This window comes from Manis javanica, chromosome 8, assembly GCF_040802235.1.
Source record: "Manis javanica isolate MJ-LG chromosome 8, MJ_LKY, whole genome shotgun sequence".
NCBI classification, from domain to species: Eukaryota; Metazoa; Chordata; class Mammalia; order Pholidota; family Manidae; genus Manis; species Manis javanica.
In genome coordinates, this window is record NC_133163.1 from 42465710 (window position 1) to 42537798 (window position 72089).

The 72089-nt window shown below is 36.9% G+C and overlaps 1 protein-coding gene across 1 annotated transcript; it reads right to left on the reverse strand.

Moving 5' to 3' along the window:
* Positions 1-20997: 20997 nt before the first annotated feature.
* Positions 20998-40514, reverse strand: NAA30 (N-alpha-acetyltransferase 30, NatC catalytic subunit). The gene is made up of 5 exons (XM_017662529.3): positions 40356-40514; positions 39300-40065; positions 34510-34633; positions 32697-32752; positions 20998-24375 (listed from the first exon to the last, which is right to left on the reverse strand). The coding sequence occupies exons 2-5, from the start codon at positions 40062-40064 to the stop codon at positions 24238-24240; spliced, it is 1083 nt and encodes a 360-aa protein (XP_017518018.2). The 5' UTR covers position 40065; positions 40356-40514; the 3' UTR covers positions 20998-24237.
* Between the last annotated feature and the right edge of the window lie 31575 nt (positions 40515-72089).

Consider the following 72089-nt stretch of genomic DNA (forward strand, 5'->3'; position numbering starts at 1 on the left):
ACAATGAGGAACAACTTAGTGAGCTGAAAAATTTGTGCAAGGAAATCTCCAAGAATGTAGAAGAAAGAGTAAACAAGGAAAGATTGATCTAATAATCCCCTTCCCTTATAAAAAAGACATGGCATCTACAGGAACAAAGATTCAGCAGATTTTTCATTAAAAACTATGCAAGCCAGAAGACTACATCTTTTAAGCATTAAAAGGAAAAACACCTGTCAACCTAGAATTTTTCACACAGAGAAAATAAATTTTATAAATGAAGGCAAAGTGAAGACTATTTGAGACATTCAAAAGCTGAAAGAATTCATCACCAGCTGACCAGCATTGGCAAAAATGTCAAATGAAGTTTTTAGCAGAAGGAAAACACTATTAGAAAGAACTTTGGATCTACCCAAAGGAAAGAAGAGTACTAGAAATGGTAAATATATATGGGGAAATATAAAATACTTATTTTCTTTTTAAAATCTCTATGAAAGTTAATTGACTGCTTAAAGCAAAACCAATGTTTTAAAGCAAAATGATGTTTTACGGAGTGTATATGTGCAGAAGTAAAATGTAGGTACTGACAAATACAGCATAAAGAGGAAATAGTCCTGTTGTATTTCTCCTCTGTGAGTATATATTACATAGACTGTAATATACTAAAGAAATATACTATAAACCCTGTAGCAACCACACAAACAGAAACTGTAAGATACAGTTGATCAGAACAGGAATAGCTACTAAGCCAGTACGAGATTAAGTCAAATTAAAAAAATACTCAACCCAAACACAGACAGAAAAGGGTGAACAAAAGAGAAGATGCAAAAACTAGACCCAAATACTAAGGTGGCTGATTTAAAACCCAGGTATCTCAATAATCACGTATCAAATGTGAATGGTCAACAGGACAATTTAAACACAAAGGTGGTCAGATTGGATAAAAGTGCAACTCTGTGCTATCTATAAGAAACAAACTTCAGATATAATGATACAGATAGGATAAAAGTAAAGGGGTGAAAAGGTATACCATGTGTCTTGCCAATGGGTTTCAGACCCTGGCAAGTTCACTATGGATCCAGTGTGACCTAAGAAATGAGAGTAGAATGTTCTTGGGGTGAAAGAGTTATACCCTACTTTATTCCCACGGTGGCAGGTCAATCAGGTCAATCACTAAAATCCCATCCACTCAGAGAGAGTCTGCATGCAGCAGGCCAGTCTCTGCCTCTGGGCCTCTGTCCTCAGTGCTGCCACCACCCAGCCTCTGCTCTGCTCCCTGCAGCCTTGCAGCCATGCCACCGTGTTGCCCAGAGTACTGGGCAGGGCTCTCTATATAGTCAATAACGATGCATTGCCCACACGTGTGTAGTCAGCCAGCCAACCAGGGCCAGGTGAGAATCCTGACCACAGGAACCTTCACTTTATCCACACCATTAGTGTTAACACTAATCAGAGTGGCCACATTAGTCTAATACATTAGTATTAGACAAGGTAGACTTCAGATCACTCAACAGGCACCATCACCACCAGCAGCCAAGTTATAAATTCTTCAAGTTTAGTAAGGACAGAAATAAAAGATTTTGCACCCCACCCCCAAGCATGAGAATCGAGTCTCCAGAAGGAATTGGATGGCCATGCTGTGTCACATCGCCACCTTCCGGGAATGCAAGTCCAGGGGACTGAGAGCCTTGAGGAATCACAGCAGGGACCCACAGTTTCCTAAAGAAGAGGCTCAGAGACACTGTGTAAAAGCAGCAGATGTTCACTGCACATGGACACTTAGGAGCTGGCTGCCTTCCCAACACATCCCACATGTGCAAAGTGTAGCAATGGCACAGTCCTGCTGAGAGCAGCGTGACAGGGGTGGTGGGATTGAGAGGATGTTTAAAGAGCCCATTAGTTCTGAAAACAATTAATTGCTTTTTACCATGAAATGACCCTTCAAGGGAATACATGAAGAAATAATTTTTTTCCAGAATTTATCAGCATAAACTCTAAATCGGGGGATTCTAGGAATTATAAGATATTAAATTCAGGTTTTTGGTAACAAAACAGAAGATGATTTTACAATGTCCTATTTGTTCTACCACAATTGATTTACTCAAATGTTCTGTTATCCTTCAACATTTCTCTCCAAGTATTTCCTCCAAAAATATAATCCCAGCCTTACCCCACCACGTAAAGTTAGGAACTCTCTACATCTACTTACAGTTAGTAAGACACTGGGAGGCTTATTGAGGGCAGGTGAGACTTGGGATGCAGGTGGCACACCTCCAGCTACAGGTTGCTAGAACTGAAGGAGAGTCTAGGGTCCTTCTATTCCACACTCTCTTGTGCTGAGCTAAGCACACACTCAGGTGGAGAGGCTCACTGACCAACTGATTTTGCTATATACTGATTTAATTTAATTGGTAAATGTTTTCATAACTATTTGAAGAGACTTTTATTTGGTTCATTTTACAACACACACACACACACCAAACATCCACTACCCATCCACCCAAAAAAGAAGAACCCCAGGATTTCTCTAGAATGGGATCTGCCCATTACAGGCCTTCTTCAATCTAAGGGTTGTAGAAGTTTGCCACCTACTGACTTTTCGCTGAAGTACCTCATTCTTGAACTATCCTAGCAATTATAATTCAACGCCAGCGACATACACTGAGGTCTATTGTCTCTTGCAACTACTTCTCAATAAAATGTAAAGGCTTTTTTTTCATTTTATTAAAATCCTATAGAGAAGAGAACCAAAAGCTCAAAGATCCCACACAAATATTAACCAGTATTCAGTGTTCATCTGAAGGCCCTCTCCTGGACATTCTTATTACATGTACTTCTTAGTTTAAAAAAAAAAAGTAAAATTAATCACAAAAGGTTGGGAAGAGTAAAGTTTTTTCTTTCTCCACCTTCAGTCTTCTCCCTCACTCTAGCATTTTTTCCCCTGCTTGTTTTCCTACCTGAGGTTTAAGTCAGCTGCCAGGCATTCCTTTTTAGCCTTTCCTGGAAAACAGGTCAGCAGATCTAGCCCTGACATTCTGTCTTGTACTGAGCTAGTCTCAGTTGTTTGCATTATTCTTTTCAAAGTTCCTGTTTGTGGGGAAGTTGGGGTTCCTATGGCCAGAATCCTCACTGAACTTAAACCACCTGATGATGTAACTGGCCTGTTGCTAGGCTACTGCTTCCACACCTTTAGGCAATAAGCTATTATTGCACTATGTAGAGAGCTTGGCCCATTGCTCTGGGTGGAGGCAGGGACGCTAGTGCTCGACCTACTGCCAGGAGAACAAGCTCAGTAATAAACCATTTCACCCTAAAGAACATTTTGCTGTCATTTTCTTTGGTCACATTGAATCCATAGTGAACTTGCCCGGGGCTGAAACCCATTGGCAAGACACTGTTATCTGGCTTATGACTTCTTTGCTGACTTAGTATTTCAGAGGTGATTTTAAATATAGGCTACAAAGAACATACCAAGTGTTTAAAATAATGCCTAATTACTAACAATCTGGAAGGAGCAACACATAAAGCCATTCCCAGTTAGGACACAATGATGCCCTGCAGACCAGGCTGTGAACATGTCAAGACTCACCAAGTTCCAAGGGTTCAGTCTGTCCAGTACTTATTCTCCCTTCCCTATTCTAATTTTCAATGTTTACCCCTTCCTTATTTCCTCTCCAGAATCTGATGGTGTTTTGCCAATGGGTTTCAGCCCTGGGCAAGTTCACTATGGATTCAGGGAGACCAAGGAATGACAATGAAATGTTCTTGGGGTGAAAGGGTTTATACCCAACTTTTTTCCCATGGTGGCAGGTCAATCACTTGAATCCCTTCCACTCCGAGTGACTTTGCATGCAGCAAGCCAGTCTCTGCTTCTGGGCCTCTTTGCTCTTGCAGACGTCTCAGTCTGTCTGGGCGCTGCCACCACTCCAACCTCTGCTCTGCTCTCCTGTGCCTTGCAGCCATGCCACCGTTTTATCCAGAGCACTGGGCAGGGCTCTTTATATATAGAGTCAATAATGATATATTGCCCACACGTGTGTAAGCTAAACAAACCAGAGCCAGGGGAGAATCCTGGCCATAGGAACCTTCACTTTATCCACAGTTGAGTTACTCTGCATTGCCTTCCTTTACCCTGCCATATTCAGTTGGTCAAAGCAGTCAAAGGCCTAACCCAGATTCAAGAAGATGGGGAAACAGAAACATCCCCCATTAGAGAGTACCAAAGAATTTGTAACCACAGTAGAAAATATGTAGATAAAATATACATGTATATGTATAAATGATGGATATGTCACTTAATCCTCAAAACCCTATGAAGTGGTCATTCTTTTTCTCACTTTTAAAACTTTCCTCTGTTTTTCATACGTGTGAACTCAGCGTCAGAAATATTAAGTAACTTGACTAAATGTGAATTTAGAGAGACTAGAAAAAGGAACTGAGGGAAGTTGTCCTTGTCCTTAACCACACAAGAGCAACTGTAACTTCTGCTTCATGAAGGGTCCCTAGAGAAGAGAAGAGAGACAAAGAGATAAAGGAAGAGAAGGCACAGGGAGAACTGTAGAGATTTTAAAGAGTTGTTTCTACAAACATCACACTAAAATGCAAGCTCCATGAGAGTAAAGATTTCTGCCTAGTTTGTTCAATTCAATAGTCCCAGCACTAGCCTAGCACAGGTGCTTCATAAATATCCACTGAATGAATAAATGAATGAATGACTATGTGGTATGAAAAGACCACTTCAAGAATTGATGCAACTTAACATAGTAGGTAAATGATTTGGAATTGTATAAATATTTTACATAATTAAAAATAAAATTAAATAAAAAATTTTAACGCAATCTTTAAATATCAAAAATAAATGAACCTAAGTACATCAAATTGGTGGTGTAACCACACAGGGAATAATTCTTTCAAGTAACTCTTAAACATAGCATTTTGACTCCACATTTTGAGTGAGTTATAGGATAAATGCCTAAAGGATAAAAGGGCCATGAAGGAAAAAAAATGTATAAGTTCTCTTACTAATAGTAGTAATATTTACAACTATCACATGTATGTTGTAGAATAAAACAAGTAAATAATAATGAGCCAAGATTTTCAGCATAGAAGACAGATAAATATAAAATAAAATAAAAAAATTCAGTAAGACTCCATGCCCTAAAATTTGAATTGGAAAATTCAACATGAATTATGATTTTTTTTCTCTTTAAAATATACATACATATGTCTTGCCAATGGGTTTCAGCCCCAGGCAAGTTCACTATGGATTCAATGTGACCAAAGAAATGACAGCAAACGTTCTTTGGGGTGAAAGGGTTAATTACCCGGCTTGTTCTCCCGATGGTAGGTCAAGCTCTAGCATCTCTGCCTCCACCCAGAGCACTGGGCTGAGCTCTCTATATAGTGAAACAGTAGCCTAGCAACAGGTCTGTTAAATCATCAAGTGGATTTTAAGTTCAGTGGGGGTCCTGGCCATAGGAATCCCAACTTCCCCACACATATATATACATATACATACATATATATATATCTACATATACATATATACATATACATACATATATATATATCTACATATACATACATACATATACATATATATATATATATATATATATATATGTCCTAGCTCTACTCACTAAGAAGGCCTAGAAACTATAATAATCCAGAAGCTATGAGCACCACCACCACCCAAACTGTATTCTCTAATGACCATGTCCTGTTAAAAGGAATCCCGACTGCTTGGAGGAATGAAAAATGATCCTGGGCCACTGTGCTGTGCAGGAAGGCAAGGAAATTACCAAATACTATTACAATCATATTTAAAATTTATAATAGCTATCTGAAGGGGTTTCAGCTGGCTAAGATGAGTCAATTTGAGTATGAAAAAAATATACTATGGATTGAAATATGAAATACATAAAAATTCATTAATTCATAAAAACAGTCAAATGACAAATATACTGATCACTTTGGAGATTTCTACCACACCAACTCATTATTCACTAAACTGGTAAATAATAGGAAAGATCTAGCAATTAATCCTGACTTTCCTGTATAAATTGGATTTTAGCACAATCAAATAGTTGCTGAAAAGAAACTCCTTCTTCATAGAAACATCCCTACTAATAAATGCAAACAAAATGGTAGAATTAGAGTAGAAATGGTAGATTTAGAGCTTTTCACCTGATGGGAGTTTTGTAATGGAGAGATCAGGCTGATACCACCTGAATTCACTGACCAAGCTTTTATTTTTTATTGAAGTATATATCAACAGCTGTGAAGAATTTGAGATTTTACTCTATTTGAAAACTAACAAATTAACATGCCACAATTCCATGGAAGCAGCTAGAAGATACAGACTCTGGGTCAGTCATAAAGGGACATAAAGAGGGTTAAGATGAACACAGAGTGGGTTGCTTTGGAGGAAAGGAATCTTAGGTTTAGGGAAATCTGACATTTTATACTTTACAGTAAGCTTGTCTGCCCTTTGCTCCAGCAGGAGACACTGTCTCCTTTTTGCAAGACTGTTCACTATACAAACATCCTTGAAAAGATAATGCAGACAAAGGGCAGTTAAAGCCTCTTCTTGCAAAACATAAATGCAAAAGCCCCATGGAGAACTGTCTCCCAACAGTCTAATCAGCTGATCAATCTTAACATCACTAAAAATGGACATTTACGTCTTTTGATGTGACACGATAAGAAACACATCACCACCTAGGAGCTATTCTTGCCAAAGAGGTTGTATCTGATTCTGATCAAATCCATAGCTGGCTATCAGTTTGCAGGAAATAAAAGATCACATAAAAGAACAAGGGCATAAAAGAATGAGTAAAGAACAAATTGGACGAGGAGGCAATCAGCCAACTCTAGAAGATAGCAATTTGTATGCAAAAAATGACCCAATTTCTCCAACATATACATGGAATTTTAAAAGGTGGGAGGAGAATGGTTACAGATTAAAAGAGACTTAGGAAATAAGGCAGCACATGTACCTTGTTTGACTCTAATCTAAACAAATCCATTGTAGGACAATTTTTAGACAATGGGAAACATTCGAGCATGGAAAGGGAATCAGGTATTAAAATATCATGAATAAATTATTATTATTAGGGTTGGTCATGGCATTGGGTTGTTTTTAAATCCTTGCATGTTAAGATTTAGTTACTGAACTATTTCTGGGTAAAATGATATGAAGTAAGCATTTGCTTTAAATTACTTCACCACCTAAACCTAAAAGCAATGACACCCCAGTACCAATTAGCACCAAGATCATGTTTTATAAATTACATTCTCCAGTAAGAGAAACCAAGGTTCTAAAGAAATCACTGACTGCAGGGCTATGGCGGGGAAATGGCAGATGAGCCTAGAATATCATGTTATGCCAGAAAGTAAGGGAGTGCTCAAAGAATTACGGGGACATGTCAAAAAGACACAGTAGCAAACTTGAAGGGGTTATTAAATAAAAACAGTACAGGTAACAACATGAATAAAATAGAAGTCCTGAGCCTATATTATATATATAAATGAATTAATATGTAAATAAATGAGGGGAAATGAACAGCTCTATCTTATAAGAGGATGCCAAATAATAAATATAGAGGGAATAATAGCCTTAGGAAATCACCATTTGACAACTGCCATGTTACTAATTGATTTAATGAAAAATCACCAATGGATGCTAAACTAATAGGTGAAAATTTGATAAGGAGCATGATATTTACAAAATCTCAAGGCATCTTGCCACAAAATACTTATTCACTGTTTATTAATAAACAAGTACATAATAGTTACTAACTTTATGCTGGTGTAACCAGGCAGATACCACCTTAACCAAGAGACAAAAGTGAGCATCAACAGTAATAGGACAAATAAATATCATGTGCCTCCTAATGTTATACACTGAAAACACAAGAAATGTATAATCTGAATCTAACCATGAGAAAACATCAGACAAACCCAGATTTTTACAGAGCAAACTTTAAAAACTGCCAATGTTATAAAAGATAGGGAAAGGTGGAGGAGCTGTTCTGGGTTGAGGAAGACTAAAAGAAATGATGACTAAACGCAATTAAATGCAATACATGATGCTAGACTGGATCCTTGACCTATGAAAGATGTAACTGGGTCATTATTGGGACAATCAGCAAATTTTTAGTGATGTCTATGGATTAGATGATAGTATTGTTCAACATTAATTACCTACAGTTATGTAAGAGAGTATTTATTGATTATGTAAGAGTCTTTATTTTTAGGAAATACACATTGAAATATTAAGGAGCAACGGGGTATGTTGTCTATAATTTTCAAGTTATTTAGAAAAAAATATGTAAGAATATATAAAATAAATATATATATAAGTAAATATATATTATAATACATATATTATTAATATAACTATGTACCATATATATAAATAAAAATATATAAAAATACATATAACAGAGAGGAAATTATTAAGCATATGTGGTAAAATGTTAATGTAGGGGAGGAAAAACTTGTCTTCTCTACTGATAAATTATTTCCCTGGGGCCTTCAAATTAAGCTGACAAAAGATTAATAGGAGAAAAAAGGCTTATTTGTGTACACATGGGAACTAGCAAAAGAAGTAGCTGGCTCATTAAATGGTTTAAGTTAAAGCCTTCTGTATCTAACTTAGTAGGGGGAAAGAAGGGAGTGGGGGAGAAAAGGCATTTCTGGGAAGAATAAATAGGTTTCTTTAGAAAAGACAAATGGGTTTTTAGGAGAACAATTGTGGGTTAAGAAAGTTAGTGCTAATGTTTTTCTATGTAGGTATGAATGGTCTTCTGGACTCCTTCAGGGCTATAAAACTCCAAAGAATGAATAAGGGATAAGTTTTATTCTCGTTCTCCCTTCTGGGAGTAGATTTGCCAAGAAAAGGAATTTATGGTAGCCTTATTTACCAGAAGTTGCTGATTGTAGTTAGATAAGGGAAGCTTCAAAAAGGCTTCTTTCTGCATCTGTTGATTCCCAGATACCCTGAACTTAAAATAATCTTTACACCAACTCTGAGGTTCTGAGTGGGTCCCCACATTAACAATTGGGAAATCTTGATGAGACATATGAGTTCTTTGTGCCATTTTTTTTTTGTTCCAAATTTGCTGTAAATTTGAAATTATTTCAAAACAAAGTGTTCAAAAGTATGATATCAAAAAGTATGACAAATCAAAAACTCCGGAGACCAAGAGATCTCTGAACTAAAAGGGTTTATTGAGCCTTTCCAGATGCTAGGAAGGAAAAAGGACTGAGTCCTGGGGATGGGAAGTTTCTGTTTCACCAGCAGCAAGGCCAGTTAACAGAAACAACCTGTCCTCCAGACAGGGCACATTTATAAGGGTCTCAAGGAAAGAAAGTTATTTAAATTCATTCACCTCAGCTATAGATAAGGAAGGTGGGCTAACGACAAGTGGGGTAAGTCCAGGGTAGGTGGTTAGTCCATAGAGAAGGCTCATAGTTTGATTGTTGATGATGGTCAGACACTGTTCATGCACACAAGGTGGATGCAGTGGTTCTGGGGACCTTCTACATGATTGTTAAAATGACTTCATCCAGGAACATGGTATTTCTGGTTAGCAACAGTCAGCAGCTACTGACTGATGACCTTCCCTTATTTCTCCCCCTCATTCTCCAGCCCTTGTGTCACTTAATTTAGGACATTTTAGAATTTTTCCTTATCACACCATATCCTCAGAATTTGGAAATTTAATTTAAAAAATAAAGCCATCCCATTTGTTTTATTAAAGTGCCAGCTCTCTGAAGGGTGGATTAAATGTAAAAGGAAAGATTTAATTTCCATAAATAAGTGAATAGTAAGCATCTACCCTTGAGCATAGAGCCTTGTAAGGAACATTAGTAACTCAATCCAGGTGGAACAAGGTATTATCCAGGATCCTCAGAGCTCTTCAGTAAGAAATGCAGCCCTTCCGGTCACACAACGGATCTCAGGCTGAGTGTAGAATGACCACAAGACTCTGCAGACAGCTTTCTGGCTTATAACCCACTGAAAAGTTTGTGTCCAGTATTTTCTTGCCCAAATTCCTATCTTAGAAACTAACATAATGTTCAGATCTTCATGTTAAAATAACAGGTCCTAGTTTTCTTTTATTATGCAAAATGAAAAGTCCTGATACTTTCCACTAATAATAAAAAAAAATACAAGCAAGTCACAGGAATTAAATACTTACTCTGGGTCAGGCTGTTACCCGCATTGTTTTACTTAATCATTTCTATTTCCCTGTGAAACAGGACTGTTATTCTGTTCATTTTACAGAAAAGGAAACCAGATACTCTGAGAGATTAAACCCTTCAGGATCACAAAGCTCGTAAGTGGCTTCAGGAGGGTTTGAACCCAGGCTTCCTAATATCAAAGCCACTATATAACCACTATAAAGATGCTATGCCATGCCTCAACATCCTGTGGTTCTCTATAGACTCCAGCTTATAGTAATAAGTTAGGGTCAAAATCCTATAACAAATATACCATCTTGGTTTAAAAATAAATTCCTGAGGTGCCCATGCAGAGACCAGTTTACGGTAATCATCTCAGTCAAACCCAATGAAAAAAGGAGCTGCTCTGCAAATATGGGCTACTGTAGGTCATAGCTGACACATTACATTGCTCAATGTCTTTGAGTGTCTCAGTGCCATGACAAACTGTTAAGTGTTTAGCTATCTTTAGTGGCTTTGGATAAAGGGAAGTCAGGGAAGGTTGTTAGAAGACATTGAAAAATACTCATCTCCAGTTTTAAATAATTTTCCTTTATTATCTTACTTAGAGACTCTTGACTCCATCAACATTCTTTCTTCCTTAATTGATTTGTTAAATATGTCAAATAGCTACTCCTGAAGAGTATCTACTAAAATTAAATGGGAGCAGCCAAGAACCAGTACCAAACTGGAAGAAAATTATGATCACCAACACCTAGTTCATTCTTGGGAGCTCTCCAACTTCTTTTCTGCTGCAATACACAATCTATGATATTCAGTTGACACACCCCCTTGCATATTTCCTGGATTAGCCAGAACCTTATTCATTTCTCTTTCACTCAAGAAAGTATCTAGAATCAAATGAGCTCAAGTGACATTATTATGGCAATGCCATTGACTCTAACTTAGGGAAAGAATACCTTTGGCAACCTTTTATGTGTCAACTTCTATCAGTAATAAGTCACAAATAGCTATGAATATGATATACAGTATTTGTATATTTTCTATTCTAGGTCAAATTTGATTTTTGTTTCCTTTTGGAGCTACTGCATTTTTTCACTCTTCTTTTGCAATTATTTCATTTTACCTACATTCCTACCATAGCAGACCTCAGAGAAGGACGGCAGATAAGGAAGTGTCTGGCAGCAATTGTTCCAGCCCAAGAATTCATACTTATCAAGTCTGCCCCTCTCTGTCATCAGCTGGGAGACTGGGAGACAAGGATAGTGAAGACTGGGCTGCAGAGAGCAGGGATTGGAATCGTGCTCTTTTAAACGGCTTTATTGAAGTATAATTGATGAATAAAAAATATGTACACTTAAGGTATACAACTTGATCTTTTTATATACATCAACACTGAGAAATGATCACTACAATCAAGATAACCTATACATCACCTCATACAGTTACTATTTTCTCTTTTTCTCTTTTTGTGGTAAGAATGCTTACTATTGACCCTCCTAGCAAAGTTCACATATACAATACAGTGCTGTTAACTATACCACTGTGTTGTATATTAGATTTACAGAACTCATTCACCACACATAGCTGAAACTTTGTACTTCTTGACCAACATCTCCCCACCCCCCACCCTGACCCCCACTCCCAGCCTCTGGCAACCACCATTCTACCCTCTGCTTCTATGAGTTTGACTACTTTAGCTTCTACAGATAAGTGAGAGCATGCAGTGTTTGTCTCTCGGTGTCATTCCCACATACAGGACTCCTCCAGTTGTAGAACCTTATTGTCCAAGAACTGGTGGCCTGATTTTGGTAGCCTCTTGGGACTTAAAGATGACAGGGCAAGGGTCAAAGTTAACATGATCAGAGGAGGTTCCTCAACCCATGTAGCAGCCACTGTTTGCATAGTTTTACATTGGGTTCCACCCTTGAAATCCCACACTCCAGAGAGCTGACCAGTTGATGTTACAAGTATCACCTCAAAACTCTGCCCTCGAGGCTCTGAATACTTTAGCATTAAATAAATAATAAGGAGGAGGACAAATTTGAGTACATCACGTCACAGCAACTGCTGTATAAGCATCACCACAAATATACAGAGTAGCTTTTATTATTCCCATTTTCCCAATGAGAAAGTTGAAGTATAAAGTATTTAAATAACTCATCCAAAGTCAAATACAGACATGATTTGAATCCAAGTCATGAGGTGCTTTTCACCCTAAGATTTCATTTTGATTGGGCTCAGCCCTTTTCCTTGTCCTTCTAAACCTACACTTTGGCAGTAGCTCTCATTTTCCTGCCCCAGTCCCAGAGCCCATCTATCCCTGATTGAAAGAGATGCAAAGGTGGTTGGTATTGAAGCTATTTATGAAAAGCACCTTGGTTTCTGCACATCTCTGACCCCTTCCAGACACGTCATTTGTTGCAAGTGGGGCTCTTTAGGAAGCAGACCTTGAGCTGGAGACTGGCATGCAGAAGTTTATTAGGAAGTACTCTCGGGAAGCAGGGTTGAGCAGAGGGAAGCTGAGTTGAGATGCAGCCTCCATGAAGGCTCAGTGAGTCTCACAAATGAGTTCTGGAACTCAATTTCTCTTCAGATTTGGAGCAGGGTAGCCAGGCCTTATATAACCCCATCAAGCAGGCTTTCAATATGGGCTGCTCTGGGAGGGGTGTATGGAAAAAGTGAAGGTTCCTGTGGCCAGGATTCTCACCTGGCCCTGGTTGGCTAGCTCACTACATACATGTGGGCAATACGTTGTTATTGACTCTATATAAAGAGCTCTGCCCAGTGATCTGCATGACACAGTGGCATGGCTACAAGGCTGAGGAGGGCAGAGCAGAGACTGGAGAGGTGGCAGTACCAAGGATGGTTGTGCGGGCAGAGAGGCCCAGAGGCAGAGACCAGTTTGCTGCATGTAGACTCGCTCTGAGTGGATGGGATTCTAGTGATTGACCTGCGACCATGGAAATAAAGTTGGGTATAACCCTTTCACCCCAAGAATGTTCCATTGTTGTTTGGTCACATTGAATCCATAGTGAACTTTCCCAGGGCTGAAACCCATTGGCAAGATAGGATGTAACTGAGCAAAGCAGCTCTCTTTGGCTGAGTTACTTCCCGGTGGGGGCTGACAGGTGAGGACTGTCTGCTAGCAGTATTCCCAACAATGGGGAAGATAAAGGCCTTCATTCTTGAAGGGGGACAAGATTACTTCAGAGGGAGCTTTGTTTTTTGCTATCTCCCCTACACACACACACACACACTCCATGGCATTCACTAATGCCCTTTTAGAATTTTTTCTTAAGAGGAGGGACAGAGAGATGCTACAAAATGCTGATTACGGCCTGAAGAGACAATTAGGCTGCTGGAAAGATCCATACACCCTTGCATTACCCAGTTCTAAACTGCTTACAAGGAAGAGGATTTCTCCCTTGCTTCCTAATGAATTTTTCAAAATTTGCCTTCCAGAGCACTGACTCACCATATGACTGAATGTTTAAGTGTTCCCAAGCTTCCCATTAGTATCTGGGGACTGCTGTCTGCTGGAATCCCATTAGTATCTGGGGACTGCTGTCTGCTGGAAGAATGCAGATAACTCCAGAGCCCCCTAGACCTTCAATTACTTCTTTCTACCCTTCCCTCGACTTCTGCTGTCTTGGCCCTCACAGACGACTTGATGCTGAAGGAGTGGAGATTTTCTTCTATGTTGCCAAATAGGTGCTCATTCAAGATTGGTCAGATGACTAAATGGTGTGCTCTAGTTGGGAACTTAGACATCCTTTCTGATGTTAGCAATATTCCGTTTGTGCTACAGGGTTTCCCACTGTCTGCCCCATGCCCAGATTCATTTTTCATGTGTTATGCTCAGACTAGGGACCAAAAGGATTAAGATTACTTCCCAGACATCCCTCTATCTGGATATCCAAATGCATAAACTTGTAGTTAACTTACTTAAATCCCTGAGGTTAAAAAAAAAAAACAGTAAGGCTCACACATAGTTACATAACTATTCAAAAGAAAATTTTCTTCTTTGGAATTAAGTTGAAAATATGGTTGACTCACACATACACAAAAGTCAACCATATTTTCCCATAGTAAAGGCAACCTAAACTTAGCAACTCAGCTACCTATCTTTCAAGGTAGGTGTAATGACTTTTGCTGACATTGCATTTGGAAAAAATATCCTCATATTTAAAAAATTTTTTGTAAAAATGAAACCATACTGGTTTAAGACTCAGAAGCCTAGATCTACTTCAATCCACAAAATCTCTGCTAATATTATTTCCCCTCTGCTTAAATAACCAGATTCTTGGCTCTAGCTGGCTGGATCCCTTTTGCCTCCATTTATTTTTCTATATATAAAAATGACCTTGTTTTTTGGCCTTGATTTGCCTTGCTGTCAGTAGGCTGCTTTGACTGAAAAGGTGTGTTTGAGCTCTTGGCTCTGCTAGATGATGGACTTCTATAGCTGACTTGGCAAGGTTCTTAGGATGGGGGAGTCAGAAGTGGCGTATCAGATGGCCAAGGAATGGGAAAATTTAAGTTACATTAGAAAAACTTGAAAATATACAGTCAGTTTTAAAGCACTGTCAGTTTTAAAGCACTGAAGTTAACCTCATAGCTGAAAGTATGTATTAAAAATTTTTTTACAAAATCAGTGTCCAGCTGCATTAGGTTTATAAAAAAGTTATTTCATTTGCGATAAAATATATGTATCAGATATGTCAACTTCCATAAAATTTTCTTGTTCAATTTCTTAGGCCTAATTTATAATTCAGTTACTTGTACTTTGATTTAAAGTGTCTGCAAAATTAAACATTTGACTTTTTTTTAATTTTATAAATATTAACAACAAACACAGTGGTCTTTGGTTGATTCTTTAAAAATGCAGGAAAATAATTCAGAAAGGAAAATATCAAGGATATTTAACTGATTTTCTAGAGATTTTGACTTGTCAACACCCTTAGCATCATGAAAAAGAAAAGTTTAGGAATCACCTCTACATATCACACAGGGCTTCAGGTAGGTTTGTGAGCTCCACATGAGCCCTTCAGCTGGCTTTTTCTTTTTTAGTGACTAGCAAAATTCCTGGCCCAGAGCAGGTTGAGTAATTTTTTTAATGGGTAACTGAATAGAGCTATTGCCTCATGGCAGAAAGTAATCTCTTATAACCTTATGATGTAAAGGTAAAGGAAAGGAGGTATACTTTCATGATGAAGGAAGGAAAGGAGGAAGAGAAATACATAGAGATGGATTGTCTGCCATTTAACACCTTTGACACCTCTGATTTCAAGTCTGAAAACTTTGTTATGCACCTTAAAAAACTTCTACATCAGTTAATACATTTATGCAGTAAGTATTTATTTTATGTTTAATATGTTCCAGGCATTGGGCAGTGAACAAATACAGCCATGAACAAACTCCCTACCATCACAGTTACACTCCAGTGGAACCTGCATCACTATCCTGAAAGACAAATATTGTTAACTCCATTTTTATGAGTATGGAAATAGCAAAGATTTATTCTCCTAGAATGCTTGACATCCCTGATCCATCCAGTGTTTTAAGTGACACAGGCTGTGCATACTAGTCAATTTGAAGGCAACCTTATAAACCAACCCAATAATCTAACATTCTATCACCCACAGCTGATACTCTAATTCAAGCAAGCTTTTACTTCAGGTAGGTCTATGAGCCCCACAACAGCCATTCAGCCTGGCATAATTCCTGGCCCAAAGCAGTTCATCAGTAATTGTTTAATGGATAATTGAATAGAGCTATTGCCTCATGGAAGAAAATAATCTCTTTTGCTCTATCAGGTTTGAGGTAAACATAAGGTCAGAATATAAATTTAAACATGATTTATATACACACATATATAAATACACATATCACATATATATACACAAAAAATAATTTCCTAATGTTTCTTTTTGTAGGCTTAGCACTATAGAGAATATTAACATCTGATATTGCAGTTTCTATTTACATTTTAATTAGACTTCAAACTTAAATATTTAATAAATGAATTATATGAGTATTCATTCCAACTTTCATAGCATAAGACAATACATAAGGAAAGTTTGTTTAAAAAAAGAATTCAATTTCAGTTCCCTTGAAAGATACTATAGACCTGATTATTAGAAACCAATTAGATGTTAGGAAAAACCACTTACCCCTAAATCTGTTAATGGGTTTTACAAATTAGACCAATCAAGCATTTTAAGAGAACATTTAAATTTTATGCTGAATCAAACAGCTTAATTTAAATAATTTAGTATAATTCATTAAACCTTTAATTTTATCCAACAGAATTAAGCATATTGGACTATCCTGTTTGGGTTTCATCAAGCACTGAAGGGGCAGCAGGAAGTAAACCAGATCTAGGAGACTCAGCAAGTCTGGGTTCACATGTCATCACTGTTGTGTGATCTTGGACAGAGATGTCATTTAAGCACCTGAGTACTGGCTTTACCTTTCCATCTCTAAAGATCTTTTTAAAGTGAAACTGCTTTGAAAACTTTAAGAAGGCAATCTCATTGCATGCTATTTACTACTATTCCTCCTCTATTGCCATCCCAGTAATGGAAACAGAACATTACCCAGAGGTCTCTCCCCCCCAAGTTGAGGGGATCACATCCCAATAGCTGTCAGACCACAGTGATCCTCTAGTAGGTTGTACAGATATCCAGGTGCTCTTTAAACAAAAATTGGCCTAACTGGCTTTTAAGAATCACAATTCTGTATCTCATACTCTATATACCTTTAGTGTAGCTGCATACAAAGTCATAGAATCATCTCCTGATTTTATGTATTTCTGATAATTCTAGTCAAACACATGGCTTAGGGTATCTTTATAAATTTAGATAATGGCTACGATGAATTTATCCTGAGTTGCATCTCTATTGTTCCTTTTTTGAAGATGAGCTTGGGTGTTTGAATATAGGGTGGCTCTTATCTTTACCCCACCATGTTTTCTTCCAAAAGAAAAAAACTGTCTTCAGTTGCTTAACCATCTTAAAATTTTGTGCCTATATTACCACCTATTTTTCTTTTCTTCTTACTCAATATCTTTTCTGCAATGTTTTGCTAATTATACCCCTTCTCCTAAAAGTCATTCCTGTCATGGTTGACAATTTCACCAGTTTCACCAACTCTATTTCTTCCCCAATGAATGTGTCATGTAACACCCACAGGAAAACACTGGGTACTTGTGATACACAAGACAACCTCTACTTTCAACTCCAGATCTACCTTTCCACTGCTTTTCTTTCCTTTAATCATTTATCTGTACCTTCAAACTTAGCTATTTTAGATGTTTACAGTTCTTCTAACAGAAATCTTTTATACTCTGTGAAAGAGTAGCCTCCTCAGCATTCTTTATACCCTCCACTTATACATCTTAATGCTATTAAAAACAATTTCCTAGAAATTGAAGCATTAATACTGGTTGTATGATTAAGAATTATGGTTTGTATAATGGTACTGTGGTTTTGTTTTTCAAAATGAGACCTCACCATTTGAGATAAATAGGGAAATATTTCTAGATAAGATATAACCTCTGGGATTTGCTTTGAAAAAATATGAAAAGGAGAGGTGGGAGAATGGCTGGCACCAAACTGACCATGTGTGTTTGGGCCTGGTTGGTACATGGAGAGATTATGCTCTTCTTTCTACTTTAATATTCTCCACAACTAACAGGCAAAACATTTTTTCTTTACAGTTGCTACTGTCTAGGCCACTCTCATAATAATATATATATATAAACTACCTTTTATTATTTACTTTGTACTTGGCCACAAGGCACTGTTAAGGTGATAAGCTCTCATTTATTCTTCACAATAAGCTTATCAAGTATTTATCACTAAAGGCTGAGAGGTTAAGAAACTTGCCCAATTATCATCAGGACTGAAATAAACACTTCAAATATTCATTATCAGTTCCAAATATGAATAATTATTCCCACAATAACTCAAAACACAATGCTCACATCAATATTGAGGCAATTCATTTCCAAGTTATCATAACTATCACGCAGACTTGGCCAAAGTACAAGGTTGAATCAGTTTACATTTACCTAGTTAAGTCAATACTTGGTGGACTTACAAACTTTATTTTATTTGCATTCACAATAAAATCAAGTATAATGCTAGCTGACTGTGCAAAGAGTCACTGTTTACAGTCATGATTGGAGGGAGGGAGGTAGCAAAGTTTAAAGGCAGCAGGTTTAGCTTTAAGGCAGCAGGTTCAGCCCTTTTCAAATGATCAATAACCATGTACAATCATGGGAAATCTGGCCCTGAAGATGAGTTATCAATCCCCTATATGTTAGGCCACTGAATCCTGAATAGTTCGCAAATATACTTAAAATTTAGCAATTACTTTAAATCTTATATCAGCTTTAAAAAGTTTCATGCAATTGTGGATCTTAATGCAACACAGTTCCTTAAAATTGTCAACATGCTATCCTTAATGGAACCAATGCATTCCTAAAAACACATGCATTTTACAAATTATTAATACTGGCTTTAACTAAAAATTGAGTATATTTTCTCTAGAAAATATTTAAATCTCAGCAAATAAAACTTAGCAGTGCCTATTTAAGGGGCAATTTTTTTTCAGTTTGTTCAACCTGCTGGCTTTTAAAAAGGGTGAGTTTCTTTGGCATAAAAGGAAAACACAGGATATACAAATCTTTGCAGTTGTAAATGAACACATGAGGGTACACACTTCCTGGTACACAAATCTCACTAAATAAATAATGTTTACTAAAAAGAACCTCAGTCAAGGGGACCAGAAAAGGCTATAAACCATTTTTAAGAAATTTCAAATTGATTCATTGTGTAACAAATCTAGCAACAAATGTCTTTATACAATTTCTTTAAAAGCCAGGTCCTTCCCCTAGCATATGGTAAATTATTTTATTTACAAAAATATACATACAGGTTCTCAGGAAACTGAGGTATTAGAAAATTGAGATATATTCATACAGCAAAGAGGTAATCACGAAAATCCATAACTAAAAATGAGCTTATTTCTTAGCATTATAAAACCTTACATTATAATCCCTGCATTGTTACACTTTTTCAGGTAGAAGATAGTTTGGGCACTTTAGCACTTTTGTTATTCCTAGGTCTTTTTCACAGGAAGTTTAAACTGGCTGCTATCAACAGAAAATGTGCTTTTAGCTCTTTCCCCAGTCGTGTTAACAGTGTGTACCATCCCCACTCTTGTCTTTTTGATGAGTAACACAAGATAGATAGATGATCACCTAGGATTAAGGATAACACACACTGTGGCCAGTGAACACAGCAAAATTAATGTGGTTCTCTCATTATACAAAAACAAAAAAACTGGCCTTTACATCAGCATGAATAACCTTCCCGAATTATTTAAAAAAAAAAAGTATAAGCATACCTCCATGTTCCAGTTTGACCACTGGTAAATGCAAACTGAACAATCTTATTTAGAGGTGAAATGATTTCAAATTCATCTAAAATGAGAAATGATTAGGCTTAGCTATATAAATGTTTTAATGCTAAAAATATGACAGTCTCATCAGAAACCAATTTTTGGCACTTGAATCTGTGCATCTCTGTAACCCAGTGAACTTCCAAATAAAAATCAAAAGGGGGGCTTTCTCAAAAGGGCTACACCATAATGAGGGCAGGGACAGAGGTGGTGTCAGATACTGTACTAATTAAATAACTGTCAACATTAACAGTGCAGCTATATACTCTTGTTCAGAGGCATATTCATAAACCTGTTTCATATTTAAATAAATTAGATAATAGTCTTACGAATTCTACCTAAAAAGTTTTCATTTATTATTACTTAAATATTATCTAAAGCTGTTATTTAATACAGTGGCCACTAACTGCATGTGGCTATTTAAATTTTAATTAACTGAAATTAAAAATTCAGTTTTTCATACTAGCCACTCTTCAAGGGCTCAATAGCTATGTGACTAGTGACCATAACAGAGGACACAAAGAGCATATCTATCTTTAAAAGTGCTATTGGACAGTGCTGATCTGAAGAAAGTGCAGTGTGCTAATATGCACAAGAGATTTTTCAAACTCATTTTTTAGAAGTTATTTAAAAGTATCACCATAACTCTGGGCTACAGGTTAATACTGATCTCTGTTCATAGGTGTGAAAGAACAGAATCAACTTCCTGGTCCTTATTTAGACAATTCATGAAATATTTCAACTTCCATGGAGGGCCCATGCAAAACATGAACTGGTATTTTCACAAGACTATAAAAAAACAAGGTGAAGACTTGGCAAGCATATGAAAGTAACTTAGGGGTCATGATTAAAACAGGTCTCTTCATTCTACTAATACCCATAAATCTTGAAATATGAAAGCATGCCTAACTACCATTTAAAGCTTCTCACAAGACTAGGGCAAAAAGCCCTTTTAATATTGCTCCATTTCACTTTGGTGTCTTGGCAAGGGGAAAAAAACATTACTTAAATACAAACAAAACATAGTAAATTAAAACAAAAACTGTTTTAGGAATAAATTGCTATGGAAGACGGACCAAAAGAAGGGCTTGGGTTTGATGCATGCAAAAATACTCTCATTTGTACTGATATATGATATGAGTTAACTAATTCTGAATACTTCTAGGAAAATCATGTTATTTACAAATTTACATTGTCAGAACACAAAGTAGAATGATGACAACTGTATGTCAGTTCTTCCAAGTAACTCTTGGATGGGAGGCAGGAAGAGGGGAACAGGATTGAGTGGGTTTGTTTCTTAGCAGATACAAGTAAAACAAGCCAACCATAAAATGCACACAGCTGTATCTAAAAGAAAAATGCAAACACAACTTAACCAACTTTATTTGACTGCATCTTATTTAGACAGCTTGCACATTTCAAATCCCATTAAATCTCTCTCTCCAAAAGGATATGGGACAATAGAAGAAAATTATGCAGCAATATCCAGTCATCAAACAACAGTCCGATATTTTGAGATACACGTGGTATTTTATAGATACTCAACTCATATCTGATGTCAAATATAATTTATGGTTATGTTTTTACAAACCTGAAAGCCCTGGAACATTATAACACTCATTTTAGTGATGTCATGGTGCACTGAAAAGTAACTCTGATGCACTACCAATGTGACTTTATCTATGCTCCTGGAAAGTGATAAACTTCATGATTTTTAGACACCATAATAAATATACACATCCAGTCGTATACATGTCAGCCGAATACCATAACATAGGACAAGGTAAAGTTAAAACATGTGACTAAGAAACTCCTTTACATAGATTTGTCAAGCAAGTGGGGAGGGTAATGTGGGGAATAGGCAGAAAATATTAAAACCAATTTTTAAACAATTTTTTCTTTTTTTATTTTGCTGGCTTTAACTTCAAAAACTACACCTGGTTTCTGATCTATGGACTTCTCTAGAGTAGTTCCATCCTAATGTAAGGAAAATTACAATCAGTCCGCACATCAAAAATGGTAGTATACCCGTTAGCTTCTTCAATACTAACATACATAGCTTCACGGTAGCATGTATAAAAATGTTCAGCAGTATCAACTGCCAAACCAGTGTCAGTTGACAGTACAGTCAGTCTTAAAGAGGCAGCACCCCATTAAAAGAAAGTTGCACCAATTTTGCTCAGTTTTAGCCAAGTGAACTCACTCTGTCAATTTAAAATGGAATTAAGATCATATCAAAAAAAATGAAAGCCCAATAAGAAAAAGTACATTAATGTTTGATGCTACTTCAGCTGGAATGGAGACTTAATTCTGGTGCTGGATTATCAAGCATGTTTTACTCTGCTTAAGTAAAAAATTTTTGAATATCCCATTAAAGACATAAAGTAGACATCAATATTCAACATATACCAGATGAACAATATGGCAACCATGTGACTTTTTAATCACATGGTTAAGGTCATGTTTACAAACATCCAGTCAATTCTGGGGAAAAAGTCAGTAGTGATGGTTTCATTGGCAACCTGCCAAAAACACATGAATTGAAAATCTAGCACATACCTGTTTTAGAACTGTCCCCATAGCAAGTCAAACAAACGTGTGTTTATCAACAATCATTACCCATGAGCCAACAAGTCAAATATAAAGTGGTGAGATTAAATTTGACAATGTTAAGTACTGAACTGTTTTAATTCCCTCTATATTAAAAAATAACAAACATCACTATGATTGGCATTCCTCTAAATGCTATAGCCCAAATGAAGTATGATCAGAAACACACACAAACTGGTCAGCTAGTAAGCTGAGTAGTATGTGATATTTTTAATGTAACCAGTATTCTGCCCATTAAACTTTCAAGAGCAATATCAAGCAGAAAGGAAAAGTTTTCTTTAAAAATAAGGAACTATAAAATGATCCCACCAGCAGGAGGGTTTAATTTTCACCAAATGTGTGTATCTTTATTTTAAAATACTTGTTACCATGTTCACTTTCAAGACAGGACACTGAGCAAGGAGCAGCTTTCCTTTAAAAAATAAAAAAAGGCAACAAACTTTCCTGAAAGGGGGCTTTACCAACTGTTAATGGAGGTAGGGTTTTTAAAAATACAGTAATTATAGCCATAAAATAAAATTCAAACCAAATCCTAGAGCAGAAGGAAAACATATCCAAATTAAAGATAAAAGAACACAGATGCCTACAAACATTTTTCACAGAGAATTTCTTTTTTATGGGTACCTAGGTTTTCCAGTTAAGTAAGTTATCCATCACAAGTTTCTTGAGTCAACTGAAAGCAATTAACTTTATATTTGCTACATTGCAACCATCCGCCAAAACACAATGTAACTAATGAAGAACATGGTGATGGCTATTAAGAAAACCCACAGAACTCATTCCAAAAAAAATCGCTATTTCTCCCGAGTTTTCCTGGGAACTAAGCAAAGCTTCCCCAAGAATTTGCTCACGTAAGTGGAAAGAAAATAAAGTCAGTTTAAAATGAATACAATGCACCTTGAAATTTATTTCCAAGACCAAGAACCAAAAGTGAAGCATTTTAAGAAACAGAAGCAATATGAATTCAAATCAAGTGGGAAAAAAAATTCCAACTAGTTTGTAAAAGCTGTTCCTCACAGCTTAGCAATAACTTTGATTAAATAAAATCATACCAATTTACATTAATTTTCTATTCTTTTCCAAAAATTCCCTCACTCTCAAAAAAAAAAAGTGCATCCAAAACCCAGCAATTCCCGGCTCCATCAACTTTTCTCATCCCCTTTGAGACATTTCTCAAAGATTCCCAAGCAGACTCAAGTTCTTACTGTAAGGAAAGAAGGGACTTCTACTACAGTAAACCACACTGTCACTCACCTGGAAAAAGTATCCAAATTATAAAAATCTGAAATAATTTATTATCAAATTTAGAATTTAAATAAAAACAAAGTTTGCTTGCAAAGGCCTTGAAGAAAAGGAAAAGTTAGCATGCATTCAAAAACAAGAGATGAAGACAAATATCTATACAGGCACTGGCAGACGCAATTTAATTGTTATCTTTACTCATTGTAAGACGCACCCAACCCTACAAAACAGTTTTTTCTTTCACTATTCACTGAGGTACCAATGTTCAAGAATGGAAAATTTAATATTGAAAAATAAAACCTAAAATTGAAGCTTTCCCACAACCCCGTCAGAAAACTATGGCAGGTTTCAAGTGAAATGTTAGTACACTTAGAGATTTTTACAATCTACATTGGCTTTTTTTAAGGAACAAAAATCATTGTTTCCACTTACTGGTTCTGTGATAAAATGATCACTGTGTAAATAACATTGTCAGCAGACTTTGCAAATGAACAAATCTTGGTGATCAACTGGCACATCTTGCTGGTACCAAAAGAACTCTTTTAAGTTTAAAACAATCTCTTTTAATTCAGAACAAATGCGCCATGCCAAAGTGCAACAAATATTGTGCGACACTCAATGAGACATTGACAGATAAGAGCTGCATGGAAATTACTAAATCCACCTGCAAAGCAATTCTGTACAAATTGCATTGCATGCAAAGGTCGATTCTGCATGGTTGGAAAGTTGTTCCTTGATGTCAGTTTCTCAACGCAGCCACAGTTTAAGTCGCAGTGCATCAACTCCATTTAAATAGTATCTGAACAGCCTCTTATCCCGAACAAAACCCAGATTCTCATAAAGTTTCAAAGCAGACTTATTTGTTATTTCTGTTTCCAAAACGACCTTCAAAATAATAAGAGAAAACTGTTATAATTTTATATATTTGAAATTAATTTATAATTTCATAATTTGACAGATCACTTATAAATTAATTAGAACAAATTTTAAGAAAAACACATTTGTTTGAAAATTTATGTTAAAAACAATAAATATTAATACTGTACAGAAAGAACCCAGAAAAATAGTCAAAATTTAATAGTAATTATCTCTTGGGGCAAGGAGAATGGAAATGGAGACATTTTCTGTTCTACTGTTTTTTTGTGATGTTTGGAATTTTTAGAGAAGAGAATATATGTTTTACACCAAAACAAATATAAATTATTTCCCATGGAGAAAAATAATACAATAGAAAGATAAAGAATCCAATAATTAAAGGTTTAATAAAATAAACCAGTACTTGAAACTATTCAGATTGACTTCCAATGCCTAAATTTTCATTAATTTGTCATCATTTATCCTGGCAACAATCACCATATTTGTCTACAGTCTAGGCCAGAGTCTGCAAACTATAATAGCCCTTGGACCAAATGTGCCTACTGCCTGTTTTGTAAATAAAATTTTAATGGAACACTGCCATATCCACTTGTTTAAATGATGTCTATGGCTGCGTTCTCAATAAAAAGGCAGAATTGAGCAATTACACCAGATTTATGGTCTGCAAAACCTAAAATATTTATTTATTATCTGGCCCTTTGCAGACAGTTTGCTGAACCTACACCAAAGGTACCCAAACTTTAGTGTACTGGAGGGTTTGTTAAAAACAGATTGCTGAGGCCCACCCCCAGAGTTTCTGAGTAGGTTGGGGTTAGGCCCCATAATCTGCATTTTTTTAAAAATTTGTCAGCTGATGCTGTTGATTACATTTGGGAGACAACATACTCAGAACCACTGTCTAGACATTTTGATACTGACACTTAACAGATGAACACATAGTGTGTTCCTTTAATTACTTGTTTTTAGTATTAGTATTTTTATTTTAACTGAACCAATGCCCCTAACAATGAAGAACTGGTACTTTTGAATTTTATGTGATTTTCTTTTCCTAGTTCTACCTTCCTTTACCAAAATATCCTCTATCCCATCCTCCCAACTTTTATACACATAGCTCTATTTGCCTTTCTATTGATTCTCAACCTATCCCATTGAGAATTATCAATGCAATGGAGCCATGGTTACTGTTGGAATGTCCTAACCTCAGGTGTTTATATAGAGTGGGGGAAAAAAAGGGCAAAGTATAATTAAACAAAGGCCTAAGCAGATACTATCAGTCTCTTCCTGTTCTATTTCAACCCATCAAAAAATCTGACAAGAATTCAAACAGATGTAAATAATAGAGAAAAGACTGTATCTCAACTCATCATATCCGATACTAAACTCATGATCAACTCCTCCACAATTCCACATAGCAATAACAAACAAGATCTCTATTACACCAATGCCTCAAACCTAAAACCTAAAAGTCATCTCTAAACCTCTTTTCTCTCTACCCCACTACATATACACAATCACTGAGTATTTCAATTCTTTCTTAAATCTCTCTCAAACTCATCTTCTTTCTTTCCCTATTGATACTCTAGCCCAAGCTGCCATTGACTTTCACTGTAATTACAAGAGCTTCTTAACTCAAGGGTCTTCCATTCTCTTTAAGCAGTGATGGTCATGTAAACTCTTTGCTTAAAACCATTTTACTGACTCACTTTTGTCCTTAAGATAAAATCCACAATCTGAAGATAACCTAGAGACCTATAAGGCCCATCAAGATATGAACTCTACATATCTTGCCAACTTTGCTTTGTCTCTCCATTTGCTCTCCATGATCAACACTAAACTTTTAGTTTCTGGAACCCACTATTATCTTTCCTACCTTAAACCTTTCATAGGTTTTTTCTGTTTTCTCTGTCTGGAAGGATGTTTTTCTATCCTTGCTTTTGGCCTTAGCTTGTCACTTCCAGACTAAGTGAAGTATCTCTTTCCTTATCTACTACCCCACAGCACTTTGCACTGCTCCTTATAAAACTGCAGTCTCATCCAACATTTGATGATTATGTCATCTCTCCTAGCTGGAGAGCCCAACAAAGGCAGGGACCATTTGCACCTCTCTTTCACAGGTGTTTCCTCTGCATCTAACACACTGCCTGTCACATAATAGGCTCTTAAACAGTTGTTGATTATATACATCTTTAGAACCTTCTATTATATTAGACACATTACATAAATATCAAACAAAAGTATTCCCAAGCTTTTAAATGACCAGAGTACTTAAAAAGAAAAAAAGCATTATCTTAAATTACATATGTAATTTGCAATTAACTTCTAAAGGTCAATCACATGCTAAACCTGAACTTTTCAAAGATCTAAAAACAACAGGATCAAGGGAAAATAAAAAAAAATTTTTTTAATTTACTGCAAAAAAATTAGTTTAAGATAAGAATAAAAAGTCAACAATTTCTCTCCACTCTTGAAAAAATAGAATTTATTTTTTAGTAATACATGCCATACTCTAAGTCTGGAACACTCCAGTTTGGTCAATACAAGTTTTTGGCTTTGAACAATTCTCTTGGGGTAATTTGTAGAATTAGGCTAGCAGCTAATTAAAACTAAAATGTTATATCAAAACATTTAATATGAGAAACAAAGCCGCAACAACTCAAAACTTGGAACTGATTTCACAGAAATAAAAAGGAGAATGACAGTTAAAAAAATAGCTACTATTTATTGAAGATTTGCTAAATGTTATGTATTTTACATGTACTATGTCATTTTACATGCATGTCATTATGTAATTTTCACAATAAACCCATAACATATATATGATTATCTACAATTTATAAGTGAACAAAACTCAAGGCCACAGTAGAGCAAGAACAGACCAGACTCCAAATCTGAACTAGAACTTAATAATGTCCACTCTTCTGTACTTCCCTGATTGTTTCCCAGAACAAAATAAAACAAAGCAAATGGGAGAGCTAACCTACTTAAGAAATGATGATGGGGATCTAAGTCTAGGTTCATTATTATTTGGCATTCTGAAATATTCAAAACACATCTAAGGCTAACTACAGCTACATAAATACACACTTCAGGTGTGGTAAAGAGTTGAATGCAGGTTTGTTGGCATCCTAATAGATTAATAAAATATAAAGCCCAAGTACAGAAAAAAAAATTACACAGAGGGCCAACCTTAGTTAAAATGAAAAGATTTCTCAGCACACTCACATGTCTAAACAAAGAGACCATGTATTATCTGGCATGATAGAAAATGCCAGAAGAAAGTAACCACTTTTTAATACTTAAACACCAAATTCTTATAAATATATTAAAAGAGAATCTGAGTTTATACTGAAAACTCACTATAAAACTATCCTTTTGGTCCACATTATGGGAGTACTTCACAGGATAATGAGGTTATTTTGGTCCTAAAGAAACTTGGCAAAGTTGCATTCTACTTAACAGAAAAAAGGATTACAGTCAAGTTCCACTGATTCTCTTAGCAACAAACCATTGTTAGACTAAGCCAAACCATTACAGAATAGGAACCCGTTTTTAATATTTCAGGCTAGAAGTTCCTGGAGGTAGTCTTGTTCACTGCTAGAACCTAAGCACTAGCCCACTGTCTGGCACCTCACAGGCCTTACACTGACATTCTTGAATGAACAACTTTATTGCTTTCATAACATCCCTTTAAAATCAGTATCACCACATTGCACAGACAAAAAGACTACAAAAAGCTAAATGACTTGTCAACAATCAACATTAACTACACTTAAGTGACAAGGTGGATCTAGAACCCAGGCTTTTCACGCCCTATTAATTAGAACAAACTATTCATCCAAAAGTTCTTACAGCTTAAATAACTCCATTTTATTTTGTTCTTTACCTAGCAGCCTGTCTCATAGCCAAAATATGTCTCCAGTGAAACTAAAAATGTTAACCATGTAATTACTAAACACAAAAAACTTTAAAAACTCATCTTGTACATAAAACATTATTCTGTTAGCAGGAAAACAAAATATTTATTATTGCTTATTTAAATAAATTAGGCCACTGTTGGTGGGAACGTAAATTGCTAGTTATTATGGAAAACAGTATGGGGTTCCTCAAAAAATTAAAAATAGAACTCTTAGAGGACCCAGCACTCCATCTTTACTGCAGCATTATACACAAGAGTCAAGACATTGAAAACAACCTAAATATCCATCAACAAATGAACGGATAAAGAAAAAGTGGCATATATATACAATGCAGCCTTAAAAGAAGAAATTCTGCCATGGTGATAACATGGATGAACCTGAAGGACATTATATTAAGTGAAGTAATTCAGACACAGAAAGACAAATACTGCATCATCTTACTTATATATGGAAAATAAGACAAACTTAGAGTAGAATGATGGGACAGCAGAAATGGAGAAATGGGAAGATACCAGTCAACTAAAAATGTTTTAGGTCACCCACTGCACACTTAAATTACATTAAGAAATTTTGATTCCAGGATATTCTCATCATATATGAGTTAGTTCTGCATATTAATAGCATGGTTATCATACCTTAAATCTAAAAAAACCTTTGAAATATAAATTTCCAGAGTTGAAGACTTAAAGGACATCTACAGCTTATCATCATGCTGATATCACTCACCTTGTTCTAAGTTATTTCAGAAAAAAGTACATAAAAGTAAATGCCCATCATAAAAATTACATTTTAGAAAACTTATCCAAGCTATTTTACGTATTTTTTGTACTATTTCCCCTAACATAAAATACAAACCCCAGGTGCTTGTCCTAGTAGCCACTACACATTTGGCAGCCAGAGCACACAGGGGTGTAACCAACTTCAAGGCAGATCAGCAATATGGGTAATGTATTTCTAATTCATGCAGAAATTAAACCACTTGCTTCTTTTCTTGATGCAATAACTTCTCAGCTCCAAATACATAGAAATTGAAAAAGATCTGTAGCTATGCTATTTTAACATGTCTAATTCTGATATAAAAAGTTAGTCAAGTCTTACTAAGGCAAAATGAAAATATCTATTAGACCAGGAGAGTATATCTTCATTATTTAGGCAAAAACATGATCTACATTTCAACTCTGTGGTGACTAACTTTGGTTTAATTTATTCTGAATTTACCTTAAGATGACAGTGACAACCAACAGCAATATAAACATGGCTCAAAGTTACAAATAAATTCTGCAAACAGAATAGCAAGTAAAAATTGACTAGATGTTCATAGTAAGGCTTCATAGAGATTTCCAAATGTATCTGTCTTAAATGTTCATAGGTTTAAAAATCTCATCTTTGTAAGAAAAAAAAAGGCAGCACAACCTAAGTAGTAGAAAATATAAAAGTCTTCTCAAATGTTTTTCTTATAGTTTGTCAAAATTTCTTAACACTTGAAGAGGAAGGTTGGCCTAATTTGATGAAAGTAAAAACACATGTTGGTTGTTTTATAATTGGTCATTGTATTCTTGGAGAATTATAATTTCAAAGTTCTCCTCAGGACAATTAATTATATACAAGACTAGTAAGACATATAATTGTTTTTATCAAAAGGTATTTAACAACTTTGTTAACTATGTGGATACATTTTATCTTAATATGTACAAAAATAACACAGTTTTGCTGTTCCTACAAAGTTCAGATAGGAAGACAAATGAACAATTATACAAGTCAAAATTCAAGTGATTTTTAAAAGAAAAGTACAGATAAAAGATGCTGGAAGCATTGAACTAATCAGTCAACAAATATTTATGAACCACATACTCTATCACAAATGCCACATAAAATACTGAGAATACAGCAGCAATTAAGAAAAGGCCTCTCTGCTGTACTTAGTGGCTAAAGCACAGGCTCTGAACAAGGAAATTTAAGTTAAGTATTACAAAAAGGGAAGTCAAGAAAATCATAGAGGTGCAATTCTGTCCAAAAGGATTAAGGAAAACTTAAAGGCACTGGTGATATTTGAATGTGGTCTTCAAGACTGAGAAATTTTAACAAGCAGAGGAGGACCCAGAAGCTACTGGGGCCAGCAAATCCATCAGTGAGAAAGTACTCACACTACAACAGAGAGAGAACCTAACCCAAATGGGGTAAAATGGTAATAGAAGGAAATGGAACCAACTAACACACTACTATCAAAAATTGGAAGGGAAACAGGGATAGAAGAGTTTGTTACTCACATGGTTGAAAACTCAGTGTTACGAGAGAGTGAAAATCATAACAAACAAGCAAGAGTTCTGTCCTTTCATACAGCAAATCATTTATCTGAACAACAGGAACACAGATAATCAAATTTTTTAAACCATGGAAGAGTTCTCGAATCCAGAGGCAGAACTATTTAAACTCCAAAAACCATCCCTTTACCATCCATTTAAAACCAGAGAACAAGAATAAATTCATGGAAGTATCTCCATTTCAGTAAGGAAAACACACTGCTTCAAAAGTAAGAAAAATGAATCAGAATCAGATTTTTAGACCCACAATAAAGAGTATTTCTAAATGTATCACTAATTTAGGATTTAACCTTGAAACTAAAATGATATACCAAAATCTCCCTGTAACTCCTCAGAACTTTCAAAGAAAAACCAATACTACATAAACGTTTTAACAGTGAAGGTAGAAATAGCCTGTCTCGCAGGTAGTCAGGATGACAGAAAAGGATTAACCATAAGGAACATAATCCTCCCTGCTCATAATATCCATATTTAATGGAAACCATTCTACTTAGTAGGAGTAGAGGATCAAACATGGTCTTATCATCCCAAACATTTCTTCAAACTGTTAAGCAATGTTTGGGAAGCCTGGCTCCTCTTGATGAGCTGACTGAGTCAGTGTACAACAAACAAACTGTATTTATAAAACATTTGAAGTTCAATTCTCTTCAACAAATTTTAGTTACCAACCATGTAAATGATCAGTGTCACTGCACCTTTTACTGTTTGACACTAAAATCTGTGAACAATATGTTATCCTTAGTCATCTGTAAATTATCTTATTTGGAGTAAAATTAAATATGCTTAAATCCCAAAATAATTTCTCTGTGCTACCCACACACAGAGTAGGTCTTCTCATACAACTACCATTTAGTGTGATGTCAGAATACAAACTAATATGAACAAGGTGTATGAGAATACTCTGTGGTAAATTTCTATATTCTGACATGGAAATGTGTTCATGAGATATTGTTAGATGGAAAAAAATAATTATTGCAGAATAATAATTACGATTTCTTTATAGAAAAAAGTATTACACATTTGTACACAGGTGTGCTTAGAAAATGGAAGGATGCATATCTCAAGATTAACAGAACCTCTAAGTGGGAAAAAAAGATCAAGAATTGAAGAATGTGAAGATGGTGGAAGAAGGGACTTTGTTCCCCAAAATACATACATACACATAATGGTTAATGATTGTGTGTAAATTCTGTACAGGAGAAAATAAATCCCACCTTTAAAAAAGTAACCAAGTTACCTACTTACTGAAGTCAGCCTACTGATTAAAAATTACCTCATTTCAAGTATTTTGAGAACATCTACCCTCCAATAATAAAGACAGTTGTCACACCACTCATAAAATTACTAGCACAATACAACTTTGTTCCTTCTTAGTCACCATTGCTATAGCAAAGACACCTATACTTCCCTAGTTTATACTTATTCCCTTCCACATTACACAATAGAAATCTTAACTCCCAACCATCACCATTATTATGGAGCACCTACCATTTGTAAAGCACAGTGCTGTTGGATACAAAGAAATTAGACCTGCCATCAGGACTTACAAACAAGCTGAATAGAGAAGATGCTCTTAGGTTAACATACATATAGCTCCATGTTTAAAAAGTGATTGCTTTTCCCCATCAGCCTTATCATTATTTAATACTGATTTTTTTCAAGTAGGAAACATCCTTCATATGGGCTGACAACTGGCCCACAGTTTAAAAGAAAAAAAAAAGAGGGTTATTTAGGGAGAAACTACAGCCAATATGCAAGTAAACTGCAGTAAGGTTTGTAATAAGAGTGATCTTAAATAACTGATAACTAATCCTGTGAATACCAATTCCTTTAAATACCAGTTATTTACTGAAAATGTCTAAGACTTCACCTTTGCATTTTGATGCAGAACAAATTTTAGCTCCCATTATTATCTTAAAATTTGTTCATTAAAACTCACGTTTTTTAAATGGAATATAATTTTCACCACCAGTTGCGTTGATATAATAGTCTGCAATTAAATTTGCAGTACAATTTATTTTGGGATAGCCACAAAAATATCCAGTAGGATGCTGTCCAGGATAAAAGGTCTTATACATTTAGAAAGACTTACCTCATCACAGTCTCCTTCAACCATGGCATATATAGCTTTCTTAACCAAGTTAGTACCTAGAATATAGATCTGAGTATTAATGAAGGAAAAATGTAATTAGTTTCTTAAAAATACCTAAATTATGATATTCATAAGCACAGAAATACCAAATGTTGGGCTCTAACTTGAATGAATTTAAATTTTCCCAAATTGACAAAAATTTTAGATTTAAACTGAGAGGCCAAAAAAACCTACACATAGCAATGCAAGTTTCCTCTTGAAAGACCTATCTCCTGATATATTCCTTTTTCTCAAGTGTTACGTGTTCCAACCAGGATTTTGTACTACTTTGTGTGAAGGTAAGAGAAAAAGGGAAAAAGAAAAAGAAAAAGGCAAGATATGGTATGGTCAGACCACCCAGGAACTCCTTGAACTGGGGAGAACTCAGTGCATGACCCTTGAGCCAATCTTGCCAAAGATCACACCCAAGACACTGGGTTGGTTTCTACAAACCTTACAGAGAGCCTGGGAACATGAAGTCCAGCACTCCCAAAGGATATCAGTGGTGGATCTGTAAATGTCTAGCAAAACACATCCTAGTTTAGGATCCGATATATTTGTTTATGAAGAGAAAACAATGACAAATCTAACTTTAAGAGAAGAAATCTCTTAATTCTCAAACTATGCACACAAGCAAGCACGTTATGTAGCCAAACAAAATGTTTTGAGGGCCAGGATGCAACCCTCAAGTCACTGGTTTCCACCCTCTGAACTAGCCAATTTCCTATCATTTGCCATTGAGTTCTTATCAGCTCTTTTTAATCCATCAAAGACTCAAATTTGGCTTATATAACAAGCACAATTCAGTAAAAATCTCAGTGATAAACACTGTAAGAAAAGTTGGTTACACCTAATGTATTAAGTAAACCTATTCATAATGATTTCTCATGATATCTCAGATTATGTGATAGTCTTAAATTAGACAGTAACACGGTTAAAAAAAAACTACAAGTGACACAACTGCTAGTAATTAGATACTGGTACAGGCATCAAATCTTTCATGAATACTTACTTAGCTTCAGTATGTCCCAGAATTTGACATGCTCAGACAAATGCTGGTCTACCTGATCCTCCATCTTGAACAAAGAACCTGTAAGTCCCAGACACTAGGACAGTGGTTCTTAACCAGGCTTACATCACAGTCACCTGGGGAAGCTTCAGCCCTACTTCTAACAGGACAAACAAGATTCTCACAGGGAGGGGCGTGACCATTTGTTTTTAAATTACCCAGATGATTTAATGACTACTATAATGACCATGAGTACAAGACTAACTGAAAATGCCAAGGAAGATAGGCCCCAAAAATAAATGAGTCTGAAAACAGTAAGAAACAATTCTTTCTCTTGGACTTCCCTAAATTGTTAATATAATGTTTGGTGACTAGTACTACATAATGGTGACAATTTCTCCATAATGTTGCCTTGATTGAGGTACACTAAACCCAAGCATAGACAGCTGCTTGAGGGCTGTGACCAAGTGCCCTAATGATATTAAAAATTATAGTACTTAGTATAATGCAAAACATTTTCAATATGATCTGAAAGATGTTTGGAGGTGAAAACTGATCACCTGCTACCTGTTAGAAAGATAATCTTTCAAACAATTAAAACATTAATAAAAATTTATTTTAATAATATTTTGAAACTATTTTTAAATAAAAAATTTTTCCCCTTCACTTGTTCATTTCTACATATTTACATTTAAGTATTTTGCTACAAAGAACAAAAATGAAAGTAACTTATGCATTCTTTTAGTAATATAATATTTTTCTTACCAATGCCATTTCTCCTGTATTTGGAATCCACAGCTAACATGGCTATATAACCTCTGCGGAACATCTTTTTGTGCATATCCAACTTGCAAACGATGGCACCTACACACTCCTCCCCTACCATGGCCTTAAAAATAAACAAACAATTATGAAGAATACATTGCCATCAAGTATTGCACAACTACCCAGGGAAACCATTGGTCACCATTTTTCAGAGAGGCAGAGGCAACAAGAATTCTGACAAGAGAACAATCACAAAGTTTCAGAAATCTAAATCCCAGAACTTCAGATGTTCTAGTTTTAAAATCATTCATCGTTCGTTAAACATCAATTTCTTATGCTTATTATCAAGGCCTAGAGGAAAAAGCAAGATTCCCACAAGGTAAACATGCAAGTACTTTATGAGAGGGGCTTATCATTATCTTCAATAAAGAACTATTTGTTTAAGATTTGTGAAGGGGAAAAATACGTGAAAGTAGTTTTTAAGAAAAAGTCTATTCATTAGGGTCTGATAAAATATTGTGAAACTTGCTTATCAGCAGAGTACTATAAATTTGATTGTAATGAGGTTTCAGGGAAAGACAGATATAATACATAATACTTATAACTGAACAGTAGTTAGATTTTGATAGGAAAAAAATAAAAGACTTTCAGAAAAAGGTTGTTTTTAAGGTATTCCTCAGATCTTACCCAAGGGGTTTTTGTTACTGAAATAGTACAAAGACTAGATATCTGACAGTCTGATTTTGACAGTGTCATAAAGCTCGTAGGATACCTAGAACTCAAAATCAGAGCTTCAGATTAATGTAAAAGCTTTAATTTTTTACAGAGCTAATTTAATAAAAATGTACACCTTTCCAGAATGTTAAAGGTTACATGTTAAATAAACACTAATCACTCCTCATTTTCATTAATATTTCTAGTCACCATTGAAAATATGTTTTTCAAAAATTCCATCACTGATTTAAAGTTCAAGTAATACTGTATTCTGGTAAATAGATAATAGATCCAATTGCTTAATAATGTGTCAGATAGAAATACTTGTCTGTTGTAGAAAGCACACATTAAAAAATTTGAAGACTTCATATTATCTCTTCATAAAGTTAACTTTTCAAGACAACACTTCAACAACAAAAACTAGGAATGGGTTAAAAATTAATAAGCAAAGCACAATTTATACTTAATATCTATTTGAACTTGAATTTTTGACATTTTCTTAGTTCATCATTCTGTAAACTGACTAAAGCCTTTTTATAACTGTGGAGAAATCTTTTAGGTAAGATAATTCTAATCCATTTCACAGAAACCTAAACTAGGTCAGAAAAATCCTTCTGAAGGGCTATTAAATTCAACAATATCCACTAACTCATTTCTGTTTTATCACACAACCCAAACTACCTGGGGCCAATAAACATCTAAAAATTGTTGTTTCCATTTTCACTCACTATAAATAAATCTGGTTCTTTCAAAACTTTTGAAAACTAAAATTACTTTCTGTATCAAAGAGCTGAATGAAATATACATAGAAACTGCCTGATCAAACAACTCTGACAGCACTTTCTGATTTGAAAATAACTCATTTCGTGTGTGTGTGTGTGTGTGTGCGCGCGCACACGCGTGCGTACAGTTCACAGACCAAGTGGAACATCAGAAAAATGTTTTGACCGGACTTCATAAGCTCGGGGAAATGGAAATCAAACTAAATCTATGATACAAAATACAAAACTATGAGACAGCTACACTTCACAGTTAATAAACCATCTAAAAGAGGAAAAGATTCAAACCACTCCACACAATACAAATGGACAATACTTTCAAATTGGATTAAGTATTTCAAACAAATCTTTGTCCTTTGACCAAGGAAATAATAAGCAAAGTGTATTAGTTCATTAGATTGATTTCTTCCTAACTAGGACTCTGTAGTAGCAAAAGTGGAGTTATACACATCATTAAAAAAATTAAAGCCCATTAAAAGATACACTGTTATTATTAAGATTTGGTAGTGAAGAAGATCATTGCTGTTTTTTCCTGATAAACTGCTAATGAATGTACACTTAAAACAATCACTAAACTGCCTAATAATTTTTCCAAATAAAAGAAAGCTTCTGCACATACACTTGGATCTCATTCTATTAAATGTGCTCTTTTTTCAAGGATGGGAACTGAAAAATTCCTGGAAAGTTTAAGACTTAATTAGTTCTATAAGACCAAATGCTTGTCAATCTATAAAACTTGGAAAATATAAATTACCTGAAATAAAAACTCTCAAATCCCAGAACATTACAAATAGGAAAACAGAGGAAGCCAAAAAGCTAAATTTAGAATAAATGGAAGTACTATAGTTCATCACCGGTGATAAATTTAGGAAGTTCAAAAAGGCACCAACAACTGAAAATATCATGAACTCAAAAGAGGTACAGATAAGTTAGTTAAGCACAGAGTAATTGACAGTGCCTACCACTTGTACTCTGTCATCTGTTACACAATTATTAGGAAAAATCATAAGAAACTATAATTTTTGTTAATAAAATATGGTCAAGTAATAGCAATTGTCTTCGGTTCAACTCATATATTCCATTTGATCCATTACAAGTTGGAAACTCTTGGAAATGAGGTACATTTTGGAGGTTTCTAATCTCTTTAAGATTGATGTTCACAAGGACAACTGTCCCTTAGTAAAGCATAAGTTGGTGACATAATGATCTTCACTGAATGGTCAAGGGTATGTCATTTTTCAGGTTAACTTGTTTCCACAATGAAAGGCCAGGAGACCTGGATTCTAGCTTTATTTGTCTGCCACTAAATGTCCAGAGATTTAAACATTTTCAGTCACTCTGGTCCTTTTGTTTTTCATTAAAAAAAAAAAGTTGAGCTAGATTATTTCTAGGATCCTGTACAGTTCTAAAATGATATAATTTTTAAAAAACATGCCTTACTGTTTTAAGTTATTTCTTACGAGAAATTCAAAAATTTTAGATGCCACTACATATAAAGGCCCCACTTCTAAATGGCCTGATTGTTTATTGTTTTAACTATTTTATGTTCAGTATCTCCAGATTTATACTTGCACTAATCCTGTAAGTTGTAAATCTTATAGGGTCAACCTTGTGCATATTTGAATTTCTAGATATTCAGAATTTAATGTTAAACTGGCTATTAAGGACTAAGGTACAAATCAGCTGGTGACCTGGGAGTCTGTAAAATCAAAACTAAAATTAAGTTTATCAGAGTCTATAATGGCAGACAATTTGGAAGAGGCCTAGATGGTATCAGAATTCAAAAGATAGCTATCACATATACACAACTATTTTATGGAATTAACAGAAATGCATACACTATTTCAATTTCAAGTGTGACTGATCTGTATGTTGTGGGTTAACTTAACAAATCCATCTGCAACGTTTAGCAATTACAATGGCATTTGATATGACACTTATGATAGTGCTATAAAATCATTTTTCCATATTCATTGACGTAGACATGTTTTAGAACTTCTATTTTGACACAGTGGTTAGAATCTTTTAAAAACAGCTTCGGAGAATATAAGATAGTTCCCAAAGTTTAAACAAAGATACCAAATTGAAGTTTAGCGAAGTGAACACAGAAAATAGCACAACGACCATTATCTACAATCCTGAGGTAATATTTTCTGATTATCACCAAGCTACAAAATCAAAAACATAGACTTCAGAAGTAGTGTCAAAACGTCCTGCAGCGAATTGCCAAGTGCAAGTAAGTCAATACTAAAACAACAAATAATGGTAGTGGCTTTTCCCTTCATATAAAATACTCCTTTAAAGCACACTGCCTTCAGTAAAGTTCAATGGAAACAACAAGCTTGTGAGTACATGATCCAAAGTGTACACCTGCAGTCAATATTTAAGTGAAAGGTTTCATACAGACTGAAATTGGTTCATATTATTGGGAAGAAACTATTGGTACTGCCAGTACTACATAAATTAAAAATTATTCAGCATGTTTAGTAGCCATGACCATTTTGCTTACATGTAAGTAAAAATTTTTGTTAACTGTATTTTACACAAGCCAGTGTTACTACTAATATTTAGATATATCTATGACTAGTTTCTTTAAAAAAATTTTTTTAATTTAATTAGAACATTTCACACTTAAAGTTTCCTACATTCCATAAAAGGATATTTTGTTCAAGTTTTAGGAATCTTTCAGCTACCAGAAGTGTTAGTAGCGCCTTCTACAATCCAACACCAGAATGAATGCTGTCTACAACTGCTAATTGTCCTGTTGAAGTCAAAGGAAACAATCTTCATAATTACGGAAAATGCTTAAGATTTAAATCTCCAATGTGGCCACATCATCAAGTTTACTGACAATCATGTTCCGTAAAACATGTTTATGCATACACTCTTCCCTGATTTGGCTGTAATTGAGAGATTAATAAGGCCTGTACCCAAACAGAACTGTGTTCAAATTAAATGACTGCAAAGTGCTTTGAGGATGAAGGAGGGTAATTAAAGACGGTTACACATGATTATAAGCTAATGTAAACAGGATATAAGCTAATGTAAAGACTCCCACGTGCATCAGGCAGGCTTGTTGCACTCACATCAGTATCAAGTTAACCGGGATCATGAAGTCTTAACCTTCAAAACAGCTTCATTAAACAACCAAGACTGTTCACACGCACTTAACATCATGCACAGTACTAAGGAATGCAGAAGGATACATCCACTGCCACTCTCAGCCCTCACATTCCCTGCCCTGAACGGCCTGGATCTCTCTGCTGGGTTCACCCTCTTTTCATTCCATCCACTTACCAAGAAGCACAGCTGAGGCCAGTTGTGGATAAAATATCTATAGGTATAAATGGAGTAGGGTTCAGACAGATCTTTGGTGATCAGTCTCATGATATCGGGCATTTGTAGCTCGGATTCATATCGGACATAACGTATCGTCCGATCCTCCCCAGGCTCAACCTCCCTGCCTGAGGGGCTCCTTAAACTGCAGCCGGCGGTCAGGGATGCAGACAGCAGCCGCACCTGCTCGTCGTCCTCGTCCTGCTCGGGGCCCTCCGCCAGTCCATTGCGGGCCGCCGCGGGATCGCTCGCTGCCGCTGCTGCTGCCTCTGCCTCTGCCGGGCTGGGGAGCGTAGTTCTTGCATTATTGGGGAGGCAGTGAGGGGGTCTCTCGCCCGAGAGCACCCCGCCTCCTTTTGCAGTCGCTCCGGGGCCCCCATCGGGGGCTGCCGCGGTCGGGGCCGCCTCGGCCGCACTCAAAATCTTGCTCTTGAGGGAGGCTGCCGCCCGGAGGTGCCGCAGCTCGGGGCTGATCAATCCATTGAGCTGCTGCTGTTCCTGCGGCGGCGCAGGGCAGCGGAGGCACGGATGCCCCTTGGCCGTCGACTCGCCGCCCGCCGGGCTCCCGCAGCCGCCGCTTTCGTGCTCCTCGTCGTCCTCCTCGTCCTCGCTGCAGCAGGCGACGGCGGCCCCCGCCGGGAAGGGACAGCAGGGCTCGGCCGCCGCCGAGGCCGGAGGTGCCGGCGGAGGGAGGAGGCTGCTAGGCCCAGGCGGTACCTCCGCCATCCTAGAGGCGACACAGACCGAAAGGGGAGGCCATGAGCCCCGGCCGAGCGGCGCGGAGCAGACGGCGGCGGGCGGGGGCCGCGGAGGTGGCGGCGGCAGGGGAGGGGGGAACAAAAGCAGGAACCGTCCCTCGCAGGGAAGCCCCCCAATTCCGCGCCCCCCGCCCCCCGCCCCCCCCGCTCCGCTCTTCAGCGCCGCCCAGCTGCTCGGCCGGCCACCGTCCCGTCCGCCCGCGCCCGTCCGCCAGCCCTGTCACCCGCGGCCCCTCCCCATCTCCTCGGCGTGGCTCACCCCGCACAGGTCCCCGCCGCCACTGCCGCCACTCCTCTTCCTCCTCAGCCGCCGCCGCCGCCGCCTCCCTCACCGCCTCCCTCACCGCCTCCTCCGCGGCAGCCAAGGATCGCACTCAGCCACCGTCGCCGTAAAGCGCCTCGGCTGTTACCCCGGGTAAAGTTTCCTAGGCCTGGCTTTACGACACTTCCCTGCCTGCCGGCTGCCGGGGCTGAAGGAAAGGGGCGTGGAGCGAGGTGACCTGTGGAGGGGCGGGGTCGAAGGTGTCCCCTGCGCGCTTCGAGGGAGCTGCGAGCTGATGGGTGGGACTGTGGGGCGGGGAAGTTGCTGAGGGCTCTGGAGTCACCCGCTCGCAGCCCACTCTCTCGCTTTGGGACCGCTCAGCCTGCGTATCTTGCAACGCGGCGCCGGGGGGGGATGGGCCATACTGGTGCTCCTAGTTCAAGCCCGGCACCCCCGCGGGGCCTGCCGACCCGACCGCACACTAGCCTCCCAAAAGCGCTGTTCCTCAGCTGCACAACGCTTACTTAACATTTTCCCGGACCGAGGGCGCGTGGCGGGGGAGCGGTTACCCGAGTCCCTAAAAATGGAGCAAATCAGGGAAGAAAATCGGAAAGGAGAGGAAATTAAAGGTTTTGAACTGTGAAAATGTGGGAATGGCTGTTGAAACTTGGTCGTTTGCAATGTGGAATAAGTTAGTCTTTCCTCCTTTGAAGGTGGACAGGTAGGTAATCCTCTTCCTCTCTTATCCCCTTCACCCCGCCCAGAAATTTGGAGGTAAATGTGATTAACCAGGTGCTGGTCAGCTGCAGGCAGGCCTGGGAAGAGTAAGAGAGAGATGGCGGAAGAGAGTGACAACGGCGGTAAAAGCACATTCCTAAACTGTCACACGAATTATGATAGGGTGGGAATCACTGATGAAGAGGTTCTGAACCACCTCCTCCACACCCACTCCCCAAGTGGATGCAGAAGGAATAGAACTGCATTCATTATGCGCTTGAGCATGTGACTGCTCTTTCTGCTCGAATCCACAACTGATGATTCTCAGCAGACCTATGCTATGAGGAACACGGTTAGTGTAACTTATCGGCACACGGAGCATATTGTGTTTAAAAGAAAACTGATTTGTAGAATTAGGTGTGCAGTGGATGGACGTTTCCAGGAATATAGTTCTATGAGGATGTTTGCAACTGTTTGCCATAATCTAAACTGTAGAAAGTGGAATACACTGTAGCATAGCTGTTAAGATAACACTTCGTGGGGGTTCTTGTCACTAAAGATATTAAGGAAAAATTATGGCCTTCCATTTAGAAGTTCAACCTATAGTAATGAAAATACAATGTGTTACTATGTGCCAGGTACTAAGTGTGTTACATGTATTAATTTGATAGCTTATTTATATGTTTTTATAAAAACTCATTTGTAGGTTTTTATAGAAATACAATTGTGCACAGATATGTAGAATCTTGTTTAAGACAGTCTTGTCTACAATAGGAAAAAATAATTCCAAGCCACCTAAGTATTTATCAGTATAGGAGTGACTAAAAAAGCTTCTGATATATAAATACTATCAAATATTACTACTAATTATATTATTGTTTAAAAGATTGAAATAAGATTATATTGGCACTCTTCCCATTACTACTGCAAATTATCCCCACACATAGTGGTATGAAACACCATTTATTATATGACAGATTCTTGGGTCAGGAATTCAGACTGAGCACACCAGGGATGACTTCGCTTTCTTACACATAAGGGCCTCAACTGGAAGATTTAAAGGCTGAGGACTGAGTCATATGAAAACTTTTCATTCTCATGTTGGTGGTTGATACTGGCTGGAGGCTGCAGGCTGAAGACTTCAGTTCAATTCCATGTAGACCTCTCCATGTGGTCTCTTAGTATGAATGTTATAGACTTCCTCACAGTGTCATGGCCGCGTTTCCAGGGTCAGTATCCCAACAGAAAGAGAGAGCCAGGTAGAAGTCTACTACCTTTTACAACCCAGCCTCAGAAGTCATGCAGCATCAATTCTGCTGCATTATCTTTATCCAGACCCTTAAAAAGCCTCACCAAGGCTCATAGAGAAGGGGAATAGACCCCACCTCTTGATGGGAAGAGGCAAGGATCTTAAGGAGCATGTAAGATAAAAACTACTGCTGTTGGCCACTTTTGGAAAATACAAGTTTCCACAAATGCTTTCACTGAAAGACCTTCTAAACACCTTCAGGGGGTAAAATAAATGAGACTTATGAAAAGTACATTGTAATCCCATTTATGGTTTTTAAAAGTACAAAACAAACCGATATTTCCAAATGTATAACACATTGTTTAAAGATACGTGTTTTTCAAAGGACTGTAGTTGCTAAGTGTAACATGGGTGTTCAGCCAAAGAAACATTGATCTGTTCAAGTCATGTGGGAAAAACCAGCCAAAATGGTCCCACACAATTCTGCAAGACATATTTAAGGGTAATTTTGTCTCAGACATGAACTGTGGAATATAACTCTCTCCTAAAAAAGGTGTGACTTCATTGCAAAATGAATGAGTAATTAAGTCATATTGTAACTTGGCATTAGCTTTATCACACTGAGGGGCTGACTTGATGTCATCTCAAAGTTCTTTTCAGAAAGATGAGAGTTGTTGAGACCGCTCTGAGGTCTGAGACTTATTCACTTTATAATCACAGATCTAATACAAGGGACTCGTTAAGTTTTTTGACTGAATTATGCTATTCTCTCATTTGGCAGTCTAGGATGTTTATAATTACAAAGTAAATTCTGACTTCCTTGCTTATTAATAAGCTAGTCAGATTTCTGATATGTAAGCTCCAGTGACACCACTTTATATTCCAGTATTAAAATCCCAGTTGTAACCTTCTGAGTCAGATGACTTCGCTAAGAAATCTGTCCTTATAAAGTCTTTTCTTTTTTACTCATGTTTATGAGTACTATGTTAATGTGATGGTAGCACTACTCTAGTTATAGAAATAGGATTAGTTCATTCTGATATGGTAAGCATATTTGCTTATTAGGAGAATATGAAGAAACAACAATGAGCAATGACTTCATAAGAAGGAATGGGCTCGTTGCAGGGGCAGTATAGCCAGTGATGTTCTTCTATCTGGATAACTGGTATTTACATTGCTTTATAATATCCCAGGATGCAGTAGTCACTTTTTTGCTATTGTCTTTATTCTCTTTTGAACAACAAAAGGACACACCTTAACTTTTTTAAAAGAAAAAGCTCATTAAATCTACTAAAATAACTAACAGCAATTTTAAGCCATCCTAAAGAACCTTCCTGAAGTGAGCTTGGAAGAAGAAAATTTTCTTCCTAATTCTTTTTAACAGCTAGATCTTTTTCTGTTATTGGCTAGGTTTAGAGGAGACACCTAGCTGTGGACTTACCTGAAAGGTAACTGTTGGGGTGAAGACAATAGCAGAAAGATGCTTGAAGTTCCTTTGATTCAGCAGGATGACATGTGCCATTGGCACACATACTGAATCATGTAAATATTTGTGTAGTTTTATTTTACATGCCATGTGATTCTTAATCCTACTAATCCTATCTGTTTTACATAAAACCTTGAATATGAGTGTCCTTAACTTTGCTTTATCCTAGATGAAAGGGCATACATCAAATTTGAGGACTATGAAGTTTAATCAAAGGTTGAATATTAGTATATTGTTTTACCACCTGTAACCCTAGAACACTGAGATTCTCAGGGAGAGTGCTTTAAATAAGAATTTGATTCTTCTCTTTGAATTTGGAGGGTGACAGTCCATTCTTTAACCCCTTTGCCCCTTGAGACCGGTGGTTTGGCAGTCCCAGTTGTTCACACAGATTTTGTTTGTAGAATTGACGCCTCAGAAGTCTGAGAAACTAGAGAGGTCTATAGTCAAATGGTCCCCATTTCCATTACTTTCAACCTCATACTAATTTTCATAACCTTCCCAAAGACATGGACAAGCTGATTCTCATTATCTCCACCTGGGCTGGGAAGAGGTACTGGGGAAACATAATCCTACCTATTAAAGCCATTTTGAAAATGCTAGGTCTCCAATTTAGTTATCTGACCTGTCAGGACTAAAGAATTGTTTTACCTGTCTTCCAGGCTAGCTTCATCCAATGGCAGCTGTTCTTGACTACTATTTGCTTCACACTCTCCTTCTTAGGATATGACCCTGCCTCCATTTCACTAAGATAATGCGCTATTCTCTAAGTGCACTACCTCAACTCCCCCACCTCCCATGCCTATAAATGCATCTGTATCTGAACTTACCCTTACCTCCTCTGCATCCCCCGCCCCCAGTCTTGGAGGGTGAGAAATGGCCTGATTCTTCAAGACTAACACCTCTCCCCACCTGTGCTGGATGCCCTCTTTTTCAGTCTTCTTCAGGACCTGTCCAATCAGTTTTTTCTCTCTCTTGAATCTCCAGCAGTACCTTTGCTAGCTACTGCTTCAAAGTTTACAAATGTGCTCCCTCTGGAGACTTCTGTTGCCATCCTTTTCCTCTATCACAGTGAAACTGCCCATCTGCAATAAGTAGCCACCATCTCCACTCAGGTGCAAGTTTGCTCTTCAGCCAGTTGGTTGGCTTCCACCTCAGCCCTTCCCCTAACACCTCTCTGGCAAAAGTCCCCTTGTATGTCCCCAGGCTAGACCTTCTTGACTCTTTTCCACTCGATGCACTTATTCCTCCATGGCGGGTCCTGCTGTGCCCTCCAGAAACTCTTCCCATGGCTCCTGCCATACTACTCTTCTTTGCCCTCCTTCTCTGAATATTTCTTTTCAGTTTTTCTTGACAATAGTAGCCCATACTTAGTATGGCTAGTATTTATTGTGGGCCAACCAAGTATTAAGTATGTTATAAGCAATAGACCATTTAGTTCTCACAAAAACCCTATGAAGTAGAAAGAATGAATTAATGGGGATTATGTCTTATTCCTTTTTTTACTGGTAGATGCATATACATTATTCAGAGTGCATGAGTGAAATATTGACCTTGCTGTTCACCTTTTCAGACTGTAGATGTCTCTTTAAGCAACATTAAGCAAGTTTATTTATACAGGACTTCTCATCGCCAGAAGTGATAAGACAAATGTTTTCTAGGGTCTTTTGCATAAGCACTTAGAAGATTGGCTAGGGTGCATAGTTGACTTTCTCTAGCTGGTCCTGAGTTGAAACAAGGACAAAAAGTAGGGAAGATGTCCATTATTCAAGTCCTGGCCATCTGGGACCAGTTGACACAGAAGTTATTATTTGGATTCCTGGATTATTAATGGAGATAGCAGGCTGATTTCCTATGAATCCAATTCGTATCAGGCTGGCTTCCAGGGTTCTTTATTATAGATAAGGTGTTGGTGGGCAGGTTCCTGCTGGTTGTGGGGTCAGAGCTCTGTTTTTATATATGGTGGTGAGTACATTCAGCATCTCAGGTTGGAACTCCCAACAGTGTAAGAGGGTCCAGGATATGGCTCTGGGGTGCTAGGAATATTCTGTGATCTATTTTCTTGTCTGAGTCTTTGTGAAAATCTTTTGAGCTGTAAATTTATGATTTATGTATATCTTCTGTATTTCAATACAAAATTCACTTTAATCAAGAATTTCAAAAAAATAAAAATAATCATTTACAGGTGCATTTTTATTATGAAAATGAACACTTTGAAGCAATGTGTTCAGTGATAACACAATAAGCTATATACACAAGGTTAACTGGGTTGTAGGTCACTACAGGCTGCATGAAATGTTTCAGTGAAGAGATGCTTCCATCACTGTGTGCACTGAGTCTGTGAAACCAGTCCTGGTAAGTCATTGATTTTGTAGACTTTAAATATTGCATTAAAATCCAAACTACGTGAAACAAAATGCGTGTTCTGTTACTTTTTTTTTCCTGAAGCAATCAAGACATTAAAAGGCTAGGTTTCAAAAGTACAAAAAGAGCATAACGCTGGGACTAGTGCTACAGTGATCACTGTAGTCTCGAATCCTAAGCATTTTGATTTGTTACTCATTTTAATGTGTGTTCAAAACTGTAAAACCTAAATGCAACCTAAAACTGTAAAACCTAAGATGCAGTCAGAGTAAGGAAATAAAAAGAAAACGGTAACCAAGATATTTGTAGTGTTACATTTATACACTGTAGTGAAGTCTCTAAGTAATCTATAAACTCACAGCTGCTTCTCAGAGTTGCTGTAGGAGAACCTTTGAAGTTCAGGGAGTGGCTAATGGTTCCTTTGATCTTCTTAGTCTTTTTGCACTTCAGGGAGTTTTGGAGGAGGGCAGTTTTGCATATCGCTGGACCTATTGTTAAGCAAAAGAAACAGCAACTTCCTAGATCTGTTGAGATAGGCTGTGCAGGTGAGGGATTTTTCCAGAATAGCTGTCTAAACTTCTGTTTAGGGCCTATTTCAAGAGGTAATTCTGCCCAAGTTAGTCTCCCCAGTAAGCCACTAGGAACTATGCAGTTAACTGCCTCTAGCCTTTCCTTTAATCTTTTTTTAAATGTGTGTTCATTTACTTTCCAAACCATTTCATGAAATATTACTTAATCAAATTGTTTTCCATAGAAAAATATGAAATACTCTGACCATAAGGATATTTGAGAAGTCAAATTCAAGATGCTGATAATTTTGTAGTGTGTCCCAGTACAGACTTGCATTAGAGGTCATTGCATTATTAAATGTATTCAGTGTAAAATATTACAAAATGTATATGTGCAGTATGAAAAATACTCATGCCTATCCTTTAGTCTTAAAACAATTTTTGAAACAACTGCTTACATTAAAGGAATTCACATTATGGAGATTTTTTGTTAAGTTGGTAATTTAACAAAAGTAATAAATGCTCATTCTGAAAAGTATGGAAGAAAATATATGTGATGACCCTCAAAAATATTTTTTATGCATTTCCTTCTAATCTTTTTATTATGTAACTATGTAATATGTTCATTTCTTTTTATGCAGGAGATATTAGCTTATTCTGTATATATAGTTTGTATACTTTAAAAATCTTAATATTTTATTATTAATATTATAATTATTTTCTTGTGTCTTTAATGATTATTTGTAACCTTTTATGAATCATAATGTATTTATTCCCCTATTATGAATCATAATGTATTTACTCCCCTATTTTTGAATGAAGATTTTTTTTTAAGCATCAGAAACAATTGGTCAATGTATCACGGTGGTGGGGTTTTTTTTCCATAAGGGGCTTGCAAATTAATTTGAAAAATCTCTTCAAGTATATATACACATACACGTTTATGTGTTAAGTTGGGGTAAGATTCAGGAATTCAGTGCTGAATGAAGAACTCAGCATCCTCAGGACCACCACCATCATGAGTATCATCTTTATTTTGATTTGCATTTGTGTTAATTAGAGTACCTCTTCAAAGAAAGTTTTGGGGAAGTTGAATATCATCAGGCTAACTCATTTATTCATCCATGTGTTCATTCACTCAGTAGACATCTATTGCTCCCCTATTAGGCATCATAGGTATCAAAGTGAACAGAGCAGACTCAGCCCTTGCCCTCACAGAGCCTACAGTCCAGGTAAGAAGAACAATTAAACCAGAGAATTTCATGATACACAGAAAGGGTTGGGAAAGCAGTGATTATGAGAGGTGCACATAGCAGCAGCAGCTAAGTTTTCCCAGAGAAGGCGACATTTAATCAGAGACTTGAAAAGCAAGCTGGAGTTAGCTAGACAAGAGACAGCATGAGTCCAACCTGGGAGAACACAAGAGGCAAAGCCTGGTGAAGATCAGAGTGCCTGGAAGGCAGAATGAGGGAGCAAAAGAGAGGCTAGAGATGTCAGCCAAAGCCGAGGGCTTTGACAGCCACCACGAGTTAATAGAGTTTATCCCCAGGGGACAATGGAAAACTTGAAGCTTTGCTTTTTGAAAAGATCACCCTAAAATGGGTGGGGATAGGAGGTAAGGAGACCAGGGTCGTGGAAGAACTGCAGTTAGGAAGCTAACTTTTCTACAGTGCAGCTGAGGAGGTCCTGCCAATGGCTGGAGGTGAGATTCTGTGGCCTTCCTTCTTTTCATTCAGCTATTCATCACATTTAGTTTCTGACCCTTTTCAACCGACCTAGCACATACTAAGCACTTAATAACTGGTTGTTGCTTTGCCCTTTTTATTTAGAGAGGGAATCCATCACCTAACTCTGTTTTTCTCTTCTTCCAAAGAATAAAGTGTTGAGGGAGAAAGTATCCATCCTAAGGAACTTCCCCACTCTTTGAGTGATCTTGGGACCCCTCCACTTTCCTGGAGTATCTCAACTGGATGATATATACTGAGCTTTTTGCTGAAGTCTTGTTTTCCTTTAAGAAAGCTTTCTGAGCTTGCACAGAAAGCCCACAAAATTCCTAATCTGTGTGGAGAGGGAAGTACTTTGATTCTGCTGATGTTAGGTATTTCCCCCATTTTAACATTAATACATATTCAACATAAAAAATGGAAAATCACACAAGTGAAAATGGAGAAAAAAGCCACCACAGTGTCACCCCTCAAATGACAACCACTAGTAATATTTGGGGGCATTTCATTTTAGTCTTTGTTCATAGTTTTGGGGGAATTACTTTCAGATCATTGTGATACACACACACACACACACACACACATATGTATTTATATCCTGAATTTCAAAAACGTGACATCATAACATAGAAAAAGTTCATGTTGTTTTAAATATTAAATTAAAATTTTAATCATTGCAAAAAATTCCAGGGTATGATTATATTCCAATCTAATGCAAATATCAGCCTTGTTTAGATTGTTACAAATGTTTGCACTATAAATAAAGCTATGATTAATAGCTTGGGCATAAAATTAGGGGGTATTTAGGATTGTGCCTCTGAGATATATTCCCTGAAGCAAACCTAGTAATCCTTTTTTAAGTCTTTTACCATATACTGCCATACTGATTTATGAAAAGGAGGGTACCATATTTACATTTCAACATATGTAAGTACCTATTTTAATTAGGCAACATTGAAAAGAAAACTTTGCTAATTTAATAGACAAGGAAAATATTTTCAAAATAATTTAAAATGTTAATAGTGTTTTTATATACCCATAATAACCACATAAACTGAAGAGGAAAATTGCGAGGATTTTAAGCAGATCTAATAGACTAATAAACTAGTAGACCAGCTGGCTGCATCTTCCACAACTTGGTAGTGGGTAGTTGGCATTAGGTTTAGTATTCCTTGAGAGAATTCTAAATTTTTCCTTACGTATTTACTTCTGCTTGACTCTGCTCTAACTTTGGGCCAAACATTTTATAAATTATTCAGAGATTTAAGGAATGAATGTACCATGAATCATAACACTAACATTAACTTCTAATGTGAATGGTTTTGAATATAAGGCTTAAAAGTTCACTTAGTAGTGAATTCATTTTAGGTAGAAAAGTTAAAAGCTGAGTATTAAATTGATAATGACTTAAAATGAGAAAACACAAGAGGGCAATCTTGCACAACAGTAAAATGTTTGCATTAGATAAAAAATAATTCAGTATTTTAATGAACTGTGATACTTTTTTTTCTGCCCATTTTTAATTGGCTTCTTTATTGCTGAGCTTTTATTATTGAGACATAATTCACATACCATAAAATTCTCTTAAGTGTACAATTCAGTGGTTTTTAGTATATTCACAAGGTTGTGCAGCCATTACCACTATCTAATTCCAGAACCTTTTCATCACCCCAAAAAGCTACCTCATACCCTTTACCAGTTGCTTTCCATTCCCTTCTCCCCCTGACCCCTGGCAACCACTAAATCAGAGTTGTCTATTTTGGACATTTTATACAAATAGAATTATAGAGTATGTGATACTTTGTGACTGGCTTCATTCACTCAGCATATTGTTTTCAAGGTTCATCCATGTTGTAGCATGTATCAGTACATCATTCCATGTTACGACAGAAAACATTTCATTATATGGATGTACCACATTTTGTTTAGCCATTCATCAGGATTTTTTTAGTTTGGACTATTATAAATAATGCTTCTATGAACATTTATATACAATTTTTTTTGTGTGAACATAGGTTTTCAGTTTTCTTGGGTATATGTAACCTAGGGATGGAATTGCTAAGTCACATGGTAACTGTTGAACTGTGATATTTTCAACAGACATTTAAAGTATTGTCAGTATGTTATCTTTTTATTAGCAGTAATAGAAGAGTAACTTTGCAAGAAATTTAGTATTAAAATCCATACAGTAAATTTTACATGTATTTGAGTTTTGTTTTTCAGTACTGGAAAGAATGTGTTTTCCAATGACAACTGTATATTGCCTGCTTTCAGTTTATAGAAAAGCAAGGAGATAGATCTGCTATAGAACAGACACTGAAAATATTTATTTTCTCCTAGGTTCCCCACCTATATATTTCAAATTGGAAATTGTTTCTTCCCCCCACCCCAATTAGGAATATGGGATCCATTCAATCTCAATGAAAGAGACTATTTTTTAAATAAAAATATAATGTATCACTAAAGGAAGAGCATAGTCTGATGATTAGGTCAGAAAACATGTATGATCTTCTACATAAGTTTCCTGACACTTAAGGGACTGTAATTTCAGTTAACTCATTAGGCTCTAAAAACTAAAGACATGAGAAAATAGGAGGTTTAAGACAATTGCATACACCTTTGTGTAAATTCTCACAGATCTTGATTTCATCTACAAAGCAAACACAGAGCACCTGGGTAGTTTTGTTTCCCATATCCCATGCACCTTGCCCTCACCAAACTAATTTGGAGTTTAGAATGCCAAACAGAAAGGGAAAAAAATGAAAAAAAATAAAGAAATAGAAATAGGTATTTTTCTGAGCATCCTGGTGGGAGCTTAAGAATTCTGTGATCAGGTACCTGGTACTCAGAAAAGCAATATGACATAGTAGTTAATCATATGGAGTTTGAAGTCTCAGTTTCTGTCACATACTAGCTCTGTGACTTTGGGCAATTTCTTAACCTCTCTGTGTCTTATTTTCCTTATATGTATAATGCAGTTACAATGGTACACATCTTATGAGGTTTGCTGTGAGACTTAAGTGAATATAAAAATACTTAGAGCAGTGTCTGGTACAAAGTAAGATTTATGTAAATATTTGCTATTATGCAAGGGAGCCTAGGAACATCTCTAATGGAGTAAGAACCCAGATATCAAAATATGAAATACTGGCAGGAACTCTGTTGGATTACAGAAGAGTGCCAACAGGACCAACAAGAAATAAAATTCAGATTATAATCATTTTTCAAGCTATGCTTGGCTAAGCATTTTCTGCAGTTCCAAGGGAGAAGGAATCAGAAATTAGAATTATTAACTTATTGAATGCTACAAGAGATTTGCTCACGTTAGCCATGCAGAAAACCATACTTGTTTTCTTCTTCACTATTAGGAATGGTTAGTCATTCTAAAGTACCTTTGTTAAATGCTTATAAAACTCTATTAAAGAGCCCTCAGGGTCCAGTACTGTACTGCCAGGATCTGAACTGATGAGTATTATTTGAATGGGTAGTTGGGGTATGGGTTTCAGAGAGGGCAAATGAGATAAGCAGCATCTTTTAGAAGGAGATGCTTTAAAAGAGCTTATTTCTGTCATATGCAGCATGACTTGCAGTGGAAGATTGTTCAGGCCACTTTCATATTCAGAAAATAGTTTCTCTTTGGTGTGGGGGGAACAACCCTGAAACTGGAAGCCCAAGACATTAGAGTTCTATTTCTACCACTGCTGTCCCTGCATTCTGAGGACAAGTAAAGAATTGTGATTCTGTTTGTTCTTTGGGTGAATTTCTCATTCCCATTATCACGGTTTCTAAGTTTCTTGAAAAACATCTAAGTAAAAAGGTAAATGAATTATCAAGAAAATTATCAACAGTGTTGTACTTTTGCTTTGCATTATTCCATCTATATTTTAGTTTCTGCCTTAGATGGAGTGGTTAAAACCTTGCAATATTTTGCTAGGAAGAAATAGTAATTTAAGGGCTTGTGTACATTTCTACAGAGATCATTTTGCAATATCAGTGAAAATTTCTGTCATATCCTTATGGTACTTGAGTAATTCTGAGTGCTTTTGGGGCTTGAGAAATGCCCAGTTTTGCCAGCTGCCTGATTGACTTTATTGTAAGGTAATTTTTATTTTGGTAAATTACATAAAGTCTATAGCTTTAACTTTCCAAGCTCTGGCAATTAATTTCCAGGTTCTAGTCTGAGTAGATCAGACTAAGTTTATAAGAGACTGATGTATAAATATTACAAGGACTGTGCAAAAGATAACACAATCCCCACCCCCAGCTTAAGGGAGGGAAAGAGTAAACAAATAATTTCACAACCAGTTATTAAATTTAAAACTGAATAAAAATGTCCTGGGAGCTACAGAGCATTTGGCCTTTTTGTTTATTTAGTTTAATACATGTTATCATACTATAATAATTTGCTGTCTGTCTCCACAGCCGATATATCTGTTCCACAGACTTATAATTTACAGTTTGCTTATTGAGGTTTTCTAACTTCAAATTGTGTCTTCAACTTCTTCTTTTCCTGTACTTTCATACATACCATTTCCAATTGCTGACACATCATTTCTTTAAATATACAAACACTATAGATCAAGTTATATAAAAGTTAAGAATTCTTACATCCTTAAAGGCTTGTCTTTCACTATGTTAATGTTATTAGTCAAAGTCACTGAATTTCTGGGTTCCTTAGTGTCCCACAAACACTCATGTCAAAAACAAAATAAACCATTCATAAGTTAATATATGCTCTGAGCAGAGCCCTGTTCCTTTAGAATGAAGCAACAGGTAACAGCCACCCAGTACTGGTATGAAAATTCACATAAGTATTATTACATTGCCAAAAGGTAAAAACAACCCAGATATCTATCAACAGATGAGTGCATAAACAAAATGTGGTATATACATACACTGGAATATTATTCTAGTTTATAAAAGAACAAAGTTTTGACACATGCTACAACATGAATGAATCTTAAAGACATTATGCTAGGTAAAAAAGCCAGTCATAAAAAGACAAATATTGTATGGTTCCACTTAGATAAGGTACCTAGAATAGTCAAAATCATGGAGATGGAAAATAGATTAAAGGTTCCCAGGGGCTGAGGGGAGGGAAGAATGGGGAGTTATTGTTCAATGAGTACAGAGTTTGTGATGATGAAAATGTTCAGGAAGTGGATAATGCTCATGGTTACACAACACGTGAATGTAGTTAATGCAACTTGAATTGTACACGTAATAGTAAACTTTATGTAATGTATATCTTACAACAATAAAAACAAATGCAGAAAGAAAACAAAACAAAACAAAAGACTATGTGAAAGGTGAGGGCAAACAGTCTCCTGCCCAGATGTCACTACAGGATGCATGGTGCTTTGTATGTCAGTCCTGTTTCTGTTATAAAGCTACAACATTTAAAAAAATTCCTTTCTTAATTTGTCTTCCTATACTCAATCTTCTTGACCCTTTTAAGCTACCTTATCATCATTTTATTGTCATCCACATTGTTTCCTACCGTTAAGTAATACCATATTATTATCATGATCATCACTATTATTAATTCTTGGATTGCTTGCATTGTTTCAGTATTGATGTATTGGTATTGATGTATCAGTATTAGCCTATTAAAACATGGATTACAAGTAGAGTGTGACAGGATAGTGCTGTTGTTAACAATAAAATAGTTTTTTGTGATTCTGTTCAGCTCTTGACATATTGACATATAGTGACACTATCAGATGGAATTGCAGCCTGTCACCTAGCATTGTGCCCCTTGTAGGTGACATGGGCTCCTGTTGGCCTCAAGAAGATGGCTGGAAAAGGATAAGATCCACAAAGAAACTATGGGACTAAGATGGCCCTTCTAGTGTGATAAAACACTTTGTACAAAATTATTGGGAATATACGCCAAGTCTTTTTCTTCTTCGAACACCTACTTTGTGTTAAATAAATTAAAATAAAAAATATCTTAATCACCACCAAACATGCTTATAATGCTACACATTGGATGTGGGGCAGACCTGTTTTGATTTATAAGAAAAAAAACCAAATTCATGAAGTTCAGAGTTAGTTATACCTCTTAAACAACTTGCTTTATGATTTAAAAGGGTCATAAAATAATATACCACTATTCTTGAAATAATGGAAATTACTTACAGATATCTTTTATTATTTAAAATTATCAAATGACATATTTCCATTTAGAAATCCAACAAGGAAAGCAAAGAGAGAACAAATATGAAAGTTTCCCACTCTGCCCCATTGCAGACAATATCTCTCCTCTGAAATAATCAGTGTTAATGGGTCTACCTTTTATCTAATATGTAGAAATAGAATAAATAATAACAAATAAACATAATAATAAAATCTTTTGAATATAAGAATAAAAAGGCATTGTTCTACAACTTGATGTTTCACTTATTTATTTGTTAAAAGATTAAGGAAAACATATTATTACTTAGATTTGATTTGCCTCTTGTTTCTTTATCCATAGGTAAGTATAAACCACAGAGAAAGTCCAAAGTAGAAAAAACTGTCTTGTTACAACATCTGTCTCCCCTGTGTTGGTATAAGCTTCTTCAGGCCAGGAGCTGTTATCTGCCTGATCTTTGTAGCCTTAGAACCTAACACAGTACTTGGTACAAAGGAAGTGCTCCATAAGTGGTTGTTAAGTACTGTTGATTCAACTTGGCAGTATTCATTATCTTGAACTGGTAGAATGTGGTCCTGGGATCTGCTTTCCAGGCCACAATACACTGCTAATACAATATATGACCTTGGCCTAAGACACCACTACACACCACATGATGAAGGACAGAGGCTACTACTTGCCATTTAGAAATCCAGAGATGTGAATCATGCACAGATAGTTTTCCTCTCCCAGAAGCCCCCAAATCAGGGATAGAGGTGACATTCCTCAATGTCAGATTTCTAAAATGCACACCATGGGCTTTAAGGGACCTCAGGATTCTAGATGGTTTTTAGAAACAAGAGTTTGGAAGGGTCTTTTAGATTTTTTATAATAATCTTCCAAAATATCGAATAGAGCCGTTGTGTTCCTAGAACAGTGTGCTCTAGCTATAAATGTGTAAATGTGGGAGAAACACAAAGAATTAATAGACATTTAGCTGTACTTAATTATTTCATACTTTTGCCTGAAACTTGATTTATCCCTCCAATTTCAGTGTTTGAAAATTAATATTTTGAAGTATATTCCACAAAATAATATTTTTAAATGTAGGATAATATAAAATGTTCAGTTCCTAACTTGTGCAGTTGCTAATAGTGTGGCTTTGGTCCAGAAATCACTTGACTGTTCATTATGGGTTTGGATTAGTCAAAAATAATCAGTTTCAACTTGCATGACTTTAATCTTTCATCTTTCAGTTTGGTTTTGTGTAGCACTTCATTGAGGAAGACTTTAAAACCATGTCTTAACCCTGCAAAAAAGTGTGATGAGCCAGCAATACCTGTCACAGGCGAAGAAGGGCAGCATATGTGCAGTAGTAACACCATATACTTTTTTTACTTTCTTTTAATAATATGCACTAGAGATCATTTCCCATCAGCCCATGCAGTTCTACTCTACTTTTTTTTCTAAGGACTGCATAATATTGTGTTTTAGATGAATCATAATTTGCTCAATTAGTCCTCTGTTCATCAACACTTATACTTACAATGTTTTTTTTTTAGCTATTTCAAACAGTGCTGCCTTGAATAGAGCTGTTTATATACTTTTGAGCACTTGTGTGAGTATCCTTAGAAGACAAACTACTAGAAGTATAATTGTTAGGTCAAAGGCATGCACATTTAAAATTATGGTAGATACTGTTCAGTTACCCTTGAAAGAAGTCATACTGAAAGAAGATGAAAGATTAAAGTCATGAAGTTGAAACTGATTATTTTTGACTGATCCATATATACATCCTCACTAATCATTTATGGGAATGCTAATTTTATTAAATCCATGACAACATGGTATATTACCAAACTTCAACCTTTTATTTTTCTAATAGGTGAAAAATGGTAACTTGTTTTAACTGGGATTGCTTTAATTATGGGTACTGTAATATCTTTGAAAATTTTTAATGTTTTATTCTAAGAATTTCCTATTACTGTTCATTCCTAATTTTTCCATTGTGTTTTCCTCTGAAAGCTCTTCCAGAAATGTATATGTTTAGCAAGTTAGATGATAATAAACTATTATTTAATTAGTTTCTTATAAGTTGTTTGTCATTAGTACCTTGAAAAATATAGATTCCATTCCATTTAATTCAATAAACATCTAAGGGAAAGTTTCCAAATTCAGAGCTGTATACCCTTAGGAGACAAAAAGATTAAATGGATAAAGGGTTTTCTCAGTGAGCTCACAATTTAATACAGAAAAAGTAGACAAAAATCCATGCTTTTAAAATAATATTATGAAGCTGTAGGACAGTGCAAGAGATTACTTCAGACAGATTGAAGTCAGGGAAGGCTTAATGGAGTAGGCACTGTATGAACAGGGCCTTGAAGGGTGAATGAGTCAGTTTCCTGGGGCTGCCATAGCAAAGTGTCACAAACTGGATAGCTTAAAACAGCAGAAATTTATTGTCTCATGGTTCTGGAGGCTAGACATCCAAAATTAAGGTGTTCGTAGGGCCATGCTGCCTCTGAAACCTGGGGTAGAGTTCTTCCTTGCCTCTTCCTAGTCAGCAATCCTTGGCTAACAGCTGAATATCCCTGGGGTATCCAGCAACCCTTGGCTAGCAGCTGTATCAGTCCAGTCTCTGCCTGTGTTGTTGTAGCCTGGTCATCTACACATCATCTTCCCTCTGTGCATGTCTGTGCCTGGGTCCAAATTTCCCCTTTTTGTACGGATACCAGCCATATTGGATTAGGATCTGCCATAATAACTTCATCTTAATTTGATCACCTGCCAAGACCCTAGTTCCAAATAAGGTCACATTCACAGGTATGGGGGTTAAGACTTCAACATATCTTCTGGGAGATTCAATTTAATCCATACAGTGGGTAAGATTTCACTAGATGAGAATGTCAGGGCTGGGAGGAAGGGGAAAGCTGGTGGAGGGCAGGTATCCTGGAGAGAACAAAATGAGTTAAAGACTTATCAGTATGAAGCATGAGTCATGTCCAGAAAACATCAAATACTTTGTCTAATTTTTTGAAAGCATGTTGCAAGTAAGAAAACTGGGAGAGTGTCTTATTCCCACTCACTGTCCAGGAAACGGGCACCCATGGAAATTTCAATCGGAGAGTGCCTTGCTCAGTCACTGGTGCCTTAGGGAGAGTATTACACAGCTATGGAAGATGGATTGAAACTAGTGGAGGCAAAAAACATCAGAGAAGAAAGTGCTGCAGTTGCCTCAGGGAGGTCAGGCAGCAAACAAAGAACTTCTAAAACAGTGGGTTAGGGCTTCTGCATTCGCCTGGCCCCCTCCAGCTGCGGCACAAAAGGTCTGCTTGCTTTGAAAATTCTCATAAGGCAGAGGGATCTCTCCACTCCGTCAGAAAAACTGCCTGAAATATACTCATAGATTTCTTTATCTGACTGAGTTGCTTTCTGATGCAGTATTGCACTTTGACAAAGGTTACCCATGTTGCTGGCTCTAAAAGAGACCCCAGGGTTGTTTATGACTCTTTGGAAGGCCTTTCTTTTTTATTTTTTCCTTAGCATTTTCAGCCCAACTTATCAAAATATTTTGGACCAGAAAATAAAATATAAAAGGCATCTTCTCCTTTAAGTTTTTAAGAGCTTTTCTGCACCTTTTGCTCAAAAGAGCATATAAAAGTGGGTTAATGGCCAAATTAAGCAGTGCTAGCTAAGCAGATATTGTCTGCATCTGCGGAGGAAGTGTCCACCTACTGTTTGCCATTGTGTTTGCCTGAGATATGCTTACTGTTCTGTAGGGGATCCAGCAACAAAAGAAAATAAAAGTCACCAGAAATAGATGAAAGGTGCCATTGTATATTCAGGAGCAGTGGCATTGCACATTTCAAAATGTCCTGTTTTCTGCTCCAAGAAGAGGAGCTGGGTAAGTATAACGAACCAGCCACCTTTGAAGACTAAGTAGTGTTCTTATCTGAGGTCGATTCTCTTGAGATCTTCAAATGCTTTTTGAATCTTCTTGGCTCTTCCTTAAAAAGAAGGCTATATATACTCGGCTTCATCTTTCTTAGCAACTGACTTTCAATGTCATGTAACCAATTGGCTTGATCCCTAGCTACTTCTGCTGCTGAAACATAACACAATGTGCCAATGCATAGTTAGGGAACAAGAAGAGCAAAACTTTTATAAGCTTGCTATGGGTTAACCTAAGTGCCCATTGTTGCAAGTAGCTGACTGATATTCCGAGGCCACCATCTTATAAGAAGGAACATTTGAAAAGGCAACTTAAGTTCACATCCAAATCCCAGGGCTAATACTTGTTTTTAAGATATTCCATATGCTGTGCCAGACACCATGCATCTATCTGTGCACTCAGAGTATGCAGCAGCCCAGAAAGCAATTGCCCAGATAGTCGAAAGTGAACGCAGTAAGCTGAGCTCTAACTGATAACACAGCACTTAGAATCATAAGGTGGTCCTGGGAATAAAGCTGAATTGCAAACATAAACACACTAAAAATGTTTGTATCAAGATAAGAGACTCTCAATTATCATACACTTCCTTAATGCAATGTTATAATTCTAACCCCAAATATATTCATTGCCCTCTGGAAGAGTTAGGTATCGGTTTTTCAGAGAGTAATTTGCCTTTAAGACAGAAATGGCTTTTGTAGACATAAATCATATTTTATTCATTTACTCAATATTTTTAGCACCTTTCATTGGTGGGAGCTAAAACATCCCCTAAGCTATTCAATTATCTTTTAGAATAAACAAATATATGAACCCTTAAGAGCAAATATCAGTGTAGGAAAAGCTACACAATAATGCTTTTTTATAACCATAAGTAACTACACTACATTATTGTTGTATTCAAGAACACTGAAAAAAAAATCACTTTAAAAAGCCTCTTTCACTTAAACTATAAAAGGAAGAAAATCGCTCAGGACCACTTTTTCTTAGTATTATGTATACTCAGGAAATAAAAACATTTAAAGAAGTATATATATTTTACAGTGATAGCAACACCTACGTGAAGATTTGTAGAGAATAATCCCTTCACGTTTACCCCTTTTTCATTTTTGCATCTCTCATTTCTTTTATCAATATCTCTTTCCTTTTTATTATGTTATTCCTTGATTGTGGTTCTTCTCCCTTCTACTTTCATTTTCTCTTGTTAAATTTTCTTTTTTCCTCCCTTTCTTTTTCCTCTTAACTGCTCTTCTTTCACCCATCATATTCTATAAATATAACTTTATAAACAATAGAATTATTAAGCATATCATAAAATATTAAACACATATTAAATCATTAGTAAACATTCCATTAAACAACTTCCCCAAGCCAGTACCTAGTACAAAAGAATAGAACTCATCAGAAATTGGATTGCTTTTTGTGCCTCTTTCTCATTTTACATAGTGTTTACCAACAAATGATTCTACCTTTCTTATCCAAATATTGGAGGTAAATATAAAAAGAAAACACAAAACTACTATTTAATCAAAATCAATTATAATGAGAATTTAAGAGAAATCACTTAGCTTCACTGATGTTGTTACTCTTACCTTTATATTACCAAAGACAACACAACTGGAAAAATAGTTATTCATATTTGCCACACTCAGTTCATAAGAAACATGGACACTAGAGAATAAAAATATTTGGTGACAAATTTAGCAATCACAAGGAAGTTTCTTTGAAGAAATGATGCCTATGGATCAAAGCAAAACATTTGAGATACCAGCAAAGCATGGTAACTTGAAAGGTTGTTCTCTGCACAGCTGTGAGTCTGCTTTTGGTACAAAGCTTGCAAGAACTTGAGCACCTTGAAAACATTCCATATTAACTTCCCAGTTTGACAGAAAGCAATTAAGGGCCCTGAAAAGGACAGTAGTTTGAAACCTAAAGCCCAGAAATTCATTTCTAAGATATTCCTTTCTTGGGGAATTTTTTCTTAGATAAAAACATGACTGGGCACTCTTTACATTTTGTTCAGGAACTGAGTTTAATAAACTATGCATGTTCAAATGGAGGAAGAATGGCAAACGTAGATGGATTCTAATTTGTAAATGCATTAAATAGCAAAGATTGCACCAGTAATACCTGATATTCTTTCCTTTAGATTTTGCTGCACAGATGACTCACTACCTCTCCATCTCTTTCATTACTTTTGGTAAAATTGCATCAAAACTATTTCTTTATCATCTTCCCTGTAACTGTTCACTTTCTGAGACATCTTCAATCTGCTCCAAGGATGATACATCTGTTACAAATGGTGCAGATAAAGTATTATTCAGAATTTATATTTCAATACAAACACAATATTCTTTTGTATCAAAGTGGAATGAATGTTAATCCTCCTTTGGACATTCATTCACATCAATTTCTCTCTTCCTTTGTCTCAGTGATGCCGTTTTTCCTTTTACAAACCTCGAAAGCTCTTACCCATGCTATGCCTGGCATGCACCTAAGATTTGCAAGCTTCTTTTCTACATGGATCCTACCTTGCCAAATGTAATTTGGTTTTACTGTACATTGGGACTTTCTTCTCCCTTGCTCTCACATTATAATACAACTCATCAATTGTCCAGCAATAACTCATCAGTGACGTAAATTGTCCTCATGATGGCTTATTCATGAGCACCAAGGATCTATTCTTGCTGCTTGTTTAGGGCTTGTTGAGACCCTGCTTTATGTCAAGAAAACTTTAGATGAGCAGAGCCACATACTACTCACCTGGCTGTAACAGAATAGAACAGGGCCACCCTGTGAGCAGGACTCCAGCCTCCTCAGCTCCCTCCAGCTGAGAGGATCCCCCACCATGCTGAAAACTCTCCCCTTCATTGTCAAGTAAATCCAGAATGGACTGCATATCCTATCTTTGTGCTAGTATTTAATCCTCACAATACCCACAGTAGGAAAAGTAAAGGTGTAATCAATCAGTATCCCCTTCTGAGAGAAAAGTGAGTCACAGGAGGACGATGAGCTTTAAGGCGCTTTATTACAGATCACTGTCTAAAGCATTCATGTTTGTGAGTATACTTAAGGGAGTTTATCAGGACAAAAATTATGTATTGGATCTGTAAGTGGGGATAATAACAGTACTTACCTTATAGGGTTATAATAAGGATTAAATGAGCTAATGCTTATAAAGCTCTTATCATAGTGCTTGGGTTAGTATGCAAAAATGCTAGTAGTTACTAGTATTTGATGGTAATTAGTATATTGTCCATTAAGCTCTACTTCCTCACTACTTGATACAAAAATCACATAAAGCTAGGAAGTGTTGTTCAGTTCTTAAACTAAACAAGAAGTGATTTTTAAAAAGCATGTACAGTATTCATTCCACCCAAATTGTCACTTAATTGACTTTCCCAAATGTGGTATTTCATGAAGAAAATAGACTGTCACTTTTGGGAACCTAAGTTTTTATATTGCATTATTTTTGATAATGTGCTGTCTCATTCTTAAGACAAAGTGTTAGAACTAAAGAGGAACCAAAAAACAAAAACCAATAATGTTGTCTTGACTTTCACCTTTTATCTCACTCCCTTAATGTGAAAACATGTAAATACTGTCTTATTTTTCCTTTCTGATTATGCTGAGGAACTCAGATGTCAATTAAGTGTCCCAAAAATTAAATTTGTGACAATCTGCTTGCTCTGACAACCAGCAGCTATAATATTGCTCCCTTTTGGAAACATAATTTTTTTCTTTCTATTAAGTATTGTGGCTCAAGACTGTATGAGCCCAATTTCAAACAATTTTCTCTCATTGTTTTTGTGAACCTTAAAAAACAAACCAGTAACAGGCAGTCTAATATACTGTTTGTGGGGGCATAAATTGAGATAACGTATTTAGATGTCCAGTTAACAATTTGTATTAAAATTTTAAATAGGCATACTCTCTAATCCTACAATTTTACTTCTAGGGATTTCTGATTACAGAGATATTTACACAAATGCACAAAAGCATATATACCAGGATGTTCACCGCAGTGCTATTTACAATGTAATAACACTGTCCCTACTCAGGAATCCATCAGCAGGGGGGCTGGTTAAATAAAATACAACGCAGTTGTTAAAAAGACTAAACTACGGAGGGAGCCAAGATAACGGTGTAAGTAGAGCAGCAGAAATCTCCTCCCAAAACCACATTTATCTATGAAAATATAACAAAGATAACTCTTCCTAAAATAGAGACCAGAGGACACAGGACAACATCCAGACCACATCCACACCTACGAGAACCCAGCGCCTAGCGAAGGGGGTAAGATACAAGCCCCGGCCTGGCGGGACTGGAGCGCGCCTCCCCCCAGCTCCCGGCAGGTGGAGAGGAGTCAGCAAGGAGGGCTAGGGAGCCCAGGACTGCTGAACACCCAGCCCCAGGATTCCGGACCAGAGCACAGACACAGTGCATGCATGGGGACCTGGATACTAGGGAAACAGGGCGGCAGGACAGGTGAGCAGATGGCTGAGGCCGACACCAGAGAATAAAGAAACGGGAGCGGTTTTTTGGAAGCCTTAAAGGGACAGGGACCGCAATACTAGGGAAACAGGGCAGCAAGACCGGTGAGCGGGTGCCTGAGACCGGCGCCTGAGGACAAAGAAAATCGCGCATTTTTCCTTTTTTTAAAAAAATTATTTAATTTTTTTTTCTTTCGTTGTTGCTGTTGTTGTTTTGGTTTGGAGAGTGCTTTTTGGAAGTCTTAAAGGGGCAGGACAGGACACTTAGCCCAGAGGCAGGGAATCTGGGGATCTCTGGGCACTCTAACCCCCTGGGCCGCAGGGAGCACAGAGGCCCCTTACGGAGATAAATAGACTCCTGGCCGCTCCCCCTCCAACGTGGCTCCACTATTTTGGAGGAGCTGCCCAAGCCAGGCCACGCCCACAGCCACAGCGGAGATAAACTCCGTGGCAACCGGGCAGGTAGCAGAAGCCCTGTCTATGCACAGCTGCCCAGCACAAGCCACTAGAAGTTGCTGTTCTCCCAGGAGAGGAAAGCTACAAACCAACAAGAAGGAAAGCTCTTCCCGCTGTCACTCGTACCAGCTCTGCAAACTCTCTCTATCACCATGAAAAGCCAAAACTACATGTAGCCAAAGATCACAGAGACAAGACCTGAGAGGGAAACAGAACTAACCAGTCTTCCTGAAAAAGAATTCAAAATAAAAATCATGAACATGCTGACGGAGATGCAGAGAAAAATGCAAGAGCAATGGGATGAAGTCCGGAGGGAGATCACAGATGTCAGGAAGGAGATTACAGAAGTGAAACAAACCCTGGAAGGATTTATAAGCAGAATGGATAAGATGCAACAGGCCACTGAAGGAATAGAATGCAGAGAACAGGAACATATAGAAGCTGACATAGAGAGAGATAAAAGGATCTCCAGGAACGAAACAATACTAAGAGAACTATGTGACCAATCCAAAAGGAATGATATCTGTATTATAGGGGTACCAGAAGAAGAAGAGAGAGGAAAAGGGATAGAAAGTCACTTTGAAGAAATAATTCCTGAAAACTTCCCTAAACTGGGGGAGGAAATAATCGAACAGACCACAGAAATACACAGAACCCCCAACAGAAAGGATCCAAGGAGGACAACACCAAGCAAGACACATAATAATTAAAATGGCAAGGATCAAGGACAAGGAAAGAGTTTTACAGGCAGCTGGAGAGAAAAAGGTCACCTATAAAGGAAAAGCCATCAGGCTAACATCAGACTTCTCGACAGAAACCCTACAGGCCAGAAGAGAATGGCATGATATATTTAATGCAATGAAACAGAAGGACCTTGAACCAAGGACACTGTATCGAGCATGACTATCATTTAAATATGATGGCAGGATTAAACAATTCCCACACAAGCAAAAGCTGAGGGAATTTGCTTCCCACAAACCACCTCTACAAGGCATCTTACAGGGACTGCTCTAGATGGGAGCACTCCTAAAAAGAGCACAGAACAAAACACACAACATATGAAGAATGGAGGAGGAGTAATAAGAAGGGAGAGAAGAAAAGAATCTCTAGACAGTGTATATAACAGCTCAATAAGCGAGCTAAGTTAGGCAGTAAGATACTAAAGAAGCTAACCTTGAACCTTTGGTAACCACGAATTCAAAGCCTGCAATGGCAATAAGTACATATCTCTCAATAGTCACCCTAAATGTAAATGGACTTAATGCACCAATCAAAAGACATAGAGTAAAAGAATGGATAAAAGAGCAAGACCCATCTATATGCTGCTTACAAGAAACTCACCTCAAACCCAAAGACATGCACAGACTAAAAGTCAAGGGATGGAAAAACATATTTCAGGCAAACAACAGTGAGAAGAAAGCAGGGGTTGCAGTACTAATATCAGACAAAATAGACTTCAAAACAAAGAAAGTAACAAGAGATAAAGAAGGACACTACATAATGATAAAGGGCTCAGTCCAACAAGAGGATATAACCATTCTAAGTATATATGCACTCAACACAGGAGCACCAGCATATGTGAAACAAATACTAACAGAACTAAAGAGGGAAATAGACTGCAATGCATTCATTTTAGGAGACTTCAACACACCACTCACCCCGAAGGATAGATCCACCGGGCAGAAAATAAGTAAGGACAAACAGGCACTGAACAACACACTAGAACAGATGGACCTAATAGACATCTATAGAACTCTACATCCAAAAGCAACAGGATATACATTCTTCTCAAGTGCACATGGAACATTCTCCAGAATAGACCGCATACTAGCTCACAAAAGGAGCCTTAGTAAATTCCAAAATATTGAAATTCTAACAACCAATTTTTCAGACCACAAAGGTATAAAACTAGAAATAAATTCTACAAAGAAAACAAAAAGGCTTACAAACACATGGAAGCTTAACAACACGCTTCTAAATAATCAATGGATCAATGAACAAATCAAAATAGAGATCAAGGAATATATAGAAACAAATGACAACAACAACACAAAGCCCCAACTTCTGTGGGACACAGCAAAAGCAGTTCTAAGAGGAAAGTATATAGTGATCCAGGCACACTTGAAGAAGGAAGAACAATCCCAAATGAATAGTCTAACATCACAACTATCGAAACTGGAAAAAGAAGAACAAATGAGGCCTAAAGTCAGCAGAAGGAGGGACATAATAAAGATCAGAGAAGAAATAAACAAAATTGAGAAGAATAAAACAATAGCAAAAAATCAACAAAACCAAGAGCTGGTTCTTTGAGAAAGAAAACAAAATAGATAAGCCTCTAGCCAAACTTATTAAGAGAAAAAAAGAATCAAAACAAATCAACAGAATCAGAAATGAGAACGGAATAATCACGACAGACTCCGCAGAAATACAAAGTATTATTAAAGACTACTATGAAAACCTATATGCCAACAAGCTAGAAAACCTAGAAGAAATGGACAACTTCCTAGAAAAATACAACCTCCCAAGACTGACCAGGGAAGAAACACAAAAGTTAAACAAACCAATTACAAGCAAAGAAATTGAAACGGTAATCAAAAAACTACCCAAGAACAAAACCCCGGGGCCGGATGGATTTACCTCGGAATTTTATCAGACACACAGAGAAGACATAATACCCATTCTCCTTAAAGTGTTCCAAAAAAGAGAAGAGGAGGGAATACTCCCAAACTCATTCTATGAAGGCAACATCACCCTAATACCAAAACCAGGCAAAGACCCCACCAAAAAAGAAAATTACAGACCAATATCCCTGATGAATGTAGATGCAAAAATACTCAATAAAATATTAGCAAACAGAATTCAGTAGTATATCAAAAGGATCATACACCATGACCAAGTGGGATTCATCCCAGGGATGCAAGGATGGTACAACATTCGAAAATCCATCAACATCATCCACCACATCAACAAAAAGAAAGACAAAAACCACATGATCATCTCCATAGATGCTGAAAAAGCATTTAACAAAATTCAACATCTATTCATGATAAAAACTCTCAGCAAAATGGGAATAGAGGGCAAGTACCTCAACATAATAAAGGCCATATATGATAAACCCACAGCCAACATTATACTGAACAGCGAGAAGCTGAAAGCATTTCCTCTGAGATTGGGGACCAGACAGGGATGACCACTCTCCCCACTGTTATTTAGCATAGTACTGGAGGTCCTAGCTATGGCAATCAGACAAAACAAAGAAATACAAGGAATCCAGATTGGTAAAGAAGAAGTTAAACTGTCACTATTTGCAGATGATATGATATTGTACATAAAACACCCTAAAGACTCCACTCCAAAACTACTAGAAGTGATATCAGAATACAGCAAAGTTGCAGGATACAAAATTAACACACAGAAATCTGTAGCTTTCCTATACACTAACAATGAACCAATAGAAAGAGAAATCAGGAAAACAATTCCATTCACAATTGCATCAAAAAGAATAAAATACCTAGGAATAAACCTAACCAAAGAAGTGAAAGACCTATACCCTAAAAACTACAAGTCACTCTTAAGAGAAATTAAAGGGGACACTAACAAATGGAAACTCATCCCATGCTCATGGCTAGGAAGAATTAATATCATCAAAAAGGCCATCCTGCCCAAAGCAATATACAGATTTGATGCAATCCCTCTCAAATTAACAGCAACATTCTTCAATGAACTGGAGCAAATAATTCAAAAATTCATATGGAAACAACAAAGACCCCGAATAGCCAAAGCAATCCTGAAAAAGAAGAATAAAGTAGGGGGGATCTCACTCCCCAACTTCAAGCTCTACTACAAAGCCATAGTAATCAAGACAATTTGGTACTGGCACAAGAACAGAGCCACAGACCAGTGGAACAGATTAGAGACTCCAGAAATTAACCCAAACATATATGGTCAATTAATATTTGATAAAGGAGCCATGGACATACAATGGCAAAATGACAGTCTCTTCCACAGATGGTGCTGGCAAAACTGGACAGCTACATGTAGGAGAATGAAACTGGACCATTGTCTAACCCCATATACAAAAGTAAACTCAAAATGGATCAAAGACCTGAATGTAAGTCATGAAACCATTAAACTCTTGGAAAAAAACATAGGCAAAAACCTCTTAGACATAAACATGAGTGACCTCTTCTTGAACATATCTCCCCGGGCAAGGAAAACAACAGCAAAAATGAGCAAGTGGGACTACATTAAGCTGAAAAGCTTCTGTACAGCAAAAGACACCATCAATAGAACAAAAAGGAACCCTACAGTATGGGAAAATATATTTGAAAGTGACAGATCTGATAAAGGCCTGACATCCAGAATATATAAAGAGCTCACACGCCTCAACAAACAAACAAAAAATATCCCAATTAAAAAATGGGCAGAGGAACTGAACAGACAGTTCTCCCAAAAAGAAATACAGATGGCCAACAGACACATGAAAAGATGCTCCACATCGCTAATTATCAGAGAAATGCAAATTAAAACTACAATGAGGTATCACCTCACACCAGTAAGGATGGCTGCCATCCAAAAGACAAACAACAACAAATGTTGGTGAGGCTGTGGAGAAAGGGGAACACACCTACACTGCTGGTGGGAATGTAAATTAGTTCAACCATTGTGGTAAGCAGTATGGAGGTTCATCAAAATGCTCAAAACAGACCTACCATTTGACCCAGGAATTCCACTCCTAGGAATTTACCCTAAGAACACAGCAATCAAGTTTGGGAAAGACAGATGCACCCCTATGTTTATCGCAGCACTATTTACAATAGCCAAGAATTGGAAGCAACCTAAATGTCCATCAGTAGATGAATGGATAAAGAAGATGTGGTACATATACAGAATGGAATACTACTCAGCCATAAGAAGAGGGAAAATCCTACCATTTGCAGCAGCATGGATGGAGCTGGAGGGTATTATGCTCAGTGAAATAAGCCAAGCGGAGAAAGAGAAATACCAAATGATTTCACTCATCTGAGGAGTATAAGAACAAAGGAAAAACTGAAGGAACAAAACAGCAGCAGAATTACAGAACCCAAAAATGGGCTAACAGGTCCCAAAGGGAAAGGGACTGGGGAGGATGGGTGGCAGGGAGGGATAAGGGTGGGGGGGAATAAGAAAGGGGGTATTAAGATTAGCATGCATGGGGGGGAGGGAAAAGGGGAGGGCTGTACAACATGGAGAGGACAAGTAGTGATTCTACAACATTTTGCTATGCTGATGGACAGTGACTGTAATGTGGTTTATAGGGGGGACCTGGTATAGGGGAGAGCCTAGTAAACATAGTATTCTTCATGTAAGTGTAGATTAAAGATTAAAAAAAAAAGAAAGAAAGAAAGAAAAGGGGGATTACTCCTTGATAGGATAAAACTAATGGTAAATCAAAGATCAACGCATGCTTTAAATATCCTTAATTTTCATCACTTAAAGGGTGTCAGATGATTGGCTATGGAGGTACACTTTTCTGATAATATTCCTTTCTCTTAATAAAAAAAAATAGCAGTTCCTGTGTGGTGACCTCCAATGAGTTCTACACAATGGTATAAAGGGCATATCAAAGTGTGGGCAAAGGGTCTGTTTGTGTTTAAACAGAGGATCAAAGCGTAATTTGGCTACCCAGCAAGTGAACTAAGATACGATATGAAGAAGAACTTCCAACATCCGCACTCTCTGGAAGACTCATACCAGAAGATGATCATCAAAAAACCTCCACAAAGATCCAGGCGATGCTGCAGTTGTAGCTGCATCCATCCCACCATTTCCTGAACTTGCCATTGGAATGAAGAAGGAGATATCTAAGCTGGCCTGTGCATACAGTAAAACAACAAATTTGACTGGATCTATACTGTTGGAACTCAACCAAGAATTAGGAGAAATGCAAGTTGTAGCGCTCCAAAATCTTACAACTACAGACTATCTATGATTAAAAGAACATATGGGATGTGAACAGTTCCCAGAAATGGGTTGCTTTAATTTGTCTGATTTCTCTCAGACTGTTCAAGTACAGTTGGACAATATCCATCATATCATAGACAGATTTTCACAAATGCCTAGGGTGCCTAACTGGTTTTCTTGGCTTCACTGGAGATGGCTGATAATTATAGATCTGCTTTGTTTATGTAACTGTGTTCCTATTATGTTAATGTGTGTGCACAATTTAGTTAGTAGTTTAAAACCTATACATACTTAAATTATTCTACAAGAAGATATGTCAAAGAAATAATCAATCCTTCCATGTTCTTCCATCTGCTACCTCTATAGCTTTTCTTCTTCCTTCCTAATTACAACCCTTAAATAGAATTCGTGCCTCATATCGAATTTACCGAGTATCATAATTCCTCCAAGTGGTAAAGATACCTCAAGACAAATTCTGGGCATAGAAGCCACAGGGCATAAATCTGAAAGAAGTAAAAAGCTAACCTTTTCAAACAATATGGCTTCTCTCTCACTTACCAACTTTACATCTCCCTGTATGGCCCTGGAAGATGACTGGTTAGCCAGAGATGGGTAAGAATCCTCAAGGGAGGAACAACCTAAGACAGGCACAGTCACAGGGAGGCCATCAGGTGAGAAATTGGGGATCAACAGTGGTGAAGCTTAGAACCTCACCCCCCCTGTTTTGAGAGAAAGCTTCTGCATCCATGGATGTTTTATTGCCCTTGTCTAGCTCAGATTAACACATAGTCTACTGGCACACACCTGATCATCTACAATTGCTGTCTTACAACACTAAACTATGTTTTCTACCTTTATCTTGCATCTACCTACCACTTAAGCATTTTATTAAAAATAATAATAATAATAATAATAAAGGGAGAAATGTGGGATTCACATATAAATCAGGTATAAAAATCAAACAAATATTCATATTTGACCTGATTGTTTATAGTTCATAATGTGTGATCAAAACTGAAAGTTTCTGTGATGACTGCCCTTGTACTGTTCACCATGTAAGAACTTATTCACTATGTAAGAATTCGTTCACCATGTAAGAACTTGTTCGTTATGCTTCAGAAGATTGGAGACTGATGAGAATTAGGCTTGAGATGGATTAATGATTGTGCATTGAGCATTGATTCCCCTATACAGAATTTTATTGTTGTTAACAACCATTTGATCAATAAATATGAGATACCCTCTCAAAAAAAAAAAAAGACTAAACTAAATATGCACAGAAAAATATGGAGGCATGAACACAAAGTCACTAAGAGTGGTTATTTCTGTAGCAGAGATATTATGAAGGATCTTTCCTTATTTTGTCCATTATATATTTTATTGGCCCTCTCCTTAATGAGTCACTCCCTGCCCCCCACCTGCTAGGCACCCTTGAAAGACTATGGTCAATAAGCTTGTTCTCTTGACATACTGGTGGCTGCCTGTAGTACAATGCTGCAAAGGATTCTGAGGACAAATATGGGACACAGACTCATGATCTATTAGAGATGCTGGCCACAAGTGAGGCTGATACCACACGTTCTTGCATTTGCTAACTTAGCCCTGGAGTATCATGAGGAGCATCATCCCCAGAGCTACCGAACTTCCACAGCTTTTCTATAGGGTTAAGGACTCAGCACATTAAGAAGTTTCTGGAACCTGGCAAAATAAAATCAAACCCTCAACACGTTGTGTTCTGAGTAGTCATTTGCATCATTGCTCTATTTGAATGGCTTTGAAAAATATAGAGACTTATCCATTGCCCCAAATTGTTCTACTCCCTTTGAATAGATGATTTTCCTTTGGGTGCGAAGAATTTTTATAATCTTATTTTCTGTAGTATTGTAATGTTTCTTAGTAATAGAATCATAGATCTTTTTGCTGCTGAGCATAACTGTACTCAAACCAACCCTGTTCTTATTCTTTTGTTGCCAAGAAGCTCTATAGTTTTTAAATTCACCATTCTATCTTTTATGCTTACTTCTGTCATATACAGATCTACTAAATTACTCAATACTACCTTATTTAAGGCCTATCACACATCCTATTAAAGTGATATTCCAAATTCAATACTTGTGTATTTATCTTCTCAGGTGAACAAATGTCCAAAATATTATAAATGCACTGAAACTAATAATAATTATTTTCCTTTGAAAGATTCCTGAAAATGTGAATCTTATTTGCTGAAGTTCTTATAACCAATGGAAATTTCTTTGATATTCATGAGTACATGCAATGGAAGAGTTTAAAAACAAAAGTATGGGAGGGAAGGGACCAGGTGCTATATAGCTGACTACTGAGTGTTGGTTCTTCCATATTGAACATTTTTCTTAGTATATAATCATTGAGCTTGAAAGAGGACCATAAGTTTATGAAGAAGAAAATAGAATTCAATAATAATTCAAGCATTCCTTTTCTTATTTTTTGTTTTGAATATATGAGAAAAAAAGAATGGAACTTCTTTGTTGGGTTCAGAATGACAAATAATTATTTGACAGTTTATTTCAAACCACATGTATCTCCTGGGAGAGCTATACTCAGCTTCACCTATCTTAATAGGAGATTCTTACAAGTCTGATTCTTACAAGAACTAATTTAGATTCAGCTGCATCAATAAAAGATAAGACTTACCCAGAAGATTACTGAACTTTCGCTTGAATGGTCCAAGTCAAAAGCAGAAAGCTGGA

What these genes read in the sequence shown, in the direction of transcription:
- NAA30 (XM_017662529.3), bottom strand. Translation starts at nt 40,064, where the DNA reads ATGGCGGAGGTACCGCCTGGGCCTAGCAGCCTCCTCCCTCCGCCGGCA. An exon ending in GGCCTCAGCTGTGCTTCTTG is followed by an intron (nt 34,634 to 39,299) that starts GTAAGTGGATGG and finishes TTTATTTTTAAG; the next exon opens with GCCATGGTAGGGGAGGAGTG. An exon ending in TTGAAGGAGACTGTGATGAG is followed by an intron (nt 24,376 to 32,696) that starts GTAAGTCTTTCT and finishes ATTATTTTGAAG; the next exon opens with GTCGTTTTGGAAACAGAAAT.